At 39.8% G+C, this 56,456-nt stretch overlaps 1 protein-coding gene across 2 annotated transcripts; it reads left to right on the top strand.

The window, feature by feature from the left end:
• Positions 1-11,398: 11,398 nt before the first annotated feature.
• On the top strand, positions 11,399-48,590 carry Il15 (interleukin 15). 2 transcript variants are annotated; one of them, XM_059264333.1, is made up of 7 exons: positions 11,399-11,608; positions 32,563-32,658; positions 33,784-33,881; positions 34,850-34,934; positions 43,324-43,368; positions 45,505-45,642; positions 48,203-48,590. In XM_059264333.1, exons 2-7 carry the CDS (start codon positions 32,647-32,649, stop codon positions 48,311-48,313), a joined length of 489 nt encoding a protein of 162 aa, XP_059120316.1. In that variant the 5' UTR covers positions 11,399-11,608; positions 32,563-32,646; the 3' UTR covers positions 48,314-48,590. The 2 variants fall into 2 exon arrangements, with proteins under 2 accessions (XP_059120316.1, XP_059120317.1); XM_059264334.1 differs by having other exon boundaries at positions 45,553-45,642.
• The last annotated feature ends 7,866 nt before the right edge of the window (positions 48,591-56,456 follow it).

A 56,456-nucleotide genomic window follows, 5' to 3' on the forward strand; every position in this document is an offset into this window, starting at 1 on the left:
CTCTTCGTGGTCCATGCTGGTAAGGTCCCTTAGAGCACAAAGCCCTGTCAGCCGACAGCCAGCCTGCAGGAGGTCAAGTAAGCAAAATTGTCAGAGTTGTATCACGCACTATAGCAATGTAACAAAGACAAATAGGGCATGGCAAACAAGGTGCAGTTGTCTACATTCAAGGTTTGAGAAAATGAGCGTGTTGGTGGAAAAACAGAAGCCAGAGTTTAGAAACATTTGAAGAGGGCAGAGAATATGCCACATGATAGATGTGGCTGTTTTCCTTTGCCTGGAGTCAGATTGTAAATATTTTAGGCTATTTGATTTAAAAGATCTCTGTCCAGACCAGTCACCTTCATCACATGGGTGGGTAGGAGCCTTGGTCATTGATGGACATGACTAGCACCAACAGAACTTCACCCACAAAAACAGGTGTCAGATGAGATTTGGCCTGTGAAGAGTGCTGTACCAATTCTGGCATCCATGTTGAATAAATTCTGCACCTCACTTTCTGCTCTGTTATTAGGCAATTCTAAAGGAATGGCATGCTTCAGGTTACACACAAAAGCAATTCTACTATCTATCTCTTCAGGGGGTACCCTAATGCAAGCAGACTAGAAAATGGCATAGGTCTGATTATTTGAGGAAGAATTGCAACCTTTGGAAACTCTTCGAGAATAATGTCTGGCTAAGTTCAGTTTGTAGGGATAAATAAAAACATTAAAGCCAAAGAAATAGAAATCCAAGGTCTGGCTTCTTAGTGGCAAATACAGAGATTTCATTTTTATTCTCAGTTGTAATTTCTGTGTTACCTCCAGACAAGATTTGGTAGCATGTGGTCAGGTCAAGACTGACAGTGCAGGAGGCAAGGAGCAGGGTTTATAGACATGAAAGTCTTTATAGGAATCGGTATAAAGGAAAGGTAATTCTTGCCTTGCTCAGTCATTTTTGCTGCTGGAAAATGATGAAGGTAATAAAAATGGAAAGAAAAAGTGTGAAGAACATGCCCTGGGCACTAATTAACTGTAAACAGAAACTGACTCAGGGGCTTCTCAGATTTCCTTGAAAGTGCTCTGTTTCCTAGAAATCTTGTTACAATTTCCCTGAACTCAAGAACCAATTTCTGCTTAGTGTTTTAGACAACACATTTCAGGGACTCAAGGAGAGGCTCGTTGACGTCCTGGATGTTGAACTTATAGAACTTGGTGAAATTTTAGCAAAAACACTATAGCTCTGAATTACCTTGTCACTGTGAGATATCAATAAAAATAAGTAATCATTATAGTTTTTTTAAAAATGCCATTGTGATAAACTATAGGACTAATAAACTATGGTGGATGGGTTTTCTTTGAGTCAAACTGCACCTGAAGGATTAAGAACGTTAAACAGGACATGCCCTGTCCCATAGTAACTCAGTAACAAAGAAGTCTCCTGAAAACAGAAGAAAAATGTCACCTGCCTCCCGAATTTTTTCTTCAATTCCTCTGGGCTCCCTAAATAACTCCGTTCTGGCTTCCTTGATTTGAACACTTGAAAACAAGCCATTTGACCGCCTGTATAATGGCGACCCATCACAGCTTTCCAGTGGATGTGAGGGAAAGCTGACAATTTAGGCTGGCTAGAATTAGGGACCTCAGGAATCCTTTTCAATTTGCATCTAAAACGCAGGCAACCAAGTCAAATTTGTTCTTTAGTGGCCCTTGCTTTTAACTGTAATAAGGACCCAAGGATGCACAATGTGACCAGGATTTTGCCACTAAAGAAATATTGCTTTTGGACACTCAATGGAGAAGCATCATAGGCCCTACAGTAAGGAACCCTGGACTGCAGTGACTGTCCTGTAGTCCCAGTCTCACCTGTAGTATTTCTCATGCTTTTTAAGTTTTTACACTCTGAAAAGAAATGCTTGTACAAAGAAGAATTTGTGTCTGCAATATGGTAATCTGGGTCTCTCCTAAATGCGCTTCCATGCTAAGACTTCTCCTTTTGTATTTCAGTTAGGACTACAGTCTATAGGTTCAAAAACTTATGTTAAACCCGATTGGGTTAAAGCTTTAAATCATATTTCTCATTATCATCCTGGTCATTAAAATAATGTGTGTTCACTATAGTAAAAGTGATGCCTACAGAGAAGCGTGAAGTGGAAGACATATTACCAGTTACATAATGACTAAGGTAATTTATTACTTGATTCATTGTAGAGTTAGTTGTCTACATGATCCATACAAAAAAAGAATGATAAATTTGCTTTGTGGTGTTGTTTCTTAACAGAAATAATGACATTTCCTTGTGGCATTACAGAAGTAAATATTATCTTAATGCACATAGTAATGCAATTTAAAATGTATTGAAATCCATAGTTAACTTCCTTAATTTGGGTAGATATTGAAAATACTCAGTGGAATGCATTTCTTTTGTGTGTGACTCTGTGCAGATTTCTAACAGTTTTATTAGAAATACTTCTTTGGGGGTTGGATGTATTTCCCAGGTTTCTCCAGAGAAACAGAACCAAAAGAATATATTATTGCAAAAGAGGAATTACTGCCTAACTCAGAGGATTGCAGAGGCTGAAAAATCTGTAATGAATGCTTGCAGGCTGGAGAGCAAAATCTGCCCAGACTGAAAAAGGTGGAAGCCTCATTATGGGAGAAGGGTCAAGGGCAGTCCCAGTCTAAGACCAGAGGCTGTCCCTAGAGACCCACTTGTGCAAGTCCGTGGTCAATAATTAAGGAACCTGGGGTCTTATGTCCTTAGGCAAAGCAACAAATGAGTGCACTTGCCCAGGAAGGGGAGCATGAGCAGAGGCTAGCTCTCTACTTCTGATTTTGTGTTCCATTTTCCCCATGGCCATTCTCATCCCAGGATTCCTATCTGCCCAGCTCCTTCACCCAGGAAGCAGTCTTCTCAAAATCCCCTTCACAGATGCTCCTGGAAGTGTGGATTACCAGTGTTAGGCTTCTTCTCAATTCAGCCAAGCCGACAACCCAGTTACCCATCACAGATGTCCGAATATGCTGTGGGTGCTCACTAAATATCCTAGAAAATATATGAAAATTGGTTTTCATCATCTCAGTGAGTCTTCCTAATGTCACAGCTTCACCAGTACTGACATTCCATGAACTCTTCTGGTTCCACCAGGAAGATGGCAAGAGTTAATGCCAAATGTTAAATATCTTTCTGGAAACCATACAGAGGACAAGGAGGTTGGACCTAGTGGCTGGGGTTGGGGGACACCCACAAATAATTCTATAGCAAAACTTAAGGAATATGAAAGATACTATGGAATCCAAACTATGGCATTTGTAGGCCAAGCAAGTGAGGCTAGCAAGCTTTGTGTGTGAACCTCTCCTGAGATAGCAGAGGATAGGGAGTGTGGAGGAAACACACTGATACCAGTGAACCACCATCAGAGGAGGATTCCAAGAAGCAACATTCCTTGGTGAGTGAGTGAGAGGTAAATCAGAGTGGACACGCTTGCTGGAAGAAAAAGAGAAGGATGCTTGCGTTCTGGGCAGCAGATCTCTGAGAGCTCATCTTTGAACAAAGAGATAAAGGCAGGGGAAGGAAATAACGTGTCTCTCAGTGGCATTTTCTCATGATGAAGCTGGAGTTGAGAGAACTTGTACCCAAGTGCCCATGAACTTCACCACATCTGAGCAGGGAGATTCAGCCACTGTCTCCACTGTTTCCCTTTTCCTGTGGAAACTTAAAATGCTGTCCCTCAGTTCTGACTCACAAGACAGAAGTTACCAGTGCTTTATTCCTTTATCTTTGCCTGTGAGTGACTCCTTACAGTGCAGCTTACTTGGCTGTCTGTACTGGGAAATCGTCGGTCAGCTCTGCAGCTCTTCCCAGAACTGACCCCTCTGTTTCCTCTTATTTTCCCAGTTCATAATCTCTGGCTTTCCTAGAAATTCATTTCCTATGTAAATACTCGTGTTTAAAAATGACAGCATTTTGTCCTTTGTTGCTCTTCTGGTGTCTCTTGTGACTTCTACCCTCAGCCACAGACTATTTAAATCCATGTTTTCAAACAGTTGAAAATTTCTTGTATCATTTTTTCTTTGCATTTTTCAAAGCCAGAATTTCTGCCAATTTAATTTTATAATGACTTTCTTCATGGTCCAGCATATGCTTAATTTTGATAATGTTCCAGGAGGACTTGGGAATGACGGAAATGGTGCCTTTGTAGATGAGCTATGCCATCGTCGAGTGGAATGCATCAAACAAATCAGTTGAACTAACTTTAGGAATTTTTCTTAGACCCACACCACATGTGCTGAAATTTCCTTTTATTGTTTGTTACATTTTTTTAAATAAAATGCTTAGGAAGTGTACATAGAGACAGTAGATTTGTCTGTTTCTCCTTTCTACATCAAAGCTGTGGTTTTAGGACATATACTGTGCATTGTATTGTCTTCCCTGATATACTGGCCTTTTCAAGCCACTGAAATCCTATACCATCTTCCTCATAAAGCTATTGGAGTTAATGTTGGCTCATGTTAATATTATGATAGATATCCTGGCTTATTCATTTATGAGCATAAGTTCAAAACACTTTAGTAGATTTAAAAATGTATTCATTGAAAGAATAATATATTATGACCAAATAAGGTTTTTCCTAGAAATCAGAGCTTATTAAGTCTAAAAATAATTCATCATATCTTTGGAGTCAAAGGAAAATTATATGCAAATGTCCACAGATGGAAAACTTCAGTTGGAAAGTATTTAATAGTCTTTGAAGATGTTTAATAAATAAGAATACTTCAGGGCTGGTTCCTGATGCACAAATGTGAGGATCCATATTTGGGTACCTAGCACCAATTTAAAGCTGGATTCTGTGGCTCATATTGATGACTCCAGCACTGGGGTGCGGGTAAAGCTGGGGTAACCTGCAGAGCTCTTCAGCTGCTTAGCCTTGCTGAATCAATAGGATCCAGCATCAGAGAGATCCTGTCTCAAAGAAATAAGGTGGAGGACCATCAGAGAACACTAGATGCTGATTTCTGGCCTCCCCATGCACACTCACACACTTGCATGTTCAGCTGCATGCCCACATATACACACCCAATATATACGTGTTCAGAAACCACACAGATACATCCATGTACACACAATAATGATGACTCAACAAAGTAGAAGATAAACATTTTATAAATATGGATTATCTCTGTGCATACACACACACACACACACACACACACACACACAGAGCTCTAGCCCAAAGAGAATGTCATAACTAATGACAAAATGCTAGAGGCAGTTCTGTTAAAGGTACAAATGAGGTGGCTCTGCTAAAATCTGGAGTGACCCAGTGATGCTAGACAAGTTTAACTAACAAAGCAGACAGAGGAAGAGATTGGACTCAAAAACAAACAGGCTGAAGTAAAGCTGTTATGTTTTGACCACTTGTGACTTAGAAACTCCAAAAGTATCTCCCTAGGAATTTCCTACTATTACTCAGTTCAGCTTCTAAACTAAGCATCAATAAGAACATGTCTGACTCATTGAAAAAATTCCCTTGGTTGGGAAAAAGACCAATCTGGAGAAATTGAAAACGAAAATGAGGAGCTGGGGGTGGAGGGGATAGGTAGGAATCTTTTCTCTAATAGAAACCGTGGAAATATGAATAGGGAAGGATGGGTACAAGCCCTCTAAGTGTGAAAAAGAACATGAATAGACATTTTGCGTGAAAGGAAATACAAAAAGCATTTCAGCTCCTTAAAAGGCATTCAAACTCACATAAAATGCTACTTATTATCTAGTATTTATTGAAGAAAGGACGGAATGACAGTTGGTTCTAAACTTGATTGTAATCTACAGGGAGATTTTTCAGGATGGACAGGAACTGCTGGTAAAGGCTGTCTAAAGACCTAGGGTAGAGCAGAACGCAGTTGACAGGCAGGATTTGGAGGGCAATTTTTATGAGGATCATTTCATTGTGTCTTTCTTTTTCTCGCGGTTTCTCATCTTTTACCTGTGCACTGCAGACTGACCTTAGATATGCTCCCTATTTAGAGAGGCTGCCTATGGACCCCTAATCTTCCTGCCTCTACCTCTCATGTGCAAGGGTTGAGGGTCTGAGGTCAGAGTCCTCACATTTCCTTAGCTTCTTCTGTCACATTCATATATTGCCTTCAGAGAAAACTGAAGTAGAATGTAAATTTGTCATTTAAAAATTCGCATCCATTTATTATTTGTTGGAGTCAAGGGGCACACACATGTGTGAATAACAGAGAATGACTCTCGAATCGTCTCTTTTCTTTCACTGTGTAAGTTCCAGACATGGACCTCAAGCCATCATTGGTCTTGGCTGGGGGCAAGTGCCTTTACCTACTGAGGCACTCCATTACCTCACAAAGCTTTAGTTTAAATATTATATCACTTTTGAATACTATAGAGACTGAGTTCCATAGTGTGTTCATTCATTGATTCTTTCATACTTTGAAACTGTCTGCTTAATTTCTTTATAGTTAGAAATATTTGTATTTTTAATTTTTATAATCACTTTATATATTAAGAAACCATAATGTAATATATTTATTTTATAGAGTTATTAATCCTATAATTTTTACTATGTATTAATTTATAGAACTTAATTACTTTCATGTCATCAAATCTGCTTTTCTTCCTTTTCTAAAAGTTAATATCATTAGTCAGATATCAGATACGTATTCTCTGGATAGCTTTATTTAAAAAATCCTGTTTCTCACAATACGAGTTGAGACTACATGCTTTCTCTGAAAGAGCTGATGAATTGTTTCATGGACGTGGCTAAGTTATTCCTCTCACCTGCTGCATCAATATGCAGATTTGAAGGTTTCAGAGCTAGAATCATTTTGGTGCTGAGGAACCACATTCTTTTTGCCAACTAGTCAATTGTGAGTTCCACTAAGTCTGCTTCCTCTTTATTTTTTTTTACTACCTAAAAAGTGTCCGTAGCAATGGATTCTTCTAGATGAACTTAGGAACACACTGCAATACAATTTCACTTCCTCTTGTGTGCCAACTTTGCTTTCAATTTCATTTCTTAGGAAATAATTTGGGAAAATGTGATATTTTTGTAATGTGTAGTATTTCTATTCAAGGGGTAAGTCCATACTTGAAATTATTTTTAACTATCTATCTGTTTCCCAATCTGCTCTTGTTTTCCTTTTAGGTAATACCAATCTTGTCATTATCATAACCATTCCTAAGTACTGTATAATCTAGTGGCTACTGAGAGTTAGATATTTCTCCTACATAGAGTTGGGATATGGAATAATATGTAAGAAAGTCATTGGTTACTTAGTTTTTATCTGTCATTGGTCTTTCTCCAGACACAGCATAGATGCCAACACTTTAATTTCTGTGGCATCTCAGGTGTTTACTAAGCTTTGTTAATTGCATGATCATAGAAATCATGGCCATTAGAATTTCTCTTTTGAAATACTGATAACCGTATCTCTACAACCCTCTAGGTATATAGTCCTCACAGCATTTAGCTGAGTGGAATTTAGATCTGAGATCTGCCACTTAGTTTTGTATTACAACCTCCTACAAGCCCCCCAGCCCATTTATTTTCACTCATAAAATGGGGACTGCCATCATATATGTGCTTCATAGATGTCCCAGGCACGTGTAGATCCATGGTCCTTAACACAGCTTGCATGGCACTTGACTTGTATCCCAATGCTTTAAAAGCCATAGTACATTTGTTACCATCAGTTGAGACGATGACGTACTTATCCAGGGAAAGCATGAAATGACTGAAGTGTGTGAGCAAGTCTACCTGGAACCTTGCAGGGACTTTCTGTAAGGAGAACATGTCTATCTACCTGTGACTTAACTCAGACCTGGTTTTTTTCCACTCTCACACTCTACTTACCTTTTAAAAAGGATACATTTTGTTCAGCCAGCAAGATGAAGAAACAGAACGCCTTTTGCTTTTGAGGGCTTCTATTAGAGGAAGGAAGGGTGGAGTTGAATCACATACAGTTTTTGAAAAACTTTGGCCTTTTTGTAAATTCTCTGAGTGTTTGATAATGTGAGTGTGTTTATTTTTCTCTTAATGCACAGAACACTCTGTTAGAACACTGGGGGTTACTCAGCTCTAATGGATATGTGAGAATTATCTTCATCACTATCGTCAACCCTTAATGAGCTTATTTGTTTAATCTCCTCATTTTAATTTTCTGGTACAATAGGTTATTTTACTATTCTGTAATCTGGCATTGTTAACATTTTTATTATGGGACATTAAGTTTTGTCTGCTGTCACAGTTAGTAAAGCTCACTTTACCAGGAATATAATTTGAGCACTAAAAGGTTGTGGAGTGAACACATTATATAGTTGTATTTACACCATTTTGTAATTTTACTAATGTGTTAAATGACTGTTTCTACACTAATGCCACATGTACCTAGAATATATGCCCACCCTTGTTTTCCTCAAGATGGGGGGCTCTTTGAGAGAAAACCCTGGTGCTCTCCTGAGCCCGTCTGCCACCCAGGCTGTGTGGCTACCTTCTCTCTGACTTGCCAGGTTCAGCCACCCATAGGTCATCTTACCACTGCTACTCCAGTACAAACGCTCCTCAGCTACTACTCAAGTTCCCTGTGAGTTTTGGCCGAAACTTCCAGGTTCTTTCCAGAGAGGAGGTTTCAGTGTGTTGACTCTGGCCTTCTTTCTGCCTGAGTAATTCTCACCCTTGTTACACTGTCACATTTGGTTGCTTCTGGACTGGGATGGCTTTCGTGCTGGTATTTCTGGATGCATAGTACTAAGTCCACCACCAGTGATCTTCAGTCCACACCCATGGGTGTCAGCTCTGGCATGAGGAGTTACTCCATGCATGGTGGCTTCTGCTTCGTTTTGCTTTGCTGTTGCACCCTCTTGGAAGAATAGTAGAATGTATCACATCCTTCTTTGTGGGACATCCTCATGCTGAGCCTTCACTGACAGGATTTCCTTTCTTTATATGGAGAAACCAGATCCAGAACAAATTTCATGTTCAAGGTTGAATCCTGAGAAGCCTACGTAGTGGGGACTCTGTATTAGAGATGACACTGGCTTAATTCTAAAATGAGGCTACCTGAGTTCCTGTTCTGGTGCTGCTATGATCTGGGTAATCTTGCATAAAGATGCATGCTGGCTGGTTTTATGTCATCTTGGCACAAGCTAGAGTCATCTGAGAGGAGGGAGCATTGGTTGAGAAAATGCCTCTAGAAGATCAGGCTGTATGCGAGCATGTAGAGCATTTTCTTAATTAGCAATTAACAGAGGAGGGCACAGCCCATTATAGGTGGTGACACTCCTGGGCTAGCAGTTCTGTATTCTATAAGAAAATAGGTTGAGCAAGCCATGAGGACCACGCCAATAAGCAGCACCCCTCCATGACCTCTGCATCAGCTCCTGCCTTCAGGTTCCTGCCCTGCTTGAGTTCCTGTTCTGATTTTCTTCAATGATGAACAGTGATATGGAAGTGTAAGCCAAATAAACCCTTTCCTCCCTAAGGTGCTGTACACTATTGCAGCAATAGTATAAGACAGTATGTAACTTCTTTATACCTCAGCTATATTATATTTAAAATTACGATATGCCCTCCTTTCAAAGTTGTTGTAACATGAAATAGATGAGAATAGTGATCTGTCAGTAGTACGCCCTTGATCATCCTCAGCTACTGTCCAAGTCATCATTGATAGTAAAATATTTTGTTTTTATGTTTGAAGATGCAGAATATAAGTAGAATATGGCAAAGTCATCATCATAGTCAAAGTAAAAAGGCAGTAGGTCTTCCTGTTGGAAACTAAATGGAAAATGAAGTCAGAAATACAGAGCAGGACTTTGCAAGTGCATTTGAATACAAGAGTCAGGAAGATTATTTGATGCATTGCAGTAATTACTTAACTAAGTGATGCTAACTTAAGCCCACCATTAGGAGCACACAGCATAATCAAAATATGAGCAAAAGACAGATGCAGGGAGCTAGCCCCAAGATGCACTCTGCTCAGGCTGTGTGTCTTCCAATGTCATGGTGATAAGGGAGAGTAGAGAAGGCTGAGATCAAAGAGGTCTCCTGCCAAGGACACTTCTGGGTGATGACTGACAGTTTTCTGTTGGCTTTAGGAGAAATGGAGAGTTGCAAGAACAGGGTGTTGTAGCTGAGGCTATATATTTTTTTAGATTTATTACATTTGAGAGTATAGTAGTGGGTTATACAAGTAGAAATATCCCAAAAGCTAGGAACTGACAAACCATTTTGGAAATGAAAGGCCACAGTTTAACATTTTAGTATTTATAGATATGTGATTTGTGTTCTGATTCTCATTCTTTATATACACATAGAATGTATATATATTAAGATATATAACAGATATAATAATGTAGACATATTAACATATTTGTACTTCACTCCTACCTTTTAAATTATGAGTATAATTTAAATTGTATTATATATAATTTTAAGTAAAATTATAATTTTAAAAGTGAAAACATAGTGTATTTAATACATATGTTGATATATTCAATAGTATAAATATAATATACATTTAAAATACAAATATATATAATGTTAAAAATTAAAAGTATATAATATATAATTTCAAATGTAATATAAATTCTACGTAAGTTAAGATGTAATTTTATAAATGTGTGCAATTAAGAAATAAAAATATGGAACACAACAAGGTAAATAGTCTCTGACCCAGTTTGGCCCAGGGAACCATAGTTTCTCGTCTTCTTCTGTGTCTGTTGCAGGAGGGCAGGTTCTTGGTGGGACGGTAGACGTCAGGGTCTGGGTTAATGTCTGCGCAGAGGTGACTTAAAACGTCTATTTCTCTATGGTTACTGGATAAGCAGGCCTGGCATTTGCTGCCACATAAAGACAATGTGAGGGCAGGTTTGGCTCTTCTGCTGAGAGAGCTTTTCTGACTGCAGGAGCAGGACTCAACCAGTGGCTCTCCCGTTACCACCTCCTGCCCTTTCTTCATCTGTTCTCCGCTCTCCCAACGTGGAAGCTTTCTTCTTAAATGGAGAACAGAAATTAAAGGTATTTTCACCCTTTTCTTCCTCATTACTATCATAGTTACTAAAACAGTTCCCAGCTTCCCCACTCTACTCTCTTCTTGCAGTTGGCCTTAGAGAAATTCTCTTTCCCGCTTTGTGGAGTGGAGCCACCAACCTATCAGATCTAACACTGTCTCAGGTAGGCAGCCTCAGAAGTGTACTGGGTTAGCAGGGATTCAACTGGTGTCTCCTGTGGAATTGCTTGGTTGCAATGATGGGGAGAAATATGCATATGTTTGTAACTGAGAAATGATCTGTGTTGTAAGCACACAGTAACAGAAACTGAACTTAAGTATTAAGTTCATGATTGCAACAGCCATGTCATGTCCAGAAGACGATGTTTCTCCACATTCCTCCCCTTCCCCCAACTCCTACAGTCTTTCCATCCTCTCTTGGGCAGTATCAGCTGGGCCTGGGTGGGGGTAGTAAAGGTGTCCCATTTAGAGATGAGCACTCAACAGTCTCTGGTGTCTTCTCTCCCTAAGGCTGTCCAAAAATAGACTCTAAATCATTTCTCCCTTCTTTTTAGCACCTTGAAGCATCTTCTAAGCATGTCTATCAACTAGATAAAAAGGTAGGTCAACAAAATTAACCCAGAGTTCTTAAATGATGATTTTATTTTGACAGAATAATATCAGAAAATTCCTAATTTTATCGGCCTGTGGGATTAATGCGGAATAATGTTTGACTTCCTGGGTGTTGAGCAAACGAAGAGCAATGCCTTTGGCTCACACAGCATTACGAGATGAGCTAGGACTAAACAGGCTGCACGAAGCAGAATTTGGCACCAACAGGTTGGGTTGCTTCCTCATTGGCTATCAAAGGGATGACATTGCATTCTTTTAAATATTAACCAAACAGATGCATTTTACATAGTATTTAAATAAAAACAATTTGAGTTCTGGAATTCTATCCACTCTAATCAAGAAGTTTCTTAAACTAGCCATTAATAATCAGTCTATTTATTTATTTATTCTCTTAATTTACAGAGATATTAGAGATTAAGTGTATTTTATTAACATGATTTTATTGACTGCAAGGTTAGCTAAGGTATATTGCTTTTGCAAGAGATTTCTATAGAGATCAAATTTTCCCAAATACAACCTAGAAATTTTCTTATTTCTTTTAAGATAGTATTTTACTTCAGGTAAGTCTCTAAAATCTACAGTACATTATTTTTGTACGTGTAGACACTCACTTTAAATCTTAGAGAGTAGTTTTAGATATATATTATTATTTCTAATAATTTTGTTGGTTGATGGCATGATTTATTCTTCTTATTTGTGCTTATTCCAGAATTTTTCGTTTTCATCTGGGCTCTTGGAGGTGGCAATAATCTGAAATTCTGTGTTCCTCAATCTTCAATGTCCCATCTGAATTTTCTTGCATGCAGACAGAGAGAGAGGCCAGACCCTTTAGGTCCTTGCCTGAGAAGTCACATACATTTTTGGTCATAACTAGTCATGTAGGGAGAGGACATACGACGATTTGAGGAGAGAAATAGAAAGCCTACGTCGGTAAGGAGACTTTGGAAAAGGCATACGAAATAAGTGGGATTGTTGTGACCATCTAGTCCACATACATTGTGGGGCAGGTTTTAATTTCTCACATAAAGGGTAATTTTATTTTCTCTTTATGATGGCCAACAATTGGATTTTTCATATTTCATGACCGCAAGTAGCAAATAGTAATAAGAAAAATAGGCCACCATTTCAGTTCAGTCTGGATGAAGTTCCTGTTGACTGGTGTTTGGGATTGACGTCTGATGACGGCTGTCTGATGTGTCAGGAGGAAGGACTCACCTCTGTGAGAAAATCCAGCAGTCTGAGAGTCTCAGAGTCCGGACTATTGTGCTGTTTCCAGCGTTAGTAGGAGTTAGTAAATTTTGTCTCTCACTCACTGCCACTTTCTTACCTCTAGGATAAGAGCAGCGCAGCAGTTCAACTGCTCTTGTTTCTGTGTGTAACCCAGGCAGAGGGTGGGGAATTGCCCCTCTGCTCCATCCTCTTGTTTGATTTTTAGTAGGGCTGGCCATGAAATCTAGGTCCTTGAACATGCTAAGCAAGTGCTCTGACCACTAAAAGATACTTATAGTTCTTGTAGCTAGAGTTTTCCTGCCTGGCCCATAGTCAGGACAAATCTGTCACCCGCCAGCCCCACAGCCGCTCAGATACAACCAAGTAAACACAGAAACTTATATTGCTTACAAACTGTATGACCGTGGCAGGCTTCTTGCTAACTGTTCTTATAGCTTAAATTAACCCATTTCCATAAAGCTATACCTTGCCACGTGGCTTGTGGCTTACCGGGCGTCTTGACTTGCAGCTTGTCAGAGGCTGGCAGTGACTCCCTCACTCAGCCTTCCACTTCCCAGAATTCTCCTCTGTCCTTGTCCCGCCTACTTCCTGCCTGGCCACTGGCCAATCAGTGTTTTATTTATTGACCAATCAGAGCAATTTGACATACAGACCATCCCACAGCACTTCCCCTTCTCTCTCTCTCTCTCTCTCTCTCTCTCTCTCTCTCTCTCTCTCTCTCTCTCTCTTTTAAAGAGGAAGGTTTTAACCTTTACACATCTCCAAAGCCAGCTTGGTATATTTGGGAATTTGGGCGTAGCTTCTCTTACTACTTTCTGCTGGAGGAGGGTGCTGTATCTTATGGGGACATAAAGAAAATTTTAGGATTATGGAGTAGTCCATGAGGCTGTATTGTCTGAGCCAGTTGCCTTCAAACCGTTCTGGATGTTGGATCATCGGGGCCATGGTGTCATCAGAGACCTTTCAGGGGGTCTTGGCTGGTCAAACCTGATGTATCTTAATCTGGAACAAATCCATAGCCTCTGGCTTTCTGTGGAAACAAAAGCAGAGCCACTTTTCCAAAGCAACATATCCTCACGTCCAAATTTTGAAATCAAAATATACATTTTGGCATAACTCAACAGCTTTTGCAATCAAATGTTTCTCTTCAGTTACGAATATCAAAGAGAACATGATCCAGATTCTCTGTGTGATAGCCATCTTTACGTGGCTTATTTTTTATATTACCTTGAGCCTATTGCTGTTTTTTTTTCCTTTTAAACAAGTAGGTTTTTTTACATCATTCATAACTAGATATCACTTTTTAAGCCTTCATGACAGAAGGCTGCTTGGTTACACTGACATGTCTTTCCTGTTTATAGTTTCAGTGACTTTATAACTTATGGTTCTTGAGATATGTATGACAAAATAGAAAACACAATGTTGTCTATTAGATAAAAAACGAATTTCTAACATTTACATAAAAACTGTGACAATGAACAAAACATTCTAGTGTATAGCCTATTATGTATGTCAGTCATAGCCTGTGGCTATATCAAATATAATTTCATATCTTTTGACCTTTGGATGTGCTTCCAGCTCAGCTTGAACCCCGCTCAGTGAGTGTCTTGTTGCCCGAAGGTCTCAGCTCCACTCACATGCTTCTCGCAGAAAGCCTTCCCAACCTGAGCTCTTCCCACACGGTTGCGCATTACCGTCCTGTAATGTATACCACTATATAACAGCAGTTGCTGGGCGCTTGTCTGTCTTCCCTAGAGTGTGCGCTCAGTGAAGATCATATGACATCATCTTTGCTCATGGTTGTGTCATTTGCTCCCATAGTTATCAGAGCATTGCAGTGGGCAATAGCAGTAAAATTACCCTCTTCCTTTGACAGTAGAATCCCTCTTTGTGGGTCAGTACCAATGAGTTTGGGCATTGAAAACAAGAAGCATGCAATGATTTCGTGTGTTTGCAATCGATGAAGTGTTCTGCTTCATAATAGGTAACATACATAACACTGTCTTAGGGAGAGCAATATTCACAAGGTCACTTCTCAGGTTGTAGCTGTATAACCAAGGGCACAGTTTTTCATGATTTTGTATGATTTTACATTTCCTTAGAATATCAGGCAACCACAGTCACCCAAGTTAGATACTTCCCTCATGTCTTTGGTATGTTACCACATCACCATACTACCTGCTTTCGTCATGACCGTCTGCTTCCTCCAGCCTTTCTGTGGCCTCCTTTCATCCGTTAGTGTGATTATAAGTGTCCTACAGCTTCCAGTGCTTTCCTGCAGTGGACACCCAGTCTCTGACGATGTCTGTAACACACATGGGAGATAGTAAGTTTGCCTTTCATATCAGCTCGCTTTCTGGAGTTCCACGTCATTTCCTTCTGTTTTCCTGTTTTTAGAGCACCTATCAAACTGTTCATCCTGAAACAGCACTGAAGATTTCACACTCTGAGTTTATCCCCCACCTAAGAAAGTGTATGTCCTTATTAGGATCTTAATAGTGCAGTGACATTAATGAGCAACTTTTTTCTCCAGACCTGTATTTATACTTTTGTAGCTATGAATTATGCCCATACAAACAGATAAGCAAACTGAGGCATCATAAAGAATTTGGTCTTTCTGGCTAGGTTCTCAAATGTGGACATTTTAGACAATTCATTATAGGTTTGTGGGTTTCAGACACCTCTTCAGCAGGTGTTCATTTTAATATCCAGAACACTTGTGGCTACTGTTTCATTATCGTTACCCCATATATTTAAAGAGTCTTTTCTTGAGATCTTGGATTTGTTTTGCTTGTTGTAATCTATTTCTTATACTTAACTGAAGTGTATTGCAGGTAGGGTGCAAATTCAGGGGACTAACTTTGATGGGTTTTGTAGGGTTACATGATAATATTATTGTGAATCTCATATGAAGCTTTAATTTAAGTCACATAAACCATAGCATATCTGGAATATGGAGTTCCCAGCCATATGAAATGCCAGAACAGTTTTTCTTTGGAAGTGCTGATTTATAAAATAAGTCAGTAACTATGAGTTTTTGGAAAACATATGACATTACTATAATCACATCTTACAGCCTTACTGTGTGTTTGGGTCAGGGAACATTGTGTCAGAGGGGTCAGAAATATTGTAAGAGACAGAGGTTTCCTGCCTGTGAGATTGTGTATCCTAGTAACATCAAAATTACACCCATAAAATGTCCTTGACATGACTGCCCTAACGTGTGCTGAACAAGGACGACAGTAGTAGACATGCCAATGTGGCAGGAGGAAAGCCATGAGACAGCCCTACTCATGGCCCTACAGACAACCAAGGAATGCTGATGGTGGGAGCCACAATCTATTCCCGGGAAGTGCACGCCAATGGTTACCCAGTGCCAGATTGTCAGCCTTAAAACACACATACAGTAGTGTTATACAGACTGAGTAGACTGTATTTAGGAATATATATGTATATACATATATTCATGCTATGGCAATTAATGAAAAAGAGGGCATAAATTTGAAAGAGAGCAAGGAGAAGTATGTGGAAGGGTTGAGGGAGAAAAGGGAAAGGAGAAATGATGTAATTGTCATATAATCTCAAAAATAAAAGAGAAAATAACTTATAAATAAAGAAAACTAAAAAACCTACTCTAAATGCATTGCATATAGTCTTACTACTTCTTATTAAATCGTTTAATATTTCTCTATAATAAATACCTGTAAATACATATTTATTATCTATGTTGTATATTATATATACTTATATGCAAAACTAAATAACTATAATAGTTATTATATATCAATTTTTTGAAACACTTGCAGTGAAATACATTGCTATATAAATTGCCTTTCTGTTGCTGTGTAAGAAATCATGACCATCGAGACTTAAAACAATATCACAATGTTTTAAATAATTATCAGTTACATGGGTTCCAAGATATTCTCTCCAGAGTCCCTTGAGGTAGAAAGCAACATGTGGCCAGGCAAGCTCTTATCTGGAAACACTGGAAGCAATCCATCGTCCAGCTCAATACAGGTTGTTGGCTGAATTCAGTTCTTATAGTTTAGGAGTGAGGTTGATATTTCCACACTGGCAATCAGCAATGCTGCTTACCAAGCTGGGAGCTTTGGTGCTGTATTTCATGACACTCCTCCATCTCAAATTATTAATACTATACATGTATATAATTTTATGTCTAATTTTTCTAAAAATTTCTGTCTCTCTGGCTTCCTTCTTATCACACCAACTAGAAGACATCTTTCTTCCTTCTTTTCTTTCTTCCTTCCTTTCTTCCTTCCTTCCTTCCTTTCTTTCTTTCTTTCTTTCTTTCTTTCTTTCTTTCTTTCTTTCTTTCTTTCTTTCTTCTTTCCTTCCTCCCTCCCTCTCTCCCTCCCCCATCTGTCTTTCTTTCTTCTTTTTTGTTATCTATGGCTGATATAATTATGCCCCAATCAGCTATATCTCCAGTAAACTGTTCAGTATGACATGATGTAGTCATGTGACCCACCACACGCTGTGGGATAATATCTATCGCAGCATACGCCCACCTCCTGTAATTCTCCCACTTTCTAGGGGAAGCATAAATCTGTGAACCACAAAGAATTGGCAGAATTAATGGCACTAAGCCTGCAGCAGGCTGAACTCCAGGGCTTTGTCCTTACACAACACTCATTGTAGGGCTTGATTTTTATTGATGGGCCTTATGGAAAGCAGCCATATCATTGTACAGCCAGTCTGTGTGGGTCGCAAATACTGCTGTAAAAAGTACCACCTCAGAGGGCTCCAGTGCAAGCTTCACGCTCCCTCATCCCATAAAACAGCAGGTCCAGATGGTCGAGCATCACATAAATGATGCTTCATTATGCTCTACATATTTTTTGATTTGTTTGTTAGCTTGTGTCTGTTAGCGTAATCTGCCCTCTTCTATCTCTCGCCTTGATGCTGCCTTCTATCCTCCGTCTCGTGAGCACACTGAAGAGATTTGGCCAACCAGTGTCATGTCCAAATACCCATGGAAATTACAGTTTTTCTACTTCCTTGCGTTTTTCTCAGTTAATTGAGTTAAATGGCTGTGAGTCTCATAATGAGGCACTAAGGGAACTGCAGAAGATGCAAAATCAATTGAGGAAAAGTCAGCCAGGCATGGTGGCTCTTGCCTGAATACCAGAACTTGGCTTTCTGAGGCAGGAGGGTTGCTGTGAGTTTTAGCTTCTTAGTGAGTTATAGGGCAGCTTGATTACAGAATGAGACCCTCCCCCCCTCTCTCTCTCTCTCTCACACACACACACACACCACACACACACTCACACACACACACACACACAAGTGAAAAGAAAGATAAAGAAAATATAGAAAAGTAAAATCATATCCATGATAATAAGATACACGCAGATAATTAACTAGAGATCACAACAATCCACATGGACAAAAATGATCTAGCGCCACCATGAAAGAAGAGATGGATACAAGTGTTGTTCCACTGATCTTAAATAGAGTAAACATGCCATGCATTTCTTGGGCAGTAGGGTATAACACTTTCTGATAGAACCATTGCTTTCTTTTTTAACAGCTTGTCTCCATGCTGACCAAATAGGAAGTTACCTCTTCTCCTGGCATTCACCAGGCCAGAGCTAAATTCACAGTCAACTCACAGACTATAATCACTTCCAGTGTGTTTTGAATAGTGTGGATGATGGGTTAAACAGCTTAAATCTAGTTTACTTGCTAAGTCTTTAGGGAGAGGTCACTGCACATCACTGGACTGCAGTGTTCACACTTACAATTCCAAAATTACTATGAATGATACAAGTATAGTTTATGATGTTCTTGAGTCAATATCTCAGTTGTTGGAAGCAATCTGGGCTTGACTAATGAGAAATCTTTTTCTGGGTCTTGTTAAGATAGGAAAATCCAGGTGTGTGTATTTGTGTCCATGTTCAAGCAAAGTCTGGTGGAGATCATGTGGGACTTGCTGAGTGGGAGCACCAGGGCTGACTTCTTCCTTTAGAAGGCTTTTCTTAAAAGATTTTTGCTGGGGATGTCTTTCTGTGTGCTGTGAATGTGTTGCTCTGATTGATTGATAACTAAAATGCTGATTGGCCAGTAGCCAAGCAGGAAGTATAGTATAGGCAGGATAAGGAGAGAGAAGAATTCTGGAAAGTGGAAGGCTGAGTCAGGAGACAGTGCCAGCCCCTGTTGCCTGAGAAGTAAGATGTTAAGATACCAGTAAGCCACAAGCCATGTGGCAAGGTATAGATTTATAGAAATAGGTTAATTTAAGATATAAGAACTAAATAGCAAGAAGCCTGCCACAGTCATACAGTTTATAAGTAATATAAGTCTCTGTGTGTTTACTTGGGTCTGAGTGGCTGCAGAAGCCAGATGGACACAGGAAAACTCCAACTACAGATTTTTGTATTCTGAGATACATGGCTCTTTACTCTCTTGGGCCAGAAATATATTTATCTTGAATGCTTCTTCTCTTTTAACTTTGTACTTGATTGCATTTTAAATGAGACATAGATATTTCTGCTATCCAAGATAGATGACTAAAATACTAAATGAGTGTCAAATATAACACTGCAGAGCACAATTACTGTGGACACACATTGTCTTCTAAAAAGTTGGGTTTGCCTTTTTCTCTGTTATATATTGTGAGAAACATTGATGCTGTCATTTTGATGGGTTCTGCCTGAGATGCATGGCTCAGTTTTGACATGTCAAAGCCTTCATATGACATTTTAAAGTGTTAAAGGAAATTAAATAAACAGTAAAATTATAAATGGGGCCTAAGCTGTAACTGCTCCCACTGGAAGGGAGGATATTAGGGGTAACATGCACATAGGGAAATATTTTTCCTGCTAATAAAATTAGGACAATAACAACCAACACAGAATGGATCTATTTGCATTGCCATTTGGCGTAAGAAGGACAAGAGGGGCCTCCACCATGCAGGCACCTCTGTTGCTGTGTGTTCGCAATGCTGCCATCATGCAAGGGAAGCAGCTGCTTATCTGTTTTCATTTTGTTTTGTTTTCCATTTCTGTTGCCATTCTGTTAGTGCGCGGCTCCATAAAGCCGTAAGCTTCTGTTAGGGAGACTGCCGAGGCCATGTGCTTTGGAAGCTAGTGTGCTGATTGTCTAGCTTGATAGTGTGATGTTTTATTGTAGCTGGAGGGAGAAGTATGTGAGAGACAGGGAGGAATATGCCACCAGTATTGTGTCCTGGAGTCTGCTCTCCTCGGTCTATGTGTTTCCTTCTGTGGGATAAATGTTATATTATTGTTTCCGTTTCAAATATCTGAAGCTCGTCAGATGGCAGCTTCTGTCAGACATTGATGGAAAGCATTGTTGTAAAGCTGCTTCCTGGAGAGGGCTTTATGTCTCGGTTATAAAGTAAACGTCCATAAAATTTGATCAGAAAGCGTCTTTATGTGTTGCCATCCTGCTTGCTATTAACAGTTCAACACCGAGTGTTGGTTTTACTTAGGGCTGTGTCTGTCTTGGGTGTTTGGACATATCCTTCATCTTAGTACTGACTCTTCTCTTTCAGAACAGCTTTTCCACCAGCCTTCTGTAGGGAGGAACTACACAATTTGCCCAACTCATCTCCTTGTGCATAGACACCGAGCCTTTTGGGTATCTTTTTTGACATTTGAAACAATAAGGAAGCTGCTGAGACATGTTTCATATAAGATGGTCCTCACTATCATTGAAGAATTTGGAGATTATTTCACTGCAGCAAATATACTTTCATTTCAGTTCTGCCTTGTTAGAAATCCTTGTTTCAACTTTTTCTTTCTTTTAAAGAAATGCATTACTTTTCCAGTTTCACCATATGGGTTCAGAGGACTGAACTCAGGTCCCCAGACATGGCTGCAAGTGCCCTTACCCACTGATTCATCTCGCAGGCCCCCTCTTTACTTCCGTGGTCATGGATTTGTACTCTTACATGCTGAAATCTGTGATATTTGGTGGCACCAGTTCATACCTGATGTGTCCTGTAGTTCAGTGACATAGTGGTTCTATTCTATATTAATCGAATGATGAGAGACAGAGTGCCTGTATCCCATTACAACAAGATTTTCTTCCTTCCTCCTTCCCTTCCTCCCTTCCTCCCTCTCTTCTGTTAAACATTTTTGGATTGTTGCTTTGAATTCTTTTGTGAAATGAGTCATGAAAGTCTCGATTCCTTTCAGTTTTTCTTAGGAGTTGGCGTGTGTGATTAGCATCCACAACAAGGGGCAGCAACTTTTTCAAGGGTATTGAAAGTCTCAGTAATCTTCCATTGGGTCTGGAAACAGGTTTCTTGGTGTCTTAGTTATAGTACTGTTTCTGGGATGTAACATGATGAGGAAAAGCAACTCACAGAGGAAAGGGTTTATTTGTCTCACATAATGTGAATCACAGTTCACTGATAGAAGTCAATGCAGAAGCTCAAAACCAGGCAGGAACCTGGAGGCCGGAGCTGATGCAGAGGCCATGGAGGAGTGCTGCTTATAGCTGCTCAGCCTGCTTTCTCATAGAACCCAAGACCATCAGCCCAGCGGGAGCAACACCCACAATGAACTGGACTCCATCCCATCATCACTAATTAAGAAAATGCCCTAGAGGTTTGCCTACCTCCCAGTTTATGAAAGCATTTTCTCAGTTGAGGCTCCCTCCTCTCTGATGACTCTAGCTTGTGTCAAGTTGCTATAAAACTAGCCAGAAGACTTGGTGTTCAAAAGGAAACTGAACAACAAAGGCATTTCTCTACAATTCTTTTTAAAAATAAGAAAATAAATAAAAGTGTAATTAGTGATCTCCTCTAGCTGTCTATTTGTGAGTTGTGCCATGAGCAATACTGATGCCAAAATGCTGTCTGTGATCAGGAAACACATTTTCTTCCCTTCTCGTGCCTTTTGCTTGATAAGATTCCATTCTAGCACAGTCCTGAGTGGCTGTAGGAGCTAGACTGGGGCAACCAGATTCTTTGCACACCTTTCACTGCTTTCTAAGTTACGTGTTTTCTGTTTCTGCTGGAATCTGAGAAAATCCTTCACCCCAAGAGAAGCACTTGACTGGTTTCCCAAGAGTCCCAGATAAGACTCTTTTCCAGCTAGATGTGCACAGTATTTCTGTGGGTGCCCAGCTAAGCCATTTGTTGGCTTGACTAGGGGCTGTTCCTGCAGGGAGTTTTCGCCATAGGCTGTGTATAATTCTCAGATACTTAATGATCCATTTTGTAGATTTTGAGGCCAAGTGCCATTGTTTTTTGCTGGTAGCATACTGGCTGCAGACTACAATTTAGCATACAAATTTATTGAAGTATTATCAGCTGAGATATGAGTCTTGTAGACAATATTTCTAGTTCTAAATAGTCTGCATTGGAACAACTGAACTGCTCTTGTATACAGAAGAAATTATTAATATGAAACTTTGCTCTTATGTGTACTTTCCACTTTCAAAACCATTTTGCTGAGCTGTATTTTTTCTAAACATTTGCTCCAATACCAGCAAAAATAATCTTAACCATTACCATCACATACAAGTTACTAATAAACCAACACCCAGATTTGCTGCCTCCTTATGTACTTCTGAAGTTATGGTATTTGTGTGTGGGAGGGTGAGGGGTTGGCTGGAGAGATGGTTCCGCACCCAAGAGTGCTTTCTGCTCTTGTGGAATACCCAAGTTTGGTTCGCAAAACCCACCTAGATCAGGTGCCTCACAACCACCTCTAACTTAGGTTTTGGGGGACCTGATGCCATCTCTGGCATCTCTGGCTACTGCACTCATATACACATGTGTATAATTAAAACTAAAGTAAAAATTTTAAATTATAATATGATTTTTAAAAGAAAATTGCAGATCTAGGAAATATTTAATAATGATGAAATTTTCCAGTTTTATTAGGCAGTATAACTATGGGAAATATTGATAACTGAGTTCTTTGTATAAAGTTTTATCACGAATTATACATTTTCAGCATTAAACATTTGATCAAAGCCATTTTAGTTATAAATTTCTGGTTAGAATATATTTTTTCAGAAATGCCTTTTGAATCAGTGGGTCAGTAATGCAAGATGTGTAGTTTCATATATAGGCTCTGAATGCTAAGCAATGTGACTCCTTTCTTCTGTACAGTAGCCCATACAGAGTGAAGAGCCAGTCTCTGAAAGTTCTGAGACATTAGGGGTTGGTAAACAACGTGGTGTAATAAACTATTGTTAGAGTGGATTGCAGATGGCCTCTCCTCTTGGCTGTTCATCACTGTAGCAAGCTGGAGCACGTCATTCAAGTCCTTTAACAACTCCTGGCTCACTACCCTCTTGCCATGGAAAGTTGACCCTTTCCTAGGCTCGACACCAGGATCCAATAATCACAGATCAAAAAGGTTTGGGGAAAACATCTGACCCTGGGCAGACTTTTGTTTTTGTCATTATTTCTTGAACACTTTAGTGTGTTCATCTCCATAGTGCCGAAGCTGCATTCAGCTCAGCATTATGGGTAATCTAGAAATTCTTAAAAATGGGAGCAAGTACCTTACCATCAAGAAACTTGAGTATCAGTATGGTTTGGCATCAAGAGTGAGGGGTCTTGAAATCAGTCTGCAAGAAGAGGAAAGTAGAGGATCCCATTCCAAGTTTTTCTTGTTTGGGTCTTAGAAAAACAGTTGTATAAACTTGAGAAGGTAACGTTAAAGAGACAGAAGCGAGATTTAGGTGGAAGAAATGGTTTATAAGACATTTTCAGACAAATCTTTTCTATTCTTATCTTTACTGAGATCTCTAAAGGCGACATGAGCCAGAAATACCGAGAACAGATTTGTGGAGAGATTAATGTTTAGCTTCAATATGGAGGTCAAATGAAGAAAAACATGATGCAGCAGATATTTGAAAATTCAGATACTGAGGCAACAACCCAAAGCCATCCCGATAGGAGCTTCTGTTGAGCCTATGTGTTGGGGAAACAGAGAGTTCATGTGAAGGTCTTAATTGGTAGTGACCAGACCTGTACTTACAGAGTCAGCTGTCAACCTGTACCTTCCCCATGCAGTCAGCTCAGGTCTCATGCTTTCAGCACTGACAGCCTCTCATTCCCTGTAAAGAATGAGCACAGATGACCAGGAGATGTAAAACAATTCATTCAAGCAGGATTGTTTATCATGCTTGAGCCACAGTTTATCTGAGAAGTAAATTCTTGGGTTGAGTTTTCATAGTGGCTGAATTTTTAAAATACCGCATGAATTCCTATCAAATGAAACTGTTGCTCAACATCACTGTCTAAAGAAACTAGAGTCCTTCCCATTGTCTAGAATATTCAGTCAGATTCTTCAGTTTGGTTGCGAAGGTCACAGCCAGCAATGCCGGCTCCATGCTTCTTGTCCACACATGTGTTTCTTGACTTCCTTCAGAGCTTCTTCAGACAGTGGCGTCATTAAAGGAGTCTGCTGAGACAGTGGTTTCAGGCACTAACCTCCTCCCTAGTCAAAGCTGATCCACTTTTAATATCTACCTCCATTGCCACCTGATTCCAAAGCCGCCTCCATTTTGGGAAATGTGTGTTTGGTATTACTTATTACTCACATACCCAAGATACAGATGTTTCTCCTTCCCATCAGGAGATTTTATCACGTGTATATTCACAGCTAATTTATGTAGTGTATGCATTTTATTATTCTCTTCATGATAAAACTGAGCCCACCATGGTAGTGATTTTGTCTTCATTTTCCCCCTGAAAAGAAACAGGGAAACAGCATAAGATCAGATGAGGCAGAGAGCTGGGAGGCAGATCTTCACCTGGCTGTTGGGAAACATGTCTAGGTATTAGCTTGCGGGGATCGGGTTCATGGACCTGAACTTCTGTAGTGTTTGGGCTCTGTATTCCTCTGGTTTCTCCACAGAACGGAACTGATAGAATGACTCACTATTACAATGTGGAGTTATCAGCTTGGCTTAAACAGTTAGAGCGAGGGAATTTAATGGACTCCGCACACTGGAAAGAGAACTGCTCAGTCCACATGCCTCAGTGCCAGCCTGAGGGTGAAGCCATGAAGGTTCATTTTACGTCCATGCTGGGAGACTGAAGAAGCAGGGTCCAACGTCACCGAAGATGGCAGCATCAGGGGCGATGCATTCAGCAGCACAGAGAGAAGGCAAACAGCCAACAGGAACTTTACCTCACCTTTACCTCACGCCACCAGAGGGAGGACTTGCCTACACCAGGGGAGGGTCTCCCCTCCCCTACACCGGGAGAGGGTCTCCCCTCCCCACTACACCTTAAAGGAAAGAACCTTTCCAACCCTTCATGGGCAATCCTCTTAATTGATTGCAGGGCTAAACAAGGTGACAACCAAGACTGAACTGTACAGGCTCTCTAAGAAAGTGAGTCCCAAGTCAAGAGTAAAATGACAACACTTTAATACATTTCTTTAGAAAGGGAAAAATATTCACAAGTGCCAAGTATTAAAGGTCTGAAAAATACCAATTAACACAGAACCCTATTACATTTAACTTCCCGATTGATCTTTATAATACTTCCTTTCCTGCCATTTTAAAGACTTCTTACTAATTTTAGACAACGTGTGTAATATATGTCCGCATGGGGTATGTACACATGTGTGCAGGTGCTAGTGGACAGGAGAGAGCATCAGCTCCCTTGGAGCTGGAGATGCAATGGCTATGAGTTGCTCAACATAGGTCCTGGGAGGCAACCTTGGGTCCTTTACAAAAGTAGTAAGTACTTCTCATCACTAAAACCTCTCTCCAGCCCCACATCATGTGTTAGTGATTTTTCTCCTTTTTACTGGGTGAATAAGATGTGTTTCTTAGAAAGGTACATCAGTGTTTTTCTGCCCTAAATTGTGCTGAAGGGGACTTTTAAATGTGTCTCACCCAAATAAATTTATATTTAACATTTTATAATTATATTAGGATCAGATTGTATTGAGGTAAGAATGCCCATTTCCTCCATTTGTGAACATAGCTGTGTGGTTGTTTTCCCTAGGAATGAAGACCATTTTATACCAGTTGTTGGGCCTAAGGGTTGCTAATCTCAAAATGATAGCCCTCTAGAGATTTCTCTTCTCTCATCCCCAAGAAGACACACATACTTCTCGGGGCTCACTGTCCTCCAATGCACCTTGAGCAGGAGTGAGGGAAGAGGGTAGATACTTGCAAACTTTTTGATCCCTGTCTCCTAAAGTGGAAGAACACTCGAGGGCCATCTCAGCTTCAGAGTGCTGCCAAGGCCCTGCAATAGCGTCCAGCTTCCTACGACACGCTTGACTGTTTTAGTTTTAATCCCTTTGCTCCCAGGAACTATCCTGAAGGCATGTTGCATTGTACTGCATGCGCAAATATGTGCTCTGGAGACCTGAAGTGCCATCCATTTTGTAAAAAGCACAAACAAATCTTTTTAATAATAGCTTTTCTGGGAATGAGGGTGTAGGTCATTTAGAATATGTGACCCTGTTTCAGAAACATCCAGACCAAAGTGCAAAATGCTGCTTGCTTTCACAGAGCAGGTTTTCAGTGTGCACAGGAATGGCTGTGATTGCTTGCTGTAGGGTCGTGTTAGCTGTGACCAGCAAGCCAAAGCAGTCAGAATCCCTTCAGGAAGCCCTTCTGTAAGGACAGGAGGGTGTTGTTCTCTCCTGTGCTCCCTGTCATTTCCCCTCTCGGGGTCTCCCTGGCTTAGTCTTTTTTGAACTCATGGTTTTGGGCCATTGTGTTATGTTTTCAATCTTTCCATCCCTTAAGCTTCTGATACATATTTATGTCTGCCAGAACCTGTTCTTTGTTTCCTAGTGGCCTTCTTCAGAGCATATTTTGACTGTCATTTTTAGTAATTTATGCTAACTTATGAAGTATTTTCTTTGCCTGCAAGGTAAATAAATGGCTTTTCTCCTTTAGTCTATGAGTATGGTTGATGGAATGAGAGGTTCTTGGGCACTGATCATCTTCACTTCAAGGATAAACATCTATTTAGTCCTTTTACATTATTCTCTTGACATACTCCTGGGTAAAACCTGTTATATTTTATTTTGGGGATTTACAGCTATTTCCATCTAATAAGTAGTAATTTCTTTGGGGGAGATATTATATCTTAATTTTGATACCAGATTTTGATGCTCCAGAATTAGAGTAATCTTACATTGCTACACCAATACACAGACTTCTTGAGTTTTTGGAAAAACTTGTGTTAAGAACTTAGAAACTTCCTACTTCATAAATTTTATCTAGATTTTAGTGTATTCTAAGGATGTTTATATAATCAGATTTACTTCACTTTCTTGGGAGGCTGCTTTGTATTTACTTAGAATATCAGTGTTTAGATTGATTTTCAGAAATATATAATTTAATTCAAATTATATTCATACTGGCCATTTTTATTCTTAATATGTGTATACTTGAATTTTCATTTTAGTTTTCAACACACTTTCTTTCAAGGAACTTTCAGTTTTATTAATCATTTTTTCCTATGTCATTGACTTGTTGGTTTATCTTATTAATACTTTATTCTATTTTTTCATGTGTTCATTGTATTTTTAACTCCTTGTAATTAATGCATAATAAAATAAATATATTTTATTTAATGTATGTCCTATGAAAACATGTAATAATTTTCATTATTATGCTTTCACAGGCATTTAAATTAAATAAAATGTCCATAATAACTTTTTTTCACATCAAGATAACTAAATGATCATTTTGTAGTTACAATAGTATTTAAGTCATTTTTATTTGCTATTGATTTATAATCAGTATTACTGGAAACAGTGTAATTAATATTCACTAGCTCAATTTTATTGATTCACAATACTAGTTTCTCAAATGTAATTTGAGGATTTTCTAGTTGTTAAGACTGTAGTTTGTACTGAGAATAAAGACTTTGAGTCCCACACCAGCTTTATGAATGTTGTTTGTGTTTCCCATGCTTTGAAACCTGTTATTTCTGAAAAACAAGTCTCTCTCTCTCTCTCTCTCTCTCTCTCTCTCTCTCTCTCACACACACACACACACACACACACACACACACACACACACACACAGTTGTGTTTTAAATGTTACCCTAGGCAGTGCCACGAGATATCAATGGTCAACAATCAGGACGGTTCTGATCTGGTTGATAAACCATTAGAAACCTGAAATCAGCCGGGCGCAGTGTTGGTAGAACAGAAATTGGAAAATTTTACTGATGTGACATTAGTTGTCCTATTGATCTTTATGTTGAAATTTCTGGAGGACATGACCACTTTCCTAACATACTTTTCTTCCTGTTACTTTTCAGCATATAATTGAAGCTGTTCTGTTCGCTGGGTACACATTCATACTCGCTCTGTCTTCTCATGGGTTTTATTTTCTACACTATGTCACCTGAATTCCCAGTACTATCCCAGTACATATGTTTAGAATACTTCCTTTCTGTTCTATTCAACTACTTATAAACATATTTTGCAATTTATCTCCCTCTCTCTCTCTCTTTTCCATACTAATCTTAATATTTGTTTTTCAAGCAAATTACTGTTTATTATATTTTCATGTGTACTGAATGTTACTGGTCTTTATGGTCTCAGTATTGCCACTTTCCATGAATAGGTTTTACTGCTCTCTCTCTCTCTCTCTCTCTCTCTCTCTCTCTCTCTCTCTCTCTCTCTCTCTTTCAGTGTGTGTGTGTGTGTGTGTGTGTGTGTGTGTGTGTGTGTGTTTGTGTTTCTTTTCTGCCTGCTATGACCATTACTTTCTGTAAGAGTATTCCAATTGTCTTTGCATCATTTTATCTTTTAATGAGTTTGAAAATTACATGTTATCTGGCTTGCTTTTCCCCTCAACAGTTAAGTTTTCTCTTGAGTGTTTCAGTTGGTCAATATGAATGTATGCTTAAAATACCCCAAATAAAGATGGTAATTTTAGAATTAACCTACACTTTCTTTTCTCCACACTTTGTCTCCCAAGGCAACCATCCATGCCCTTGGCTTCCTGTTACTGTATGGAAATGTTCATGAATAAGTCGGTAGTTGCCTCACATTAGAGTTAAGGATAACACATGAGGGATAAATATGGTGCATGTCATGGTGGCTGCGGTGATTTCATGAGTGTATATAGTTACCAGAATTCTGCATAAGTATGCTGACAGTTCAAGTGCTCTCAACCTCTGCACCATCTCCCCAGCCCCGGTTCGTACATTTTCTAAGATATGGTGTGAGAGAGCTTTGCTTGCTGTGTCCAGTGCAGTCAGGTTAAAGCAGTCTTCTGTTAGGATGCGGAAGCGGAGTTTCTTGGTCTTGTACAGCATCATCAGATCTGTCTGACTCTTGCTGTGAGCATGTCAGTCCTTTAAATTGCTTATTTTATTTTTACCCTCTTTATCTTTCTTCAGTGTGAATGCTTGTGTTTTTCTTTACTTCCTTGAAGTTTCCTGTTGGGGATTTTTAGTTACTTAATCTTTTCCATTCTCTTTTCCGTTTCCTTCTGGAACTCCTTTTAGATGATATATTGTCATTTTTAGCTCTCTGCCATATTTTCCAGCTTTCTTCCCTGTAAAATGCCTGAGCAAAACTTCTTCCTTCTTGAGTGTTGGAGTAATGTGCTTTTATTGTATCTCTGCAGTGAGATAGCCTAATGACTGATTGCTTCTGGACAGTGGGTTAAGTTTTGGTGTTATGTTTTCCAAAGAAGCTGCCCAGGATGTCTGTCCCACAGGGCTGGCTCATCTAGAATTTTTCAAGAACATTTATGAAAATAGCCTTTAGAAACATTTCTACTAAATATCAAACATAAGATAAAATAAACCTGGAAAAGCCCACCTAGTCTTGCCTCCTGTGTGTGCCCATCATCTACTGTAAATGACAAACTCTCGAAAGTGTTTTCTGTTTATTTTATATCAACTTTAAGTTAATTTTTGTTTAGTTAATGTTTCTTAAATAGTGCTTACATATTGGCCCAAACCTTATGCTCGGTACCTGGCAGTTCCGTCATACTTCCATGGGTGATGTCTATTCTGGGAACAGTTTTGTTAGCTGAGCAACTGACCTCATTTTCATCATTCTCAAGAACACTAAGTTATTTCATATATATGCCTGTATGTCTTTATGTGAGGTGATATTTTCAAAGCATGAAACATCCTAACTGGCTACTTATTTTGGTTGTTTTATGGTAGACTGCAAGCTTTAGAGCCATGTGCCAATCTATTTCCTGTTGCGGTTACAACATCCCTGAGGCTGGCCACCTCTAAAGAAAAGAGGTGTGTTGAACTCACTGCTCTGGTGTGAGTAGCCTCTTCAGTTTGGCCTTGGTGACAGTGTCACTTGGGGTTGTGCGTGGCTTCCCCACGGTGAAAGTGCACACAAGAAGGACAGAGCACATGGAGACACTGTAAACCAGGCTGGCTTTTTCCTAACAACGTGTTCTAATGGAAACTAGATGGGATTCCCGTAGAATTCCACTAACCCCCTCCAAGGGCAGCCTGACAACAATTACTGAAAAACTGCCGGTATGAGGTGCAAGACAATAATGATACGACTTTCTCAGCTGTGTTTAAATGAGGCTGGAGTAAGGGATCCCCAGGAGGGAGGCATTGTTAGCAAAACAAATATTTATTTATCAAGAAATGTTTGGTGAGTCCCAAGCGCCAGCCACCTATTTTGACAATGAAGCTGAATTGGGTTGCAGCCAACCCCATTCATCATCTGCAGCTACTTTCAAGCTGTAGTGGATGTTGATGTAATTAAGACCAAAACTACAAAACTTTTAAAGTTTGAACTACTAATTGCCTGGCTCTAGGTAGAAAATGATTCTGCTTTGGACAGTAGTGACACACACCCACTGTATTGCCCTCTTTCATGCTGTTAAGAAAATGACTCACCACTCTGTAAACACACTGCTCAGGTACACAAGTCCTTTCTCGGGTGCTTAACCCAGTGTCGCACGATTTCAGTCCTCACTCATAGCTGACATCTGCCCATTTGTCAAGCTAGGATTCGAATAACACTCTGCTCTGAAGACTTGCAACATGGAAAGGAAACACCCCGCACGGATCGTTCTGCAGCCCTTAACACGTTCAAGTTCCCCGCTCCTCTCTGCTCTGTTCTTACAATACCCACTTCCTTGGCATGCACAGTTTTAAATCCAGTTCTCTGCCTCTTCTAGGTGGCCTGTCCCTTACAGGTTACCATGCCAGGAGCGCACGCAGACACACTGTAAGAAGCTCCTCTTCCTGGTCGACTGGAAAGTCGTGGTCCTTAGTAAAAAGGCTCCAGTCAGAACACTTTCCCAGACAAAGAGCAGCAGGAGACCTGAGGAAAAGTTAATCAAGCATTACTGAGGTATAGGTCAGAAAGTAAAGAGAAACCGTACAAAGGTCGGCTGGGGCTGACTGGGAAGATCGAGCTGCCTCTGAGTCTTCGCTGCTGCTTGCGCTTTCCATTGTGGTCAGGTGAGTTAGGCTTTGGGTGCAAACATCAGCCATAAGTGTAAACAAGGCTCAGCCTTTCTGGTCCTTGTAATTGCAAGTTTAATATATGAACTGCTGCTGGAAGGGCAAGTCCAATGCCAGAGCCACATGGGGGAACACGGGGTCAAGACTGCACAGGAGCACAGCACCTCCCACACACCTCTAATACCTCGTTTTATAGCCCTATAAATGTTAGTTTTCCCCCGTTGAAGAATTACATGTGTACAGAATGGCAAGATGGCTCAGTACTTAATGATACTTGCTGACAAGCTGATGACCTAAGTTTGATCCCAGAACCCACGTGGCAGAAGGAGAGAGGAACCCCCCCCCCCCCAGTTTGTTCTCTAACTTCCACACATGCACTATGATATGTGCATCAGACACACGCAGATACAGACACGGACACACACAGATGCACAGACACACACATAGTCACACACACAGACACACATACAGACACAGACATAGTCACACACACAAGGATGCACAGACATACACACACACACACAGACACATGGACACATACAGACACACACAGAGACGTACATAGACACAGACACACATGTAGTCACACATACATACAGTGTAAAAATAAAGGTAACATAATTTATAGCAAATATTTACAAATTAGAAAGCATCTTAAAAGTGTAAAAAATTAAGATAATTAATTGTGAAAAATTATATGAGTGAAGCAAAAGATATTAACATTTTTGTTGGTAAGGTCAATTATTATGTATCATTTTTAAGTCTAAGAAGACTGTCCATATTTCACATATTTTGAGTTTAAGTATTTTAATGAAATGAAGTTCAATGGGAGTGTTTAATCATTACATGTTCCTCTACTTTGAGTTAGAAAAAACATAATTTTGTTATTGGGGAAATTCTTCAATGGCGTTCTAATTTATTAGTTTGAAGAGCAGTCCTAAAATGTTTCTTTGAAGCCTGTAGATATAGCTGTTACTATAAATTAGATCATAGGTTGGTGGGTATTTGAGTCTATGTATTTGAATACCTCTACCTCTGATTGATAGGGCCCTAAAACCTCCTAGATCTGGGACACAGTGGGGAGAAGGAAAGGCTTTGTTCTTTGTACCCAGCAAACCGGGTTCTAGTTTTGGCAGTCGTGAAGCCAGACCAGGTTTCCAAATGTTCTCAGGGGTGTTTGATGCCAATGCATGTGTCAAGGAGCATGTAGGGTCCCTTTGGGGAGCAGATGCTTCTTCCCTGTCTGCCCCTGACTTGCCCATTTGTGATGCTGATTGTCATCATTTCCTGTTGGTTGTATTCCAGGAGGTGTTCTGGATGGATGGCTGCTGGAAGCCCGTCATCATAGCCAGCTCTTCAACACTTATGCATTTATCTGGGCGTTAAGTAATGAAAATTTTGGTAAGGAAAAAGCAAACAAAAATAGCATATTGCTTTTTTTATAAGGTCACCTTAATCTCAGCTCTAGTTTATAATAGGTGGCATGATTATTCTCTAAACATTTCCGACTGTGACAGACATCTGTTTTCCCAAGGTTTGTCTTTTTTTTAAAGATAAGTAATGTGGGTTTTTGAAAACAAGACTAACAGTCTGCCTGCTCTCCCCATGCCATCGGTAATGCATTATTTTACTTAGCTCAGTCTCCCATGTTCTCTAAATGTCTATCTACCACATAAAGTATGCCTCTGAGGGCAGGGTTTGGTGTTATGCATCTTTTCTGTGGAGACTAAATAGAACACCCACTTCTGGTGGTTGAGGTGTTGGCTGACATTGCTCTCTGTAACTATAAAAGCTTTGAAAACACCAAAGCATCAGGTCAAAGAATCAAATCTGGGTTTGTCTCAGACAAATAAGGTGCTAAATAACCAGGAAAAGCTGTCACAGCATGGCCGATTGAGTGGGAAAATATACACTTCTTGAGACAGGGTCTCATCACTATGTAGCCCTGGGTAGCCTGGAACTAACCATATAGATCAGGCTTGACCTCACAGAATTTCACTTGTCTCTGCCTCTCTAGTGCCAGGAGTGATGGCATGCACTATCTGGCCCAAATACCTTTATCAGTTTAATTTTTATCCAGTTTGTCTCCATGTAATAATAATGTGTTTTAATTTCCATATACTCGCATGAAATTAAGTACAGTTAGTTGCTTGTTATTGTTTCCCATTACTAATCTGTGCTGTATATAATGTGTGGTCTATTAAAAAGGATGGGGGTGAGAGGAAGCCAGTGAGGACAGAAAGAGCTGACTACTCCTAAGGGCATGTATGTCAACTGCTAGGAATGTCAGTTTATCATTGACCTTCACCTGGAGAAATGTCTACTGGAGAGTTTTGTACATTGAGACAGTTGGAAATTAGAGTAAAACAAAACAGAAGAATCACTGAAATTTCACTGTTTCTGATAAAGACTATTGATTGTAAAGTAACATCTTTACAATTTGGGACCTAAAATACAATGAAATGAAGTCTTACATGTTTTCAACTAGAGATATTTCATCATCGTGTCTATGCTTATGTTTTCCAGAAACCATATATGAGGAATACATCCATCTCATGCTACTTGTGTTTCCTTCTAAACAGTCATTTCTTAACTGAGGTTGGCATTCATGTCTTCATTTGGGGGTAATTTAATCTTTAATTATAACTATTATCATGTTAATGGTCACGATCATTTGTCCTTGAATTTCTTCTGGTTGAAACTGCACTGTGTTTAGTTTACTTGTGTGTAGGTCTTCAGTCTTCAGGGTAGGACGCGCAGGTGACAGTGGAGATGCTCAGGAGACTTGGTGAATAGCTAACTGAAGGTGTCTGTACCTTGGTAGTATTCCATGTGCGTATTCTATCCCCCAAAGCAATTGAGCGTCTTGCTATAAGTATCCCATTTACTGATATCTTGCATGTAAATTATTCTTGTTAGGTGGATTGTCATTGGCTGACATGCTCTGCTCATGACCCTGCTGAGAATAATTGTTTTTCTTGAGGCTATAAGAATCACTCCACAGTCACATGATCAATGTGTCTTTTATTCTGAATATTAAATTTCAGTTTTAACCAAAGCGAATAAATTTGTGATCATCCATCTTGTATTGAGCCAAGTCTTCAGTGTTCATGAAATAGTCTTTAGCCGTAGAATAGTGGAGCATCATGAAAGAGGCATATTTAACATACTATAGGGACACTTACGCTCACAGTTGTCAAGATTAGTGCTTAATCTTTATACTTGCTAGCCTTAAGTCTCATGGAACCTGTGCTTCAAAGAAACTAATAATTCAAGAACGTTTATTGAGTGTGCCACACATCAGATGCTATTCTGGTTTCACTGTGACAAACTGCATGTGGTTACTTAACAAACAATCTGATTAGTCTTTCTCCAATCCTCAAGGTTAGACAGTCTGCCTCGATTAGCTCAGAGTATCAAGTTGTACTGTATATTTGACGTTTCCACTCACCCACTGGGCTGTTGGATCACAGAGACAGATGAGACTAGACTTGTCCTGTAGTGAGAATAGAATGAACTTGCTTGTCTCTCCTTATGTACACAGTCAGACAGCAGCCCTCTTTCAAGTGTTTGTCTCTGGGTTGTCTTTCAGCTGTGTCGGGGTAGGTCTCCCCAAGACAGAGGCCAACTGGGAAGATGTGTTAGCTGATCTAAATATTATTAAATCTGATATTCAAGTGAGTACTCATTTTTTTTCTTTTTGTGTGAAGTTCATATTTGATATATTTTATTTGTATAGTAATTTTTATTCTGAGAATTTCATACACAAATATAGGAAAATATGATCATATCTGCTTCCCATTTCACTCCTCTTAAGTCCCCTTTTCTGTCTCCCCACTGTGTCCACTCCTAACTTAGTATCTTTTTTTTTCTTTGATTTATTGATAACCCACTAAGTCCAATTAGTGTTACCAGTATGTACATGGCTATGTGGCTATCCACAGGAACACGGGAAAATCAGAGTGGGAACACCATCAGAAGAGAGTAATTCCCCCTCTCCCAGTAGCTATCAAGTGCCAATAGCTCCTTATGGGGGCAGAGCCAAGAGAGCACATTCAGTTTCTACTGTCGTTTTGGCAGACTAGTAGTTCCTGTGTAAGTAACAAAGTGCTGTGAGTTTGTGCACGTGAGAGCCACCTCACACCCAGAAGACAGCATCTCACTGCACTCTTCCCCACCCTCTGGCTTTCATGTTTCTCTGCTTCCTTTCCCTCAGTATTCCCTGATCCTTGGCAGGACATGGAGTAGGTTAATAAAGATATTTCATTTAGTTCAGAGCAGTCAATCTCTTCTTGGTAGCACTTTGACTAATTATGCCTCAGCACTGATTGATTCACACTGAAAAAAAAGACGTTTCTGTGACCAAGGCTGATAAGATACCAGGTCTGTGGACACAACCATAAATATATATATAAGGTAATTTGACAACATGGCCATTAAGAAAATATCAGTAGCAGGTTCTACCCTAGAGTGTATGACCTCCTGGTTATAGGCTTTTGATCAGGATTATAGTTGTGGGAATGAAGTTTCTTAAAATCAGTTAGTTATCCAAAACAGTCATGCCACTAGCCACATCTTGCATGGTAGGTTGGTATTGTGGTATGTAGGAGCCAGTGCTTGGTAAGATAATTGATGTCATTTTTTTTTTACAGAAGAATATATGATAGCTATGAAGTGTGCAACTCTTATATTTTTTCTATAAGCTCCCATGAAGTACCATTTGAAACAATAATATTTGTGAAGAAATATATGAACTTTGCAAAGCCTCATAAGGCATTGTTTTCAAATTCTAATTATTGTTAAAACTTACACCTTTATCAGAGCTAAGAACTTGTGGCTAGACAGGTCCTATGCGCTAGTGGAGAACTTACTATTATTCTGCTAAATGTATAGCATGAAAATGACTCCTAATGACTTTTCACTATACCCATAGACTAGTACATATCCCAGTCCTCATCATAGAAGCTTCTTTTCGCAGTAGATGGTGATTACCACACAGATCCACAGCTGGTCAAGGTGCGGAGAATAAAACACTGCAGAATACTCAGCTCTAAATGGGACATCTATATCATATACCCAAGACTCAGGGATCTTTGTAGAAGAGATGTTGGAAAAATCCTAAGAGTCTGAGGCAGTAGATGACTATCAGGAAACAGTGTTTTTTCAATACAACATGGCAGCTGTACATATGAACTGATAGACCCACACAGTCTCAAGCCAAATAAAATCCCAGCATGAAGTGCAGAGGTTGACATGAAGTTCACTCCCAATTGAGGCAATATTAGCAATTAATAGTTGCTGGGAGAGGGAGAGGGAGTTTTCCTTAAGGGGGGTCACCCCTGTTAGGTTATCCAGTAGAGGGAAGATATGTGGGCTGCACTTCATGGATTTAAGAAAAGAAAAAGAAGAAGAAACAAAGCTGGATGGGTAGGGAAGGGGCATGGACATGGGAAGAGTTATAAGAGTAATATATAAAAAAGTGAACAAAATTTTCAAGGAATTTTGCAATTTCTAAGAAATGTAGCCCAAAGAGCCCCACTTCTCACAAATCAGAAACTGATTTTCTTATCTGGAAAACAGACTGCATGAAGGAGACCCACTGTGACATTAGCTCTAGAATGAGGTACCTTTTCTGAGTCTTGTAGATCATCTTGTCCTGCCTAGAAGAACCAGATGTACTAGGAGCAGGTCCTGCTGAATCTAGTCAAGAAAGCTCAGGAATACCATTCTAAATGACAGTCCTGGAAGACCTGTTTTGTCCCCACAAGCCAGTGTCTTCTGTCACTTACTGAAGAAGCCAAGGAGCCTGGTCTGAAGAAGTGATTCTTACTGCAGTCAGTGAGGATTACAATGGAAGGTCCATCAAGGTCCTGAAAACTAAGCTGCTGTTAGAGTCACAGCACACAATAGCAAGTCAGGCTTCAGGCAAAACATCTCAACAGGTGATTGACTGCATATTACAACAGAATTCTAACATAATAGCTATCATACCCAGATACAAGGAAAAATCATTGATCATACCAAGAAAAGGGAAGTCACAATCAAGACCATGATTTGTAGCTGGAAGCTTTCCTGTGTCACACCCAGTCCTGCAGCCACTCAAACAGAAGTAAACACGCAGAGGCTTATATCACTTATAAACTGTATGACCATTAGCTCAGGATTATTACTGATTAGCTCTTACACTTAAGTTAACCATAGTTCTTATCTATGTTTAGCCACGTAGTTTGGTACCTTTTCTCAGTTCTGCCATCACATCTTGCTTCCTCTGTGTCTGACTGATGACTCCTGACTGAGCCCTTCTCCTTCCCAGAATTCTCCTTGTCTGCTCACTCCACCTATACTTCCTGCCTGGCTACTGACCAATCAGCGTTTTATTAAAACCAGTGCACAAGGGCATTACTCCACAGCATTTCCCATTTTCTGTCTAATCAAAAAGGAAGGTTTTAACTTTAACATAATAAAATTATGTATAATAGAACAGTTATCAAGTAAGAATTACAGTTATAATATCTAGTCTATTTGTACTTGGCAAAATTAAGGAAAATATTCTGTTTATCCTGTATTTGTGAGTCTAGAGTTTTTCATACTTAATTTATCTTTTATCATAACCAAAGAAAATTATAACTATAACTATCTAGTCTTCAACTACATCAAAGACCCCAGAAGGATATAATATTACCTAAGTAAACAGGAAGTACATTGTAAGCAACTTCCAAAAATCTAGAATGACAGAGACAGCTGGCTACCTGGACAGTCATCCAGAGTTCCTCTGTAATGTTGGGGCATCCATTTTCAGCCCACAGACCTAAAGTCTTTCAGTCACTTTTCTCTGTGTTCTGTAGAATACTATGCCGTATTCTGTAGGTCTTTGAAGTGTTTGAAGATTACCTACCTAACTGACTTATATCTAGAAAACTTAACATGACTATAAGTTTGACTGTCATAGACTAATTATTAGTCTGTATTTCTTAAGTATATACTACAATTTCAAATGAGTTGCATAACCAAAAATACTTTAAACAAAAGTAGAAATATACACATAGTATAACAAAATTAAATTTGAATTTGTATCAATAAAGTAAAATCCATAGCAATGTAAAACATTTTAAACAAGTTGTTACTCTTTATCCTATCATATCTATATCTCCTTTTATACTTTAGAAAGAGATTGCATTTATAATCAACTCACTTTAAATAAAAATAAACATTTATAAACAATATTTTGGGAATTTGGGCATAGCTTCTCATACTACTTCCTGCTGGATGAGGGCACTGGTAATCTTATGGGGATCCTGAGAAAATTAAGAATTATGGTCAAGTCCTGACTGGAGTAGTCTGTGGGGCTGCATTTGTGGGCCAGTTGTCTTGAAGCTGTACTTGGGTGTTGGATCATCTGGGCCATGGTGTCATCGGAGACCTTTCAGGGGGTCTTGGATGGTCAAATATATTAGCCTAGAAGCAATCCATAGGTTCTCATCTTCTGTGGATACAAAAGCAGAACTTCTTTTCCAAAGCAACGTATCCTTAGACATAAATTTTTATATTGAGATAACTTTAAAATATGCATATTGATTTAACTCAGCAGCTTTTACAATCAAATGTATCTCTGCACTTAAAATTCCCAAAGACAAGATAACCCAGACTCTCTGTGTGATTTCCACCTTAATGTGGCTTATTTTTTATATTAATTTTACTTTCTCCTTAAAGACTTTATTTTTTAAAACTTTCTATTTCTTTATATAACTGTCTATATTTCTTTTTTTCTATCTTTCAAGCCTACATGTATTTTTATACGCATTGTAAACCATTTAGAGGTTTGCTTCATCTGAATCTGTTTTATTGTGAATCTGTTGCTTTAAACTACAGCATTACTAGGACTAAAATAGCAGCTTTGGCTGCTGGCTCCACCTACCTCATATTTCCAACATGGTGGAACTACATTTACCTCCAGCTTTGGGGGAACCATGCTCTCCACCAGACTCTGGAGGCAGTGGGTCTATACCTCCATCCAGCAGTGGGTTGCTCAAAAACCTCATATATATGTGCAAAAGTTAAATCCATCACACAGTGTGCTGCACAGGTCACAGATGCCACTGTGTACAGTTGCAGGAATCTGCCATGCTGTACTCAAGCCCATATGCCGTGAACTCGCCATACTGTAGTTCATGTCTGCAGGCCTCGGCATCTCTGAATCACAGCATTCCTGAGAGATACAAGTAGGAAGCTACTCTTGGCTCAATTTTAGAACCTTTTTTTAAAGCTTTCTCATGTTTTGGGTGGAAATTTTTGCCCTGCATTGGGCGCCATTTGTAGCTGGAAGTTTCCTGCCCAGTCCTACAGCCACTCAGACCCAAGTAAACACACAGAGGCTTATATTACTTATAAACTGTATGGCCATTAGCTCAGGCTTGTTACTGATTACCTTTTACACTTAAATTAACCCATAGTTCTTACCTATGTTTAGCCATGTAGCTTGGTACCTTTTCTCAGTTCTGCCTTCACATCTTGCTTCTTCTGTGTCTGGCTGGTGACTTCTGACTGAGCCCTTTTCCTTCCTAGAATTCTCCTTGTCTGCTTGCTCCGCCTATACTCCCTGCTTGGCTACTGGCGAATCAGCATTTTAATAAACCAGTGTACAAGGGCATTTTCCCACAGCAATGATTAGTCATATATTAGTATCAAGTAAAGCCAATATGATGGCTAATGCCAACAGCAATATTAATGACAGAAGAAAATTCATGAGGAAGAAATATTGATTTTTAATATATATGCACTCAGCAACAAAGTCTCAAAATTCATGACACAAAAATCAAGCTCAAAGGAGAAACAGACAAATTTAAGATTCCAGTTGTAGATTTCACTGTCTCCAGCCCAACAACTGACTAAACTATTAAGTGAAAATTCCAGAAAGATAGAAACCAACTAATGTGATTTACTTTATGCATGAAGCATTCTACCCCATAGTGTCAGAACAAACTTTTAAAGACTCCCATAGAACAACAGTTACCAAGACTAAATATATCCTGAGCCACAAAGTAAGGTTCATGAAACTTACCAAACTTTGATCGTGCAGAAAGTATGTTTAGAACACAACAGAATCAAATTGGAGATGAAAATAATACAACAGGAAAGTCCCCCAAATTTACAAGTTAAATAATATATTTCTAAATAATTCATGGGTTAAAGTCTGATTCTCTAATATATGGAAAAAAATCCACATAGAACTGAATAAAATGAAACCTAGTATGTTAAGATATGAACTGCTAAGGATGAGTAAACTTTAAAAATTAGATCAATATATTAGAAAAGAGGGAAAGTGCTAAGATCAAACCAGTAACCTAAGTTACATCTCCCTAAATTAGACCAATCACAAAATAAGTTCAACACAAAGAGAGGGAGGAAAGAAATAGATCTCAGAGCAGAAATTAGTGAAGCTGAAATCAGGAGAGAGGTAGGCAAATCACTGAAACATAAAGGTACTAATTTGAGAAAAAAAATTAACGAAATTAATAAGCACTAGTACCATGGATGGTTGGCGGCTACTGGTACAGAATCTGTGGGGATAAAATTCATCATGTTTTCCCCCAGTGAAAGTTCACATTTTGCACCAATGACTTACAGGAAATCAGCAAAATTTTCAAAGACCACAAACTCCCCAAACATAACAACGATGAAATCGAGGGTTCAAGTACCTCTCTAACCAATGACATCATTAAATTCACCATACAGAACCTCCTAGAGGAACCTTCAGTAACAGCTGGCTTAGCTCCAGCATCTTGAACGCTATTGAAGCATTGTGAATGATGTTCCTAGCCTCTTCCAGGGAATGGGAGAAAGGAAGTCCCTCCTCCCCAGTTTGGGAGATTGATTGTTGCCTGATGTGAAATATGAAACCAAGACAAGCAACTCTCATGAACTTAGTATAAAATTCCTCAATTACGCTATTGCCAATCAGATCTATCTGTATATTATATAAAAATAATTATTTATCATTAACATATGTGATTTATTCTAAGTATGCAAATACTTTTATTATTTGAAGATCAATCAATCAATTCAGTCTGACATATCAGGAGCCTAAAAAGAAAATCATATCAATTGATTTAGAAAAGGTGTGATAAATACAGCACCTCTTATACAGGAGGGATTTTCCTTTCTTAATTACTGTCTATACCCCATAATGTGATTATGTTTTGATACAGGATATTTAAAGAGCAATTTAAGTTAAAACAGGGTCAATAGGATGATTTGAATCCAATATAGCCAATGTCCTTAGAAGGACAGAAATCAATCCTACAGGTATTCATTTACAGGAGGAAGAACCCCTGAGGAGAAGACAAGACAGGCATTGATGAGGCAAAGAGAGAAGTCTTAGGAGACCATTGCTGGCACATCTTTCTGAGACTTATTGCCTTCAGAATTTGAGAAAATTACATGTCTTTACTTTAGCCATTCAGCTCATATGAAGTTATGGTAGCTACAGCAAACTGCTGTAGAACTAGTTCAAGATAAAATACCTCAGCAGAGGAGGAACAGAGAGCAACTTCTTCTACTTAGTATAAAATATGTACCAGAATATCTCAAACTACTACTCTTGCTAGTGAGTGAAAGACAGCTTCTCCCTGGGACTGAAAACAAATCTCTTACCACTTTTCTTCACCATGACCTTCATTTTGGTGTATCCATACAGTAGAATATTATCCAGGGACAGACAGAAATAGGTGGACAAGCCAAGGAAACAAACACCTTGAACGCACGCTATACAGTGAAAGAACTATGTCTACAAAGGCTTCGTGCTGTGTGATTCCAGCTATTGTCCTTGTAGAGAAGACAGAATCAGAGAACAAATACAAAGATGGATGGTTGGCAGTGATTAGAAAGCAGGAAAGGGCCGGGCAGTGGTGGCGCATGCCTTTAATCCCAGCACTCAGGAGGCAGAGGCAGGCGGATCTCTGTGAGTTCAAGGCCAGCCTGGTCTCCAAAAAGAGTTCCAGGAAAGGCGCAAAGCTACACAGAGAAACCCTGTCTCAAAAAACAAAACAACAAAAAAGAAAAAGAAAGAAAGAAAGAAAGCAGGAAAGGATGAGCAGGCTGAGTATGGGTGCTCTGTAACACAGTGCAACTACAATGTGTGCTGTGACAATGGTGGATACATGCCATTGCATATCTTTCAAAGCCCATTTTAAATATCATAAAAACTGAACTGTGATATTCTGTATCTTTTTTCTGTTTCAATGATATTCATCAGCTCTCCACGACTATAGCAAAATACCCAAGATAATTAACTTTAACAGTTAACGTCTGTATTTTGACTGATGGCTTTAAGCTAATGATTTGGGGTCTCTGGTGGGGCTGCCAGCTTCTAATGGCAAAGCAAGTTGCTCACAGCTTGTCTAGAAAGCAAAAATAAGGAAAAATGAAGAGGTGAAAGTCCTATACTGCCCTTCAGGTCACATCCCAGTGACCTGTGGCCCTCTCCTGGATCCTTTTGCCAGAGGTGTCACCGTTTCCACCCTGGAACCAAGAGTTTGGGGCATTTAACACCCAAACTGTAGCTATGTATGAATGTCCACTAATCAGGTCAACAAATGTACATAGTATGTGCAGGATATTAACAACAGAGGGAACTGGAATCAGATAAAGGAATGAAAGAGAACTCAAGACATTCTGCTGCTTTCCCCCCCATAACACAACTGCTCAAAGTGTTATTTTTTAAAAAGCCAATCATAAAAGATTGCATTCTCTATAGTTCTATTTCTTTCATATTCTAGAAATGATAAAAGTATAGGATTGGACAAGGGAGTAAAACTGGTAAATTCTGGAGAAGGGAGAAACGTTACATCAATATCAGTTTCACTGTTAGAAAACTGTGTTGCGTCTAAGCAAGTGCCAGCAAGGTAACACAGAGAAGGGATTACAGCAGCTGGCTGCATGTTCTCTCACAATTGCTGGAACTTAAAATCATTGCAAAATTCAAAGTTAATTTGGGGGCCTAAATATAATGGTTACAGGAAGTTGTTATCATATCTAAATTTTTCATATTACTTCGTTTTCTCTTTTCAGTCTATTCATATTGATGTTACTTTATACACTGACAGTGACTTTCATGTGAGTATAGTTCATTTTTCAGAATTGCTATTTTCCAATTTTTCAGCCATATTACCATAACTTCACTGAAATAGTTACAGTTTTAAAATCTAACTTATGGTGGGTTCTTATAGTGTTTGGCTCATGACATTTCTCAGGGATCATTGAATTTGTTTGACTTAGGACAAAGAGCTACATAAATGCTACTTTTGTAATGGTGCCAAATCAAAATGGAAAAAAAAAATACCTTTCCATCAATGTCATGAGAAATCTCTTATATGTTTCTGTGATGCAGTTTGATCATCATGGAATTAGATGCTAGAATTACTTTAAATGGTTCAATCTAAATGTCTCCAACGTACCCATTATTCCTAGTGTGATATTGTGTTACCATCTTCAATAATGTTACTGCAAACGACTTATGGGCATCCATGTTTTGTGTTTTGCATGGATCACTACACTTGTAAGAAGTCCTTTCACTAATCTCTGTGTGATAAAAACATGATCCAAATAATGTACTAGAATTTCTAAATGACAAACTAGCTTCATTATAATGATGGCTATAGGCATTTGGTCACGTGGTTCCTTCTTTGACTCTAGACTGTCACTAAAGCCAAGGGATAGATCTCCAATGCCACTGCTTGGAAAATGTGACGGTTAATTTAATTTGAATTGTTAACATGTCACAATCTAAAATGGCCTCCTAAGAAGGGCAGTGAGTTTTGCCTGAGGCTATGTCTGTGGGGTGTTTTTCTTAATCTGGTTAACTGTGGTGATGATCCATTCCAAATGTGGGCAGCCCAAGTTCACAGGCTGAACCCGGAACTGAGAATAGAGAAGACTAGATGGGCACAGCTGCACACTTCTCTCTCTGCTCAGGACTGCGGATCTGAGCAGCTGTCTTAAGTTCTCCACGCCTTGACCTCCCAGCTATGATGGGCCATAACTTGGAATTGTGAGCAGAAAAGACATCCTCTCTCCCTGAAGTCTTCTTTCCTTTGTCGGAGTATTTTATCACAGTGACAGAGACAGAAGCAAAACTCGAACCCAAACCAAACTGCCTATTGTGTGTTCAAAACTGCCAAGTGCAGCTTCTCCAAGTGGAAGATTTGTGCACCCTACTACTGATGTGGTGAGGAGAAGGCAGAGCCTGGAACTCAGACAATGAGATGTTCACCAAACACATGGGTGTGCTCTCCTGTGATTTTAGTGTATTTTTTCTTTTTCTCTGCTCGTTTTTTCCCCCTAATCAGAAAGCACTCAACAAACTATTTTGACTAGACTTTAGATTCAGGCATGTCCTAATTTTAATTATGGTTGAGTCCCATTAAGTGCTTCCCTTTCTTCTTTTTATTTATTTATTTTTAACGTTGAGGGTTTTGTAAAGTAACTGTTACAATAAATCCTATTCTCCTGTCACTCACAATCCCTTCCTGGCTTGGCCAGCCCATAATGTCCAGTCATTTCGAGACTGCGGTATCACCCCCAGAGTAGAAGAGGCATGCTCAGTGAGGAATGGTGGCCTTTGACGCCCGTTCCCTTCCGTATGTTAGTGCCACCCTCCTTCACTGTTGTTGCTTTTAGTTTTTATTTCAAAGCCAAATGGGGAAAAAAAGCGGCTTCCTACATAAATAAAATCCCTTAGGAGTACACAGACAGGAAACTTTGGGGAACCGAGTCTTTATTTGGCTTACAATTCCAAGTTGTAGTCCATAATTATAGAAAGTCAGATCAGGAATATAAAGCATCCAACTGACAGTCGAGAACAGAGACAGGGGAACTGCAAGAACTTGCTTGCCTGCTTGCTGTCAGCTGTCTCCCTATACAACTCAGGACCTCCTGCCTAGGGAATGGCGGCACCACCCACAGTAGTTTGGGTCTTCCTCCATTAATTAAGAATGAAGATAAGCCTCGAGGGACATGCCTACAGGTTAACCTGATAGATAATTTCTCATTAAGATGATCTTCTAGGTTGTGTCAAGTTGACAGTTGAAACTAAGCAGTATGGGTATTATGTTTCTTTGTAATATAACTAGATGAGATTGGTTGATATTTTCTTTTTAAAAAAAATCGAAGACTTATCAATGTGAAAATGAAGAATGGAAAAAAAATTTGTTTGTTTGTCTCAAACTGGCTCTTTGAAACTCTTATTTTTAGCCTGGTTGCAAATTTACTGCAATGAAGTGCTTTCTGCTGGAATTACAGGTTATTTTACATGAGTACAGCCACACACGCCTCAATGAAACAGTAAACAACGTGATGCTCCTAATGAAGCGCAATCTGTCTTCTACCAAGGTGAGTGACCCAACAGCCATAGTGAGCTGCATCGGATGTTCTGGCTTACTTGGGATAAGGCATTCATACATAAGCAGAGTCTCCTATGGGGCACACAGGAAAGAATTTGGTTCCAGTAGAGTGGCATTCAAAGGTGGTACCAGAGCTGGCATGCACAGAATCCTAAGCTCATTGATTCCCTTGATAAACAGACATTTCTAAATAGTGTCAGCCAGTGTGCTTTAGTGGGAGAATTGTACGGAAAAGACAAGCAGGTGCATAGGTGCTGTGGATAGACATTGATGCGACCAGTGTCCAACAACAGAAATGGTAGCTCACATTTATTGGGTTAGTCCTTAGTGTTAAACGATGTGATCCAGTGTTCAACAGCAGAAATGGTAGCTCACATTTATTGGGCTAGTCCTTAGTGTCACACACTGCTCTTTATGCTTTAGATTGATAAGGCACTAACTCCTCAAAATCAGTCTTTGAGACTAATCTCTTCTTTTTTCACATCTAGTTGTCTTTATTTCCGTTTGAATGTTGATGTACTTGGAAAACCCAGAGCTAACCACATGTTTCCATTTGTGCAGCTAATGGCACAAGAGCCATAGATCTACTCCACCTTCTGTCTTCTCACCTTCTAAAATATTAAATAATGAAAAATCATAATAAGCAGAAGTGTTATTGAGTCAAGTGTTATTTGGAACATCCTAGAAAGCACGAGCAGGTGAGGGTTAGGAGAAAGCAGATAGTAGTGACTCCTGTGGTCAGCTGAAAAATGAGCTGCACAAACGGTCCAGAAGTGCATGGAATTAATTGTGGCTTGAATGGCTCAACCATAGGGTGAAACAAGGTAGAAACAAAGGAACTTAGTCACCAGAGGAGGCACAGTAAAATTATTTCTTTTAATAAGTACTTCAGCATGCTGTGTTAAAGCCCCCATAGTCCCTGTTATAAAGGAAGGCAGAAACATGAACCAGCCAGTTAGTATTAAGCACAGTAGGAACAGAGGAAGCCGGGGTGTGTGGGGGATCTAGGGTTCTGGTGTAGAGAAGGGTTAGCCAATAAGCTGGTATGTTACACGAGGTCAGGGAATGAGTGTCTGTGACACTCAGGGGTGTCTTTAGGCAGACTCAACTGGAAGTGAAATGACCTTGAGATGCCTTAGCTTCTCCTCTCAAATGCCAGGCTGCCTTGGGTTCTGCTCAGATGTCACCTTCTCACTGATGTCAACTATGTACATTCACCATGCTTTCCCTACGTCGTCACTCTCTGTCCCTGTCTCCACATGTCCCACACTCTGATTTAAAAGCAATAATTGCCTATTTGTTACCATGAGAAAGTCAGCTTCAGAGCGTAGATACTTTAGGGTTTTTTTTTTTTAATGTTTTATTATAGTTCCCAGAACATACACTTCTTATAGGTATTCATCACTTGGGATACTTACCAAGTAAATCTATTCATGGTTAAATTACTTCTGTGCTACGTTATTGTCATTTATTAATGGTGAGAAATTCAACAGATAACTCATGACAGTATCAAGGCTGAGCTTTAGGCTGCATATTGGTGCCACCCCAAGGTGACAGTTTGACATAAGTACTAGAAAAGTGACCAGGACTGCAGGGTTGGGGGTCTGTGTAGATTTCAGTTGACTGTGTCAGTGGGGATGAGCTGCTTAGGAGCTTTGCTTTCCTCTCTGCCATTGTTTTCAGGACCAAGTGGAGAGCAGTGTAAGCATTATGAGAACGCCTGCCATACAGTGTGTGCCTGATGAACACTGGGGAATCTGAATTCCAATGCCTAATGGATGTGAAATCTAATTTTGATTTCTGCTGGCACAGACTTCATAGTTTAGAAGATCTCTAAAATGTTTATCCATGATTGCTGCACTTGTAATAGTCTAGTTGTCCCTAAAGTTATGTTTATGGCATTTGCCTAAGAGGTTGAAATCAACCAAAAACCTTCAAGTAGCTACTGTTTGCCAGGCCTTGTACTTAATGCTGGGAAATGAAAATATATGGTATGCTTCTCAGGAATGGTTAGACAACAGTAGTGTAAAAATGTTAAAAGTATGTGTCTGACAGTAGTGTAAAAATGTTAAAAGTATGTGTTTATGCATACGTACATACATACATACATACATACGTGTGTGTGTAGGTGTGTGTGTGTGGGTTGTGTGTGGGTGTGTAACAGAAAGGCACATGCTATCTTGGTGTCTCAAGGGCATAGCACTGAAGGCCATGGAAAGATGAAATAGGCAAGGACACCTCACAGAGGCCGTGGAACATTCAGGGAAGCATGGGCTTCAAGAGAGAAACAGAATCCCTTGATGGGCTTTCAGCGGGAAGAACCCAGTCTAACATGCATAGCCTGTGCGTTTGCAAAGATCTTAACCCAACGTAAGAAAAACCAACCCCTATCAAATCTCTTGATTCTTTCTCGTGGTTTTTCTTAACATGATATTAATTTGCCAATGTTTTTATGTCTGAAGACCCCACCATGTGTTTCAAATAGTAAAATAACCCCAACAAAGAAGTGCACTCTGCTTACAGATCTGATTCTCCCTTCTTGATTGCAGAATATAACAGAATCCGGCTGCAAGGAATGTGAGGAGCTGGAGGAGAAAAACATCAGGGAATTTGTGCAGAGCTTTATCTATATGGTACAAATGTTCATCAACACTTCTTGATGGCAAGTGGTCCTCTTCAGGGTTTCTATTGTTACCACACCTCTGCCTGCTGTGCGGAGGCAGCACAGCTCTGTGCAGTTAAGATGTGCTGGGAAAACAAAGCTGCCTAGACAGAAGCTAATGAGCCACTTGGATCAGATGAACTCTGGGAGATGAAGGGGGGGGGGAGCTCTTCTCAGGCCTGTTCTGCTTGCTTATTTTTAATTTATTACTGCAGTTGTACATATTTGTAATATAACAGAAGATGTTGAATAAAGTTGTTCATATGTTTTATCAATTGAGCCTTAACTCTTACTTTACCTTTTTTTATTAGTTTGTATTTGGCTGCATGTGTGTGTACACATTTGTGTGTGTGTGTGTGTGTGTGTGTGTGTGTGTGTGTGTAGTGCAGTGCACGTATGTGCAAGTGTGTGGAAGCCAGAGGTTGACCTCGGTGCCTTGCACATTATTTTCTATGTTGTTTGTTTGTTTTGTCTTTAAGGCTGTGTCTCTTCCGACCTGAAACTCAGTAGTTCAGTGAGACTAACTGGCTAGTGAACCTTAGAGATCCTCCTGTCTTTACCACCTCAAAGTGGGATTACAGGTACCTGCCACATCCCCGACATTTTACATGGGCGCTGATGATCCGAACCTAAATTGTCACACTTGTGTGACACGTACTTTCCCAACTGAGGCATCTCCCCACTCCCTAATTTGTGTGTTGTAGAAAATTAAGGGCTTTGTTGTATTTGTTGCTGTTTGTTTGTTTAAGGTGATCGTTCTTCAAGGAAGGGGTACACAGAAAAATGATGTTTACGTTAGTGTTTCACATTTTCCCAAATAGTGCTGTTTTAGTCTCACATTTCGTTTTGTTCTGTTTTGTTTGTTTTTTCTTTATTAAGAAATTTTCTATTCACTCCTCATGCTATCCACAGATACCCCCCTCCTCCCACCCCCAGCCCTCTTTCCCAAGCCACCCCACACCCCCACATCCCCCAAATCGAAGTCTCCCATGGGGAGTCAGCAAAGCCCAGCACACTGAGCCTAGGCAGGTCCAAGCCCTTCCCCACTGCACCAAGGCTGTGCAAGGTGTCACACCACAGGCACCGGATTCCCAGAAGCCTGCCCATGCACCAGGGATAGATCCCAATTCCCCTGCCTGGGTGCCCCCAAAACAGTTTGAGCCAAACAACCATCTTCTGTGTCCAAAGGGCCTAGTCCAGTCCCATGGGGGCTTCACAGCCACCAGTCCACAGTTTATGGGTTTCCATTAGTGTAGTCTCACAATTTTTAAAGCTATACTTGTGGAAGTTTTAAAAGGGCCAATTTGTTGGACTCCATTTGGTATGATGAAAATGCAGTTGTTCATAGGTGCTGAGAAGATAGCTCAGGGGTAAGAATACTTCCTGAACAAGCATGAGGATCTAAGATTTGCATCCCCAGCATCCTTGGAAAGCTGGCTGTGGCCATGCCTACCCTGTACTACATGAAGGAATAGGGTTACTAGGGCTTGCTGGCCATCAGCTTAGCTCCAGGTTCAGTGCGGTACACTGTCTTAAAAGGATGTGGAGGCCCCCTTGCCCCTACCACATGTGGTTAGTGAGGAAGCTGGCCCTCCCCCTGATCAGCTGCAGCACTTAGGAAAGTGGGCCCTGCACCTCACCTGAGCAGCCCAGCAGAGCTGACCCTGTTGACAGGGTGCAGGTGAAATGGACTTGAGAGCATCAGAGTGTGGAAGATCTGGCCCTGCCCCTTATCTGCCATATGGTGTGTGTGTGTGGGGGGGGGGGTTCTGGCCTCCTCCGCTGCCCCTTGCCACCTGTGGTGGGTGAGAGAGCTGGCCCTGAGATCATAGGAGCAGGAGAACTGTCCCTGCCCCTCACCAGCTGCAGCACTCGGGAGAGTGGCCCCTGTACCTTGCCAGGGCAATACAGCAGAGCTGGCCCTGATGGTACAGGTGTGGCAGAGCCGACCCTGAGGGAATGAAAGGAGAAGAACTGGCCCCACCCCTTGCTCAATTCAGCAAGGGCTGAACTAACCGGGGGCAATGCTGGAGAGCTCACCCTGGTGGTGAGGAAGAGGGGGAGTGGCGGCCTGACCAACCCTGAAACTATCCAGGCCCAGAACCAGGGTTATGTGTTGACCCACTCCAACATCCATCGAATCTATGATCTGCTGGAGCAGGTGACCAGTCCTGCAGACTCAAAGTTGCAGGATCTCCAAGACACAGGGCAACAACAGGATATCCAAGAGGATTCCAATGAGGACCCAGCATCGATAGTGCAGCAGAAACCAGAGGTCTCAACCATATCAATGACTCTTTGCAATGAACACTTGCAAGTAAAGATATATGGACAAAAGGGTATATACTACGTGATTCACTGTGTCACACTACAGCTTCCATGATGAGATTTTTCCTTCTTTTTTTTTCTCTCAAATTTTATTTTATTTTTTTTGGGGGGGGTTACAAGGGCAAAAGGCAGATATGAAGGGATAGGGAAATGAATGGGATTGACCTGAATGATGTGAAAGACACAAAGAATAAATAAAAAGAAAGTTTAAAAATGGAAAAAAAGAGAAAGCATGTGGAGAGGAGAGATAGAGCAGGGTACTCCACACACATGTATACCCACATGCATTCAACACTCACATGCAACCTAAAAAAATGGTAATAAACTTTTATCATTCTTACCTATATTTTTCATTATACTGTCTAAAGTTACTAAGCTTTCTAGCATTTCTATTGCTAAAAATTTGGAAAAATGTAAGATTTTTAACTTTAATTTTCCAATATAATTGTTAAAGAGAAATTGGTCCCTCTCCAATATTTATTTGTCTGAGGAAAGGGAGATCAAGATGCCAGTCACATTACTGATGGTATTTTATAGTGACTAATTGCCCACTTGCATCATATAAAGAAATACAAGGTGGTTTCAAAATCTGGAATGTTTCAGGACTCAAAGTTACTGTCCCTGAAATGAGCTAGCACAGCTGGTTTTAGAAAACTCAAGTCTATACTTATTAAAATCCTTTAACTTGACATAAGAGATGAAGTGGTCATATACAACCATCTTCTAGTTAACATAAGAGATCAAGTGACTATGTACCACCATCTAAATTTAGCCTTTCATGTTCCTGCTCTTAAGGTCAATCCTTTATCTGTCTTTTAAAGTTCACATTTCCTACACTCTTCCATTGGCCAGCCAGTATCATTTTCCTGGGGGATACCATGTTTACATCTCACCTACTGCCTTAACTGCTGAAAATATTTGCCATATATTACTTATAATGAAAGAAGCACAAAATCATATATCAAATGGCAAATGGACAAGGTAAGGGTAAGCCAAATAAAAATTAGATTGATAGACAACATCCCATTGACAGATACGTACTTGTTTTTCTTTTATTATTATTTCAAGTAAAGAAAAGATGTATGAAAGGATATTATCTGCACATTCTCTCTGGCAATAAAGTAAAAGGACTATGAGGTGGGGCCATGGAAACACAAGCAGAACTAATAAGTAATTTGTGAGCCAAGAGACTTTTATAACCCAATTACAAGTCTATTTTATATAATCTCATTCTTTATCTGGGAAGAGTGAATCAATAGAATTACCTGCTTCTGCTGTTGTTGCTGTAGTTGTAAGGAGGGAATTATATGTTTTGATGTTGTAGTTTATGGCCGTCAAATTCAATAACTTATAAAATCAAACCAACGTACGCAAAATGAAAATCAAGTAATGTGCTGCTCCCTCCTTTCTGTCCCCAAGCGACAAGAAATCCTAGAGAGTACATCACTCTTCTTCTCTTCTGTGACTTTGTGCTACGACAGAAGCCATCTGCACTTGCAGGCAAATCACACTCAACATATGCCTGCCATGGATAAATATTTTGCCCAGAGGTAATCCTATTTCCAAGAGATTTGGTTCAATATTCCTTAATGTGTCTAGTGACTGAATTGTGTTCTCCCTAAGGAATGTGTTACGTAAGGTGTTTAGCGGTGTAAAGAGTCCCTTGGTCCTAACTGTGGACTCTACCTGACACAATGCAGAAGAAAACTTTATTGTTTATCCTATAATTTACTTCTTCACCCCAGAATTTTGAAACAGGAATTAAAGGAAACAAGGAGACAGTTGTAACACAGAAGCAGATTTGAAAACTGCTAAATTTAGCCTTTGGGAATAACGTCAGGCTTTTTGGACTATTGTCGTGGAATACAGCATCCCTGCCCACGTCATTTACCTTTATTGTCTTGATCACCTCTTTTCACTAAGAATTCACATGTCAGTCACACTGGGATCTTAGCTATTGGAAATCTACTCTGTGTGAATGTTTTGACAGATGCCAGTGTAAGAAAGCCACAGTGTCAGCTTTTAGGAGCTTTGCAACCAGCAAAAGCATCTCATTATCAAACCCATCATCTGAGGTCTTATTTGGTCTCCATCAACTCTATGAAGGATATCAGGGAACACAGGTGTGTTCAAGGCGTTCATTCATACATCACCTCTTGGAGAAAGCTACAGGTGAGCTGAGCTGTCAATGATTAGGGATTGGGTCAGGGAAGTGCAAAGAGTGACAGACAACACCTCAGTCAGCAAGGACAGGGACATTCTTAGGACAAAAGAAAATCCAGAATGGCCAGCTTGGCGAAAGATGGAAAGGAAAGTGTGGTAATGGAGAGTTAAAAGTCTCTGTGGGCTGCACTGATGACTTTTCTGTCTTTCCTAGAGAAAGTGGAGTCATATTGTAACATAAAACAATTAGATGTGTTATTCTTATTTTGAAAGAAAGACTTTAAGTCAATGCCTCCTTACAGATAAATATCAGGTTCATAAAATCCATCACTGTCCGGGATCGCCATCTCTGTCATTTTGATGAGTCCTTGAAACACCGAATGGACAGTATCAGCCAGTAATCACTCGAGGTGAGATCTTGCATCCAGCGTGTGGGTCCTGTAAGTCACAGGGGCACCTGTGTGAGTGGAGCATTGGGTTCTACAGAGACAGAAAAGGTCTATGGAAAAGTCTTGGGACAAAGAAGGCTTTTTTTATTTTTCAAGACAGGGTTTCTCTGTGCAAAGAAGGCTTTTTGAAAGGAAGATTTTCTAAATTATGCTTCACTGAACACTGTTTGGAATAAGGGAAGCTAATTATTCTGATCAAGATAAACCAAGTAGAGGAAGTCCTATGGAGTGGCAACTAGGAGCAGTTGAATTGAGAAGTGAGAGGGGGTGACATGTGACGACGGGGAGAGAGAGCATCTGAAGTAAAATTCTCAGTACACAAGACTGAGGACAGCTACAGCAATGCTTAGGAGAAGTATTATGTGATGGGCTTAAGGTGAGGCCAAGGAAGAAAAAATGATCTCTCAGTACGCTATGGTACAGAGCCTGCGGGAGAATGAGGATGCTAGAGCAGTGATGGTTCTGTATGGCAGGCAACACCCTTTTCAAAGGATTTAAAAATCACTGGTCTTCAGCCAAGTTCAGTTTCCTGAGACGAATTAATAAAGTCACGCTCCCAATGTGTCTGTAAGCCATCCTCCCAGGATGCACCAAGCAGATGGTAATAATAATACTTCTTTTATACATGTATGATTCTTTAAAGTTCACAGAGCACTTTCATCTATGTTATTTTATTTGGTGAGAGTGTTTGTCTCTTTTGGGCACTAATTCAAAGAGAAACAGCCTTCAAAATATTTGACTTTTGTCAGTGATATGTAAAAAACAAACAAACAAACAAACAAAAACCAAACCAAAAAACTAATCCGTCAAGAAACTCCCTGGTATTTTGTCTGAACTCAGCTGTTCATGTATTTATGTCTTATTGTCACTTGTATTTCTTTTTAAATAAACATGAGTTTAATACCTGGGGGTGGGAAATTGTGTCTGATTCAAGAGATCAAAATAACTTTTAAGTTCATATTTTTTGTTCATATTTTGATATTATTTCTTCATATAATTCTATTCTGGTGTTTTCTTTGCTCTTCCCACATGGTAAATGCACCATTAAGATTATCCAGCCTGAATTAATTACCTTTTTATAGTAAAAGAAAAAATTCTCTCCTTTGACAAGGACTATGTTTGAACTATATTTATGAATAAATAAAGGCAGCTGCTAGACACGGCATTATTAATAGTACAGCTTCAAACATTTCATCTGAAAAGATTTCCACTCTATATTTCAAAAGAACACCAGCCGTTGATGTCCCTGGGGTTGTCAAGGCGTGAAAACCAGAGAGTAGTACAACTTCTATGGAGCACTCAGTTCAGAACGGCAAGCAAAAGGCATGTGCTTGATGGGCATTCTCTTTGGGGTCACTTGGCCTTGTTCTTCAGTGCTTTACTGGGAAGAGTAAGCCAGCCACATACCTCTCCCCCATGACATGCTGGCAGCCACAGGCTTCTGTCTAAATGGCTACAGGGACACTGGTCACTGGCTCTTCAGCTGAATGGCTTTTGATAGATTCTTTGCTTTGGTCAGAGAGTGTATTTGCCAAACAGAATACCCCTTGTTAGCAATGACTGCTAACTGTGGATCCAGAAAAGTCTTACTTCCTCCTAATCGTGATATCATAGCCATCTGAGGCATCTGATTGGCATTCAGAAGGAAACTGGCATTCCAGAGGATTCTCTGGTCCCTGGGTATTCACTTCATATCTTAGTCATGTTGACTTTACTTTTAAAAAAGAACATAGGAAGTGTTCTGTTGAATTAATATTTGCAAGCTGTGGCCACAAGGACCAGAGACATAAGCCTCAGGTGTAGGATTAAGGGCGGCACACTGTCAAGAAGTTAGGAACGTTATAAAACTGACTCAAAGTCCATCTGTCTTTCTGATGGCTATGTACCAATAATCATTATGTGGAAACAATCTTAGTACTAACATTTCCTCCCCTCCCCCCACACATACATGATTTGCCTAAATTTAACCAATTACTCTGATTGTCATTTATAAGAGTTTACATGTAATACATTTTCCATGCTGGTTTTGAGTTCTCTGCCTTCATCATTTCTCAGGAAGCATGTTAGCATGGAGGCAACACATGGCTAGATTGACCATGCATAGGATTTAGGAGGTCACTCGCTCTCAGAGAGTAATATAACTGTGCATAGCAATGTGCAGATGCTCATAAAGTCCTTTTCAGAAATAAGTCCATATCCTCATCTGATCCTTAGCATTTCCCATGACTCAGGAGAGTTTAAGAGTGTCTCTAGGATGGCTGGAGAGACAGCTCAAGGTTTAAATGCATGCACTGCTCTTGCTGGGGATCTGAGTTTAGTTCCAAGAACCAAACTCACAAGTGCCCGTAATTTCCGCTCCAGGGCTTCTGACACCCGCTTCTAGCCTCTGTGAGCAACTGCATTCAAGCATACAAACCCATTCCCATGCATTTACATCCACATATCCACAGAGGAAATAATTAATGAAATAAAATATGTCTAAAGAAAAGAATGCCTCTAGGAATTCCTAGACCTTCAAATTAAGCCAAGGAGTCAGGTAACAGTGCCTTTGTAAAATTCACTTGTATGATGTGTGACCAAGAATCCTATTAAAATTCACAATCTTAACAATTTCCTATAGGCATAGTGCTGGTAGCAGGTTCTGAGGTTACACTTTTAAGAAGAAAGGGTATCATGAAATTTAACATCAAAGAGCATTTGCCTCTTGAGTTGCTTCAGGAAGCCATAGCTATGTCTAGACAGATGTCATCCAGGGAGACGGGAGAAGATGTGATCTTAGTCACCTTATTCTGGCTAAGTCACTTAACCACCTCGATCCATGCATTTTAACATATCACAAAGTGCTATGAAATTACTGACTAGCAAGACTGTTTGAGTTAAGTTAGATGTGAGGTGCAGGTCTTGAGTAGGCGACTTCTTTCCCAATCCTGTCCTTGACTCAACTTTAGTATTTCCTGTGGCTCTAGTGTAGGATTTAGACTTTGTCTTCCTGGGGCTAGCCTCAGTACATTGCCATTATGTCCAGAATTTCCTTAGAGAAATTGTATTAGTACTGCCTGGTTCCGAGCAGGGTCAGAGTGGTAAACTTTCCTCCTTTTCAGTGTTCACTGATAGTCTTCTGTAACAAGTAACTAAACGCTGTTCTTTTTGGTGCATTTGCTGACTGCCTAGCAGAATACTGCCTTTAAGCCGACCTGGCCC

The sequence above is a fragment of the Peromyscus eremicus genome, chromosome 5, assembly GCF_949786415.1.
Source record: "Peromyscus eremicus chromosome 5, PerEre_H2_v1, whole genome shotgun sequence".
Lineage (NCBI taxonomy): Eukaryota > Metazoa > Chordata > Mammalia > Rodentia > Cricetidae > Peromyscus > Peromyscus eremicus.

Coding starts and splice junctions, on each gene's coding strand:
- Il15 (XM_059264333.1), top strand. Junction 33,882..34,849: donor ATTCATGTCTTCATTTGGGG/GTAATTTAATCT, acceptor GTTGTCTTTCAG/CTGTGTCGGGGTAGGTCTCC. Junction 34,935..43,323: donor TTATTAAATCTGATATTCAA/GTGAGTACTCAT, acceptor TTCTCTTTTCAG/TCTATTCATATTGATGTTAC.